We start from the raw sequence: 72,089 nt of genomic DNA on the forward strand, positions 1-72,089 counted from the left end.
TTCGAATTTTTTGAGAGCAGTTTCAATATCATCCGAGGGTCGTAGGACAGGAGGATTAAAATTTTCTCTAAAAGTAGAATGAGTGACTTTATGCCACTGTCTACGGATACAAGGTAGGATGCTGGGGTGTGAGAGGTTGAGTGCCTGAAAGGGGGTAATAAATTCCACAATGAAATGGTCAGTCCAGCTCACCTGAGTGGCAGGCGGGCATAATACAGGCTGGACATTAGAGAAGATTAGATCTAAAGTATGACCTGCCTGATGGGTGGGTCCACTGTTTCTCAATATCAAACCTAAAGATGATAGGTCTGTTATTAAAGATTGTGCCTCGTTACAGTCTGGTTTCTCAATGTGGACATTAAAGTCTCCAACTAATGTAAACTCACTGTCATTGTTGATATAAGGAGCGAGTAATTCAAGTAAGTTGTTAGTAAAATTCCTGTAAGGACCAGGTGGCCTATAAACTAAAGCGCCTCTATAGTGTTCTTTAGGAGATGTCTGTATTTTAAAGACCATAATTTCAATGTCTGGGGAGCTAAGTTCCTCTAAAATCGTGACTCTCAGTTCTTCTTTATAGACAACCGCAATTCCACCACCAGTTTTCAAAGGGCGGTCTAATCTCAGTATTTTATAATTGCAAGGAATAGCAAGAGTTATAGCCGGAGTGCAGTGCGGTTTGAGCCACGTTTCTGTGATATAACACACCTCAGGTTGTTTGGAAGAGATAATCTCCCAGACCTCTGCGGTGTGTTTCGAGAGGGATCTAACATTACATAAAATGTTTTTCCTCCCCAGTGGGGGGGGTATCAATGACTTGAATATGCGTGAATATCATAGAATGGGGGCTGTATGTATGATGAGTCGTTGTCAGCTTAGTGGAGAATTGAGTGTGACAAAGGCGAATTAGTATTGAATTTGCAATTGCTTGCTTGAAGAATTGGTGACACAATGTCCTGCAGACAGCGGCTCTGTCAAACGAGACCTAAAAAATCACAGTCTCGAATGAGCGAGTGACTGTAAGACAAAATATGTAGATTTATACAGTGGACTCAGGAATGGGAGGGGCAAAGAACAGCATCTCAAAGAACTGCGTGAGTGAGAGAAAGATATTGTGAAGGAGTGAAGGACTGAGTGAAGAGTTTACTAATCAATATATTGTGGAAAAGGACTACACAGGGCTCTAAAGAGCACTATATCAAAAAATTTATGAATGAGGGGAACAGGTTACATAGAAAGCTTCTGGGAGTGGCCCATCATCATTCAACGGGTTAACAGCTACAATTAAGAGAAAGCCCAAAAGACTCATGCCAGAAGTTAATTTGAACTTTCGTAGTCTGCAATTAGTCAGTCTTAAGAGGAATGTTTATCATGATAGCATTCCACAACTTAGTACACCCCTAGATAGGAGATAAAACATGGGTTCCACCAGCAAAGCATAAGGAGCATCAGTAAGAGCACTGGGAATCCCTTCTTTTCCTCCCCTCTCCAACATCAGCATTAATTCAGGATAACTATAGGTGGCTTGCATTCCTGAGATACAGAGAACTACAGAAGCAAGGTATTAACATATCAGGCATGACACAGGGAGTTCCACAAGATTGACATTTGGAAACTAAGGAAGAACCTCAGAGCAGCAGGGACTGATTTGTGTCATTTCAAGCACAATACAAACAATACAGTGGAATCCCATTATAAATGCTAATGTAACATCAGATTTACTGGCAAGGTCATGTACCAGATATTGCACTAGCTTTTTTTGTGATCTTTCCTAATGTAGGAACCCAGTCTCATGGAGTGATTTAGCTTCAACAGCCATTGAACCGGTGATAGACTGAAAGGTAAACTTTCCAGACTAGGAAGAAGTATTCTCTTTGGGTCCCATTGTCAAAGCATCAAAGTCTGCAATAAAAAGTAGAAAATCACCAACACACTCGCAAATGTTGCAGTATGCGCACATCTCTTACAAGTAGGAGACCACTACGGAAGCACACACACCTGTAAGTATGAATGCCAAAGGAGTAAACCAATTTCAAGGAACAGGACTGGAAGAGGTCATCCCTCCCACGTGACTTGTGTTAGTAGGGAAAAGGGTTTCTCCTTGGGCTTTTTTTATCCTACCTGGTGAAAATTCTCATTGCATATACTTTAGGTACTCAAATAAATGTACCACTGGCACAGATTTAGTTGAGAAATTTGACCCAAACATAGGAGTAATCTTTTGGTAGCAAATTTTAGACTGTTAAAGATTCATCTCTCTCCACTATCTCGCCTAATTGACACAATGCCAGCTTAACTTTTATCAGAAGAGTGGGCCATTGGTCACTTGGCTGCATAACATCTTGGCTTTCAACAGTAAATACATTAGAAGAAAATGCTGAGCAATGCTTCATTGATTGACCTACACATTTTTGTTATGTGTTTATAACTAGTGTGTATTCTACATAACAATTGAATATTTTGACTACTGAGTAGAACTGAGATTTTCATGTAAAGGTGTGATTTTATGTATGTTCCCTGATCTTTCTTCACTCATAGAAACATTTTAGGTAAGTCAGGCCCATAGACCCTCTGTTCTACTGCATGATGCAGAAGTGTTCGAAGTTACACAAGCTTCGTGTTTTTATAAAGAGTTGCTCAAACTAACCTTGAGTATCACGTCTACGTGACAGAAGATGCTTATTTACACCACTTGATGTAATGTCCAGTCTCTTACATTGTCAAATGAGGAGAAGTTGAGACACATCCTTGGAGCTCCCTTATTCTGAAGATCAGCAGGTGTGCTGTGATGAACCGTCTAGGAGGCCAGTGCTGCTACAGCGAGTACCAAACTATTTCTGTCATCTTATGTTTTAATCACAGGCTCTGCACATCCCTGACACCGTGGGCTCAATTCACAAAGCCTATTCTATGTGATGATGTGTTCTACTCCTGTATTGGGCATCAATTACACCTGATGTTCCAGATCTTATTCACAAAGCACTTTCTCAGAATCGTTGTGTCTTACTCCAGTCTTAGATGTGACTTGCTCATGTATTTCCAAGAGCAAAACATGTTAAAGAGTATTGTGATTTTTTCTGTGCTTAACCCGTTGGCTGCTCTGAACGTTCCGCACCAGTGCGGAACGTTCTATTGAGCGGGCGGGGCCACGTCGGCCAACGAACGTGGCATCACTACCGAGGTAGTGCTCGCGACGGCCGTTGGCCGACAGCAGCGGCCAACGGGTTAAAACAGATAAAAGCTTTGCGAATCACAACATTTTGTTCCATTAGTATCCCTGACTTACTACCCTGGAATTGGAATCTTGGACTCTTGATTCACTAGCTATAATAGTTGCTTTAGCACATGTGAAAGATGCTTCGATTGGCTAGTAGTGAATCATAATACTGATTCATTCAGTGGGGAAGTCATGGCTACATCTATAATAACAAACAGCTTTAACAGAAGGGTACACATTAATGAAAGTCATTCTACATGAGGGTTTCAATGCAGCTATGTATAGTGGTATTGAACGGCGTACCAGAGCCAGTGGTATGAACGGTGTTTGATGTCACATTAAGGCAAGAAAAAGGCAGCTGCCTTTGAGTGCCAGCACTAGTGAAAACATGAAGGCAATAGACTCCAAGGAAGTAGCAAAATAAAAGGACTGATGATAGTGGGGAGAGAGCAGCCAAACAGCAAAATATATTTTGTCAGGGCGTTCATAAAACTTGACATCCACCCCAATTCCCACCTAGCTTCAGAGGCAAATATCTAAGACCCTGGATATTGTGGCTCCATGTACACCATGTATTATTAAATACTGTAGCATATCTAGCTGACATTATCAGTAACACTGAATAGAAATGAATGAATGATGAAATCTAAGAAAGCACACAATCGACTAATCTTCCATCTAATTTCAAGGAAATTCCAATAAAAACTTACTTTTTAAAACAAGATATAATCTTTGCTCCTTTGCAACAATGTTGTGAACTTTTTCAGCTTTTTTATAAGAATTTTTTAAAAAGTCCAGTATTCCCTCCCCGCTACGCCCATGTAGCCACCCCACGATGTCTTACTGCCTGATGTCCAGAAGACCTCTGACCTGAGTTCGTGGGCGAATCCTCAGTGCTCTGTCATACACACATCAGGACCACGAGAGAAGTCAGGGGCAGAATCAAAGCTTGTCTAAAGATAATGAAACTATTTCCAGATGTCACACAACTATGTAAAGGGATCGCCAAGCATTGCACAGTATTGGATTCCAGACCCCAAATTACATGTATGGACTTCTCTTGAGCTGCAGCTCAGGGAGGAAACAAGATTTCCTCAACACCACATACATTTCCAGGATGAAACAGAAATTCAAACTTTTGAGAGGTGATTGCATGTGGAGAGTTCAAACACAAAGTCAAAACCAATCAAATTACCTGTCTAGTAGTAGGTCAGTACAACGAGTTGCTCTGATACAGAACTGGAATTGAATTTCCCTGATTGAACCTAAAGTTTGTAGTTCTAATTTCCTAAGAAATAAAAAATATATAAAAGCCCAAAGTCTCTTTTGTCATGGATGTGCTGACTGCACTAAAACTTGCTGGTCTTTGTTCAACCTTCTACAGCTGGAAGGAAACAGGGGCAATGGCCCTTCTTAGAAACATATGGCACAGTTGTAAACAGTAGGTCTGATCAAGTGACAGCACCGTGGGAGTGGTCACCGCCCGGGACTCTGGAGGATAGTCACGCATCCGTGGTAGCTGATACAGCGCTGCAGTGGCGGCTCGTCTTCAAGCTTCCCGACTGCAGGATCGAAGGTGAAAGCCATGTCAGTGCCTTCGCCATTCTCATCTCTTCCACCAAGGATGTAGATTTTACCACCACACACTGTCACACCAGAACTTTCCTGCAAGCAAGAAGAGGTCATAATTATTGGCTGCCCAAACATCACTGTATTTATTACACAAATCACAGGTATTTCATTCTGAAACAAATTTATAGAGCTGTGGATTTTTCTAAAGGTAGCCTACTCTTTTCAATGTTTGTGAAAACTAGTCTACCTGGTATCATCGAACTGACATGATCGAAACATATAACGATCGAAGATGCTTGATCGTAGCATATAAGTCCACGTTGCCTGGCTGCACGTGCATTCGATTCCATGTCAGTATCTTGATTCTGGATCATTAGAAAGTGACTGGGAGAGAACAAGCACATGCCCAGACTTGAAGAATAGGGCAGATTTTGAAAATATTTATGCCCCCAAATGTGATTTACATTGTCCTAGACAAATCTTGTAGGATGGGGGTGCCTATAACACTGCTTGGCACTTGTCCAGGGAGATGGAAACCTGTAAATGTTTCCACTTCTGGACTTGTGTGGGACTCTAACCCGTTGATACACATCTCAATGACAAGAAGGGGCTCTGGCATTGTGTTCTCCACAGGCAGGTTTTCACCCGGGAAACAGGGAAAACTCAGCCATGAAACACAACCACTATGTAGCCCGAGTGTGAACAAACCATGTTGATGCACTGTGTGGTGTGTACATTATAGTGCATGATGAAGATGCAAAATGGAGACTGGGGCAAGGTGATAGGTAGTAATCTGGAATGTGTATCTGAGACAGGCATAGTACCAGCTGGTAACTTTCAGATGAGATGTGTGAAGAGTTATACAGAATAATAACTTGGATGCAACCCCATTGTTAGGAAAGGAATACACATAAGATGACTAAAGCTTGGTAACGTCACCAAGTATATCAGAGATCATATAAATTCCTCGACTATACACATTTATGAACCAAAATCAAACTAAATGTAAATGTGCTCACCTAAACACTTTGGCTAGTTTGGCTGCAATAAATTGAGGACAAGTGGACTCCTTTAAGAAATTCAATGAGGAAGCCATCCATTGGTCTCAATTTTCAGATAACTCAAACAGCCAAGGGCACAAAGAGGCATGCACATCAAAGGACTCAGGGGTCAACACCAACAGGAAGTAGAAGAGTTCCAGAAACAGTCAGGATCTGGCACCAATAAAGACCACATTGGGGAAAAGGAACCACTCCAGGAACAACACACCATGAAATAGATTGACTAGCGGCATTCCCTAGTCCTCTTATCAGGTATGAAGCAGTCACTTCTGTTTCCACCATAACAACTAGAAGTGACACAACATGCCAATCACATGTCAGGGACTGTGGTGATCATAGGCCACAGGAATTTAGAGATCAGTGATTACTCCTTTGTGCCTGCCCTCTCACACCGGGAACACCATAAACAGGCCACCACTGTATGAAAGAATGTAATAAGGCACAGGTAGTGTGCCACACTTCTTTAGCCCAAGTGCATGCACACCTGATGATGAGCGTCTGGCACCACTTGATGCTAATCAACAGTGCATATTTGTGTCCCCTCAAAAGTAGTGAAATGAAAAATAGTTCTTAGAAATACTGAAAGTCCGCACTTAGGGACCATCTTCGGTATTCAGGCATTCACCCTGTAGCAATGGGGCCTGCTGCAAAATATAAAATGAATGCTGCATGTGAAATCTTTTCCAGGGTCCAATACTATCAAGTTTAACAAACAACTCCTACTCCAAAGACCCTTGGAATGTGAATTTCAATGCTCAGAACACTTCAATCATCAAGCAAAGCTAATATTGAGAAACAGGGATTAGGGTTATGAGATTTTCAAATTTGGGCTTGGGTTAAGTTTAAAGCTGTTTAAACATAGAGGGCCCCATCATGTAGGTCTGACGAGCATCTGACCGGCATGGTCTCAAAAATAGGACAGGAGGACCCGCATTCCGAATTATGATGCATCCCCCTTCATGGTGGTCGTAAAGTGTATGTCTACTATTACGGCTTGTATTGCAGGCTGCACCACAAGCAGCAATAGTAAACATGCACTTTTTAAACATTCCTGCACACGTGGTAGGCACCGCATGGTACCTGCCACACGGTGCAAGGATGTTCAGGGGGGCACCACAGGAGCTCCCCAGGCGGTCGGACCGCAATAGAAAGGCAGACCAAAAGGGACATCGTAATCCCTACGGTGGTGCCTGAACAGGGACCACCCTTATTGCAGGGAATACATTTCAACCACTGGGCTGACGGGTTCCTTGAGCCCTTCGGAACAGCTGCTGTTAATTTCTCCACCTGCTGCTTCCGACTGCCGCATTGTAATGCGGTGGTCGGACCACAGGGGCAGATATTGGTCGGACCAAAACTGACGACCGGTCGGTTGCGGTCCGACTGACAATGTAATGGGGCCCTTAAAGTTAAATGTTGCGGTTATGTTTGTGCTGTTTTTAGCGCTTAGCCTGTATTTCAGTTTACACTTACATTTAGGGTTCAGATTAGGGTTGATGTTATAGGATTAGGGTTAAAGATAGGGTTATTAGAATGTAAGGCTAGATGTATGAGGAGGCTTAGGGCGGGGTTTAGGTTTGGTGTTAGGCTTAAATTTAATTTTAAATTTCAGGTTAAGGTCGGGATTAAAGTTGTGGTTTGAGCTCTTTGGTTTAGGGTTGCGGTAAGGTCTACGGATTGGCCTAAGGCAAGGATTAAGGTTAGTGGCACAATACGGATTTCCACAACAACAGTGTGGTGGGAGGATTGCTTCAATTAATCTCTGCCACTGGTAGTTTCTCTGGGCCACCATCACTCTTTTTGCACCAACCATATGCAAATCAGCTTTGGTCCTGCTCCAATAGGAGCAGTCCAGCCCGAACGGCCAGGCCGGATCCCCTCTGAACGAGAATGCAGATCGGTTTCAGCCCATTAGGCCTTGTCAGCAGTGTGCACCTTGAGTCCGAAGGTACAGTGAGGAAAGGACTCATATGTGGACATGCCAATTATACTTAGGACATTGCATTGAGGACAATAAAAAGGTGATGTGTTTATTGTTTGAATTAAATTTAGCCATTGGTAATTACCCTGGGACAGCAATCTAGGCTATCACCTTTGTGACTACCATGACAAACACAGATATAAGCTAGCCATATCAAAATTAGCCTTGGTCCTGCTGCACAGGCGATGCCTTGTTTGAACCACTGCCCCAGGAACAGATGCCTCCTGGCTTGGAAAATGGATCCACTTGGGGTTAAGAACCGCTGCTTTGGACTATGTCCCACAAGATCACCCACTTACAGGAAGGATTGAGCTGGAATCAAAGGCATTTGCAGTGGGTAGCCGGTTCAGTAGAAGTAGTCAAGAACACTGATGCCAATGGGTAGGTGTTGCTGCAGCCTTCCAAAACCTTGGTCTCTAACTTATATTTGGTATTATTATTTTTTTTACAAATAAAGCAGTGGTTTGTTCATCTATAAACCATGGACAGACATCGTTTGTCTATAAACCTAAAAACAAACAGGCAGCTTCCTGTGGTTATTGAAGACATCTCAGATCCCAAATCAAATCATTAAAACTCGCCTGCTCACAAGGGAAAATACTAAATTCCTCAGTGACTCACATCTTGCACAGGCTGGTGCACATTTATCATTCAATACTCTTTACATAGTAATAGTTTGTGCGTTCACTTGCTATTCAGCACATTTACGTAACTTTAGTCACATCGACACATGAACTCAATGAGACAATGCAGTCATCTTACAGAACATAGAACATCAACCAATAAATCTAACATACACCTCCTCCCAAGCAAAATGCTCCCACTTTCTTCACGCTTCTAACAGAGACCATGCATGGAAAGCCAACTTGTAAGTCTGTAAGTTGTAAGTCGGGCATGCAGTGACAGGCTTTAGCAAAGCAGCAATCAGCATGGCTTTAGAGCTTGTAAGATTAGTGCCTTTGGGTGGTCTACTGTGGCGGTCCACTCCCTTCAGAAGGATCATTGCACTGACATGCATGTGCAGCAACTTCGGTGCAGGGACAGCCATGAGGACATATGTAATGCTAAGGGTTGTGTTACACCTTAATGCATTCTCCATAAACATGGTGGTATTCATTAGATTCCACTGGGCCTACCAACAATGAGCAGCACAACCAAGAAAATCTGAAGAATTCTACCATGTCCAGAGGGAGGTTGTGGGCACTCCTGAGGAAGATGGTTCAAGGTGATCCCTAAGGGCACACCTAGGTCTGTCACATAGATCTTCCAAATTCCCAAAATATTCTGAGGCCCAGGAGGGAAGGCTTCTAGCAGTTCACAGTTGGCTATGTTCACCACTTCTTCTCAACCTTCCAGGGCCATAATTGCTATGGTTAGAATCAGGTAGAAATACAATTGCACAACATAATATTGTGGCATGATAACTGTGGGGACGGCTGTGATTTGAGGAGCAGGAGCTGGCCCAGTCTCTCCCCATCTTCATCTAATTTATACTTCGTGAAGGTGAGGGCAGAAGTTTGGCATGGGGAAGTCAAGTTCATGGTCTGAAGATTGCAATCTGAAAGTTGTAGCAACTGGATTGTTGTTTATTCATCTTGTGATGCTGAATATCTGTTGACAGGCTGCTTTCAATTATTTTATAAACATCAGATATTTTCCATTGGCCTTTATGCTGGAGTAATACACATTCCCAAGTTAGTTGTGCTTCGTGTACAAGTTGTGCTTCTTGTACACACAAAATCTAACAAAGTTGTCGTTCTGTTTTCATGACATAGTTGTTAATCTCGGGATGATCTGAGATTGTGGAGGTGTAGTGAGCAGTTTGTGTTCTAAAACAATGCCACACAGCTTTGGGTGCACATTTAAGTTCTTCTGAAGGCTGCTTCTGACTTTACTTGAATCTGTTAATTTTAGCAACTGTATTCCATGAGACGTGAAGATGGCGATTAGCTTTGGGCATGCATCGGGTTTTTTAAAGTACTCCTGGAAAGGTTGTTGGCCCAATATTATACTCACACGAATATACTACAAAACGCCAGGTCAATTCAACATCTTACCAGAGGTCCAGGGAGAGCTGCAACTTCCATCCAAATGTTCTGGCTGGGGTTGTAGCTGAAGATGTTCATCAAGAGTCCACCGATGACATAAATGGTGTTGTCCAAAGTCACAGCATTAACGCATCGCTGGCAGAATGGTGTTGAGGAGACTAATGTCCACGTGCCTTCTTCTGGGTCATAGCACTGGACCTGGAGGGATGAAGCACATGCCACATGTTCATGTATTCAAGAAATGCATTGTTGAAGCTTAGTTTACCTTTCTTCTTCTAGAACCTTGACAATTCGTTCAGTGTTTATCCTCAAAACCAGCAAAACACAACTTCTCAGGAATTTTAAGGTGACTTTTAAATTTCTTTTAAACAGAATATATATGGAGATTTCTGGCTATATGCAGGTAATCATCGAAGACAGGTAGAAAGTGAAAACACTTACTTTTCTTTAAACAAGAAAATATCACGTTTATGTCAAATCAAGGTAGCAAATCCTATACCTGTGACTATCTGCCAACAGCAGACAAAAAACAAGCACTGATAGAATACAGACTGCTTGATAGCATACCCACTAGGTCTAGAAACAAACCACCGTTAAGATAATCACACCATTTCATTACCATACCAGTGTCAGACCCCTACAGACCTTGGGGTTCACTTTTTGTCATCCAGTTCTTTAGAGATACACGTTTGTGCTCCAATTCAGAGTCTGCAGTGTTATGGTATTAATAAAATCTGTTGTGGCAGATGAATGGAAGAAAAAGGGAGGGCAATGTCAATAGGTCTTGCTTTTCAGGCTTGTTAGAATTGCCAATGCATTTTGACGATCCGATACAGCACCGACAAAACTATGAAAGAAATTAATAAAATACAGCTGCGAATACTGCTGGTGGCCTCCTCGTTTCCTAGGCAAGTGCATGTGAGATATGCACGTGCATGCGTCACCTTGCATGCGTCACCATGCATGCATGTGGCTCAGAAATGATGCAGATGCTTTCTTTTTCATTAACTGATTCAAACGGCAAAATCCATTTGGATTGGCAAATTAAAAATATATATTATTTTAGGTGCACAAAGGCGCTTTTTACACCTTTGGGCGATCAGCTAGCAAATAGCTGCTTCCAAGCCCTCCGAACAAATACATTTTATGAAAAATGTTAGGAACCATGAGATATTTGGGGCCTAAAGGATGAATGGGTGATGGGAGAGGGAAGAGGGGAATTACCTTGGAGTGGGTTGGTGCAATGAAGCGTTTCACTTTAGTCAAATAGATTGTATCACTGCATTGGGTGGTATTTATTAGAAGTGATCGTTTCTAAACATGATTTTAGGTACACTAATGCCACCCACGAACCTGTCAATAATGCCATTAGTAAACCAAGGGCCAAGTCAGCTGCCATGTGTACCTTATGTGTGGACTAAATTGAAATTATAAACCGGAGCACCATTTTAGCATATTAAAACATATACAGGAGACTTTTGAACAGTGCACATCTGGAACAGATGTATTCTCAAATGTGATTTTAAAGGAAAAGGAGGCACAAATAAATGGGGTAAATGCCTAGGATCACACAACGTAGACAAGGGGGGACACCAGGATTGAGCTCAGGTTTCTTGATGAATATCTCTTCTCTTTCTCATTTTGTATCAAAGTTTAACCCGGTGTATTTCTTGTTTTAGGAGCTACACATACACTGTGTTAAATAAATTCAGATATTACATGTTAAATAGATTTAAAACAATAAGTAGTTCTAGAATAATTGCAAAGTTAAGGGAAGGCTAGGCACTCTGTTTCAATGCTGATATTAGCTGCTTCCCTTGGCTTAACAAAGAGACCGATTTAAGGAGAGGAGCAACACCTGGAAGAGTCTGGGGAGTTTACGTGATCCTAGTGAAACGCAGAGCTGAACTGCCTGCAGACTTTCACACAGCGAGCAAATTGTGTGGACTTTGCATTTTTATTCCCCCTTTGCTGGGTGTGGCCGTTTAGATGGGATGACCATGAAGATAGTGCTGAGTGCTGTGAAACAGCTTGTGACAAAATCATTAGCATCTCAGCCACTCCAAGCACTTCCACAGCACTTTGCAAGGTCTTCACTATCAGCCCTTCTGCAATATAAACAAAGCCCTTCCTGTGCTGCTGGAGCGGCGGGGGTGCTTCCTGACTGAGATAAGATGATGGACAGTGGAAACCACTCATATGCTTTGCTTGTTTTTGGCTCGAGGGTCCCACAGGGTCTAGATCTGAAACAGAGGGATCCAAGCATCTTGTTCAAGGTTGGCCTGAACTTTCAGTGGCTCATCCACCTACTTTAATTCTCTGCAATGATGTTGAAGTGGTCAGTCCATATTTTTCCTGAGCCACAACGTTTGGAGTTAACTGATTCACATGTATATGGGCGTTCTAAGATCCAAAGAATACCCGAGCCTCTGTTTTGGGTTTAGACAAGGCAATACAAGAGATACACAGATATATACTGCTTTCTTCGGATCATGAGTCTGTGCAGTGCACTCTGCATCCATCAGATTTTGGGGTTCTTAGTTAGTGTTTGTGAAGTGGTATAGGGGTGATATATATTGGTATTTTCAGAGAGACCAGGCTTACATACTGGGAAGTGTTGTGTTAAAATATTTTTGTGTTGACTTGCGATAAGATAGAAGGGAAAACCAGAGGCCAGTCCATCTAACTTTTGAGGTAGTGTGGATTAAAAATAGATTGTCTACTATTTAGTGAAGCAATCTGTAAATATATGTATTTATTTTTTATTCAAAGTTCATGTCATTTTTCTTTCCTTGTTTGATTCCTTCCTGCAATTTTACAAAAATCTTATCTTTTTTCATACTTCAGTGTAAATGTTTTTCTCCCATCTTAAGGTCTAAGCGGTCTTTTAATTTCTATTCCTAAGGGATTGCTAGTTTTAAAAGAAATATATATCCACACTATTAACATTTTCTCTTGTTTCACTTGCAGGCTCATGGGGTTTGTCTATTCTCCTTTTTTGTGTTCCGATTTTATCTTTACCTCCTTCCATTTCGGTTATTTTACCCTCTGAGTCCCACAAACTGACAAATGAGTTTCCAACACTTGGACAACTCTTTACTTAGTGGCCATTCTCAAGAAACAACTCCAGGACTACTTTCACTGCATATCAACTGTTGTGTTTAATATTTTGGGACTGATTTTGTTTAGGGCGGAATTTTGGATTAAATATTTAGCAAATTAAAGTTAAAAAAATTATTGTTTGTGAGGGGTGTAGAAAATACATATGTGTCAACTCAGGGCCACTGGAATTATGCCGTGTGAGAGAGTCAAATCCTGTGGCAGGGTTGAGCTATTTATGCAGCAAGAAAAAGCAAATAATGCAGCATAATATAACCTATTTTCTAACCGTATTACTTCATTATTTTGTCATTTTTGAACTTGTTAACAATGTATGGACATTGGTTGCACGTCAGTAGTACCAGTTTAACACCCAAAAATAGGAATAAGCTACCGTAAAGTGACCAGTCCAGCTTTGCAAAGGATCTTTCACTGTGTGACAACACGTATCCCTGCCTTTTTAGTAACTTTTGAACCGTTTGAGCTCGAAATACATTTATTTTTAATTTGAAGATTATGCACCAAATGATGCAGCATGCGGCAAATCTATAATTGTGCGAAAATTGGCGCTGTCGCACAATCACATAATTCCAGGGGCCCTGATTATACTTTCGTAGTAGCATGTGCTTGCGTACATGAACACATGCATGCTGTATGTGTGCAAGTTATGGAAACATTCACCAATACGACACAGAATATCAACCAACAATGCAAGATCACATGACAAAAACATAACCACACATATCTAAATCTGAGAAGCAAACTGTCAAGGATAATGCTAGCTGTTCCTGGAAGTAAATGCAAGAAAAGTACTTCACATTCTATAATCATACCGTACACTTTTGCTCTGCCTGTCCATACCTTGTCTGTATTGGCGTAATCATCCATTGCTCCTCCAATCACATAGAGCTTGTTCATGCAGGGCGTGATGGCTGCTGAACTCACAGCTTCCAACATGGCGTCGATAAACGTCCAGCTGTTGGAGAACGAGTCGTAGCACTCCACCGTGGACAACCTGTGGAAGCCATCAAAGCCTCCGACAGCATAGAGCTGTAAGAGAGGGAGCAAATCAGTTGTGAATATATGAAATTTGTGGATAATTATTTTCTTGGCCCTTTGCAATGAATTCATGAGGCACTTGTGATTTTTAGAAGGAATAATTCAACATAGTGTTTTGTGCAATAAATTGTCAGGAAAAGGAAGGAAGGCCAGGCATGGAAAATGTGGAAGACAGAGAGAAGGAAATTAGTTTGTAAAACTACATGATTCTCGTTTCCAGGTTACACATTGGAATGCCAGGGTGATAGGGGTGGAGCTGCTACATAAAACTCACATAGGCACTGAGAAGGTGCCTGACAGCATATCCCAGTTGTTTCAGTTCGTACCCAATCTTGCGCCATTGCAATTTATTGTTTTCTCTCTTTCCGGTTCCTTGTTTCCCCTGACACACATCTGTTCTTTCCTGGTTCCCTTGCCTCTCTCTTCCTTACCCGCCTTGTGTTCACCCTTACCTGCATTCACCTTTGTGTTCAAGAAATTGCTATCAATGTGCTGAATATTCCTACTCAGCTCCTATCCTCGACATCTTCAGCTCTGAGCCTGTATCCTGGTACCTCCCTATCCCTTTTCCTGTCCCGAAGAACTTACTGGTTACATTTTAAGGTACCCAATCCAGATAGAGGTTAGAGTTTCTGTAGTGGTTGACCAGGCCCCCGGGATTTTAGGCCGGTGAGTTGCTGGTTGACACAGTGGGTAGTGAGCCTGTGACTCCAATGGAAAGTGTCCCATTCATAAAGTATTTAATTCCCTGGACTTCTGTCTCTGCGTTCCATCCTTCCAGGGTCTTTGCTTGATTAGCGTGTATTGGTTACTTGGGTTGTCCAGTCTTAATGGTCTTATCTGGCTTCACAGCTGGACAAGGGACTTGTGGTTGTGGGTTGTAAACAAAACGCCAATAGTTTTCTTACACAACCATTGCATCTGTTGCAAGGTTGCTGTAGTTAGTAGTTTCCGCTGGGTTGCAGGTTCTTTTATTTGGCATGCCCTGTCTCTTACTTTTGTTCTGGACTTTTGTGTGCTGGATTGTCCACTTCTGTCCCTTCTTTATTGTCTGTTCCAGACTTGCGGGTCCACAGGGTGGACCTCTCTTGAGCAGGGTGGTGTGTCCTGGTGCCTGTATCTGAATTCAACTCACCTTCCTTTGTGACAGGGGTGCCACTGACCTATTTGTGGGCTACTTTTGTGGCCTCTGCTTCCCTTTGAGAGGCCTTGATGAGATCTTGAGTTTCTAGCCCATGCACGTTTGTCTCACCATGGGTAGGCTGGCCTTGGTATTGCAGAATTGAATGCTTCCGGGTTGTGCATGGACCAGCTCCGGGCCTCTGTGTTCTGCTGTGTCCCTGTCCCTCTCTGGGCCGGACCTCCCTGCATGAGGCCCTGGGCTCTGGTGGCTCTTCTGCGCGGGCTTGCATGGTGGGGATCTGATTCTGCTTCAACACTCCTTCTCTTATGGGGTGGTTGCTTTCTTCCACTGGGCATTTCCCTTGGATGTTGGCCTTTCTGTCCTGTGGCAGCTTCAACCTCTTGCTGCACTTTCACATTGTTCAGACAGGCCTTTAGGTGGTCTTCTCTCTGGTGTCTGGCTTGGTCCAGCAGGCAGGGGTTACAGCCTGAAAGGCCACCAACCTCTCCTTTTTATTTCCATCTGACTATGAATTTGTATGGGCTTTGTTGACTGTGCCACTTTTGGAGACCTGTGTTCTTCTGGAGGCTGGATTCTGTAGGCTGCCCTCCTCTCCCCTTTGTAGGTCATTCCTCTAGAACTCCAGCAACACTCCCTGTTTTATGAGTTAGCTCAGTCATTGCAAATAGTTGTTTGTGCGTCTTCTAGTTTTGAGTTCATGTGATGAATCCCATGGTTCTTCTGAGCTTCCGTTGTCCTCTGACTGGCTCACTCCATCCATGCCTCTGTCGTTGGATATCTCTTTCTTGTGCTGACCCATGCTCTTTTGGCTTGGGCTTCTTCTGGTCTTTTTTTTCATTGACAGCTTCTTGTGGAATGATGCTGTGGTCTCTGTTCTTCATGGTCTAGCAAACTGCTTTGCAGTTGCTGTTAGTTTCTGGTGTGTTTGAAACCTGCAGAGCTCTGGTTTGCGGTTGTCTTTGAGGTGCAATGTTATTTGTTCCTAGTATGTTGCCACCTGGCCAAGAAATGAGGTTGTGATATGCATTTTGGCAGTCGTTTTTCACTTGTTTCTGTTTACTGGGTGCACTGGACGTTGGTTATGCATCCTTTCGATGGGTCCACCCACCAGTTATGGTACCCTGGGTAATGCTGACTTTCTAAGTGCCTGTAGTTTTCCTAGGTAGCTGAAACCTTGCTGCAGGTGCCCCTTCTGCTAATTCCTGGGTTCGAGGTTGGGTTCCCTCCTCCATACAGTGGTGCAGGGCCGGACTGGCAGTTCCGAGCATCAGGTGTTTCCCTGAGAGGCTGGAAGGGTGGGGGCCAGTTTTACAGCAGTGGGGGACAGTTTTATTACTGAGGGTCAGTGTTGCACTGGTGCTTTAATATCAGCCCCCAGTAACAAAAGCAACAAGCAGGCATTTCCAGCCTCCCATGCTTCCCCAGGGGCTGGTCTGAGAAAATTGCCTGGGCTGCTTTGGGTTCCCAGTCCAGCCCTCCTGTGGTGTTCAGCCTACATTGTTCTTGTAGCTCTGTGTCAATTGCCATGTTTTCCTCTGGTTTTCAGTAGCTTGACTGTCTGCAGGCTTGGATTTTGCTTGGTATATCCTCACATGACTAGACCTGTGTCCCGGAAGAGGAATCAAGGCGGTAATGCACTTGTTCCTTACCAGTAATCTTCATCGCTCTGAGTCCATGTCCTCTTCATTATGTTTCAAGAACCCTCACAGCTTATACCCCAGCATGCTGCTAGCCTCGGCTTTGCGGGCTCCAGTCTGCGCATGGACAGTGCAAAGAGTTATGGGTAGTAAGGAATAATAGCCATGGCCTCAAACAGACAAAAAGGAGTATGGCCAAGAATTTGGAAGTAGAAATTCTAAAAAAACAAGAAGCATGCATTAGACTGGGGGCAATTGTACTGCTGGTCTTGTGGTTAAGGTCACTAATGAGGACGGCCTGCACCTCGAATAATGAATATTACTGGCAAGTACCACTGATTTTGTTTGTCTCCAATGCTGGATTTAAGTATTCTCCCTAAGAGGGAAAATGGGTTGCTGACCAAGGCATTCAAAATGTTACACTGTCTTTTGATCTGTGTCATAAAAACCCAATCAATAGTTTGAATTAAAGAATATTTTATTTAATTACCTTTTGAAGTTACCTGATAGGAGGTAGAATCTTTTAACTTAGGTATTCTTTTTAGCATCGTTTTCAGCTGGACCGCATTACTAACCTCTGAACTCAGCACTTTAACAGAAACATTGAGCCCATTTTCAGATTTGTACATAGGCTAAAGAATAAACCGATCACAGAAATGCTGAGTTTATATAACTGTACACTGTCCACTCATATGCCATGAGGAATCTGCAATGCATTATCTGGAGGACTTGATCGGGCTTGCACCACTGCTATTGTGGATCAAATGTTGGGGAACCCCGAAGGCTGATATTGTAAGAACTTGCATTACTGATTGTCTATCACTTGATAGGGCAGACCTTATTCCCTGGCTCTCCTATCTGAGGGAAACTTAAGAGACTATGGGCCTCTCAGATTTATACAAAAACTCCCTTAAAATCAAACCTAAACCATAACGAATTGGTTAAACAATACAATTTGGACCTTTGTATAAACTCAAGTCTAGGAAGGGCCCATTCCAAGAAGTCGATAGTTAAATATTCAACAGTGTCAACAACAAGGAGCATGGATCCCTACTTAGAATGGATTATAAATCCCACTCAAAGTTATTATGTTACATTTTTTAGGTTATGCACACTGGATTTTAATTTTTCTTTCCCTTTATTAGGGATTTGGCACCATGACATCTCAACGTGTTTCTGTGACAATTTTTCTACACATTTAATAGTCACCTTATACTGTTTTGCACCTTGTACTCAGCTCTGAGGCTTCCCTTTTTGGCCCCCAATTTGCAAAATACAAACCTGAGACACTGTAAAGTTGGGCTTTTGTTTTTGTAGAGTCTAGGATCGCCAAATATTTGTTATGCATTATCAAATTTTATAAGAATGGCTTTTACTATTAGAAAACAATATGAATCTTAACAACCTGCGATATATATGCATTACGAACTGACATGAGCACTTTATCTCCTATTGATGAAGCCTATGCCTTTGCCGAAATGCTACTTCTATGTCTTTTCTCGCTTATCACGGAAATAATATGAATTTTATCAACCTCTGACATACATGCACAAAGAACTGCATATGAGCTCTTTATCTCCTATTGATGGAACCTATATCTTTGCTGAAATGTTAATTCTTTGTACTTTCTTGTGATGTCATGCTTTTATGGCTTCAGTCTAATAAAGATACTTTGATGATGAGGATGACCCGATAGTTGCTTATTGTCAATTTGTGCTATTTTGATAAAATATGGTCTTCTTAAAGTTGAAAATTATGAGATATATCTCGTGTGTTGGTAGACTTTGAAAGTTCTGGTCATTGACTTTAATCTTACAAACAACAACGTCAATCCAAAGTCAGTTGAATAGTATTTACGAACCATATATATCTCTACGTCATAACCATTTTTATTAGAATCTAAAAATAAACTACCAACCTTGCCATGGAGGTTCACCATTTTGTGTCTCCACCTTCCTTTGTGCAAAGAGGCGACCTTTATCCACACTTTGAGCTGAGAGCTGAACATCCACACGTCGCGGCTGTTTATGTGGCCTCCTGTAAATCAACAGGTTGGAGGACATAACAGGTAAAGATTAAAAAGTCAGTTGTCCGACTTTTCCTTCTGTCCTCAGTTAACAACATACAAGCAATATTCAAAACTTGACGGACATTTCAATGGAACAGAATTAATACTAAATTGAAAAAAGAAAAGGAAGAGTGTTATGTACATTTCTGATATAAAGGCACCAGAGAGATGTTATTTTGCAAAAAATCCTGTATTAAAAAAAACTATTTAGCCTCAACAATAAGTTTGTGACATTTTAAAAACAAAAAGAAAGATATCTGTCAGAGAGGCATGCAAGGTGGGAAAAAACTTTATTGTGACATATCTGTTTGCCACCATCGACGTTATTTAGCGGTCACCAGGGGTCGCACCTGTGACCCCTGCCTTGCCTCTTGCGACTCCTGGAACTGCATTTGCGACCCTTAGACTCAGACGTGGCAACATCAGTGCCGGAAACACTGGGGCAGCTCGTCCTAAAGGACATTGGTTGGGTCGCCAATATCCTTGTTTTTTGTCAATGTTTTAGTGTGCTAACAAACGGAGAACAATTAGGTGGAATGTAACTTCCCTGGCAGCTGAGGTAAGTAACATATGCTTTTAAATGTACGTTGTGTGCAGGCATGCATGTGAGAGTGTGTGTTTGTGAGAGAGTGCATATGTATTTGTGATCATGTATGAAATGAAATGAAATGAAAATGAAATGAAATGAAATTAATTTATAACGCGCAACTAAAACCCTGAGGTGTCAAGGCGCCTAACCAAACAGATCAAAAAAGTGGCAAATCAAGTTACAAGTATGCGCGCACAAAAAGACGGGTCTTCAAAGCCTTTCTAAATAACTGCAGGGTAGGGAGCGACCTCAGTTCCCCCGGAAGGGCATTCCACCACTTAGGTGCCAAGGCGGAAAAAGCTTTACCACCCCATCTCGCTTTTCGAATGCGCGGAACTGATAAAAAGGCCTTACTTGAGGAGCGTAAAGTCCTGCAAGGACTATAGCGCGACAGGATAGATCCAATTCCTATAAAGCTGTTTTTAGCTAGGGCCTTATAAATAAAGCACAACACCTTGAACACGATACGATCTTCCAAAGGGAGCCAGTGAAGTTGTTTTCTGGCCAGGGTGGCTGAGGCACCTCGAGGTAAATCCAGAGCAAACCTTGCCGCTGCGTTCTGGACCACCTGCAAGCGCTGCAGCAGATTTTTATTCAATCCCGCATACAGCGCATTGCAGTAGTCCAGACGAGAGCCTACTAGAGCAACTGCCAGTTGTTTCCTAGCCTGCTGCGAGAGATAGTGCCTGATCTTCCTCAGTATGCGGAGAATACCCCAACAGGTAGAGATGGTCCTATTAACCTGCTGGCACATACTGAGGGTGGGATCAATCACTACCCCAAGGTTTTTAGCAGATGCAGCAGGGACCGGGCATGCTCCCAGTGAGTCTGGCCACCAATCGGCTGACCATACCTCCTCCTTATCCCCGAACACCATCACCTCCGTCTTCTCCCCATTCAGCTTTAGCGAATTGTGAATCATCCACTGTCTGACAGCCTCCATACAAGATCTAAAATTGGAGGCTGTCTGAGAAGCTGGCTGGGAGAGAGAGACGAGGATCTGGGTGTCATCCGCATAGGAGACTACCTCCATCCCAAAAGATCTAATTAGTCTGGCAAGGGGGGTCACATAGATGTTGAAAAGGGTCGGACTTAGCGCCGACCCTTGAGGGACCCCACATTGCACAGACAGGGATGGAGATAGAAAGGAACCCAGCTTCACTCTTTGCTCTCGTTGATCGAGGAAAGAGGTAAGAAGAGCTAGTGCCTCCCCCTGAATCCCAATCTCCCTCAGACGAGATGTTAAGACTGAGGGAGAAAGGGTATCGAAGGCGGCTGTAAGATCTAATAGGATCAGGAGGGAGGTCTGTCCCCTATCCACACACATACGGATATTATCCAGTACTATGGTGAGGGCAGACTCGGTGCTATGTTCCCTCCTGAAACCATGCTGGGAAGGATCTAAACAGCCAGAATTTTCCATGAAGGCAACAAGTATGGATGATTAAGCATTTGTGCTTCAGTGAATAAAAAGATCAAATGGCGTGTGATGTCACAGCCGCTACTCCTGCCCTTTTGGTGAATTGATGTTCATATTTATTTGCCAATCCATTAGATTTATTTTTTTTTAAAGAGACATTTGTCGGTGAAGCAAGCCAGGATTGTGGGACGGAATATAACTTGAAGACTAAAACAAGTATTAAGCCCTTTAAATATGCTATTTGTGGTAGGGGAGAGCAGCATCTGCTAAACACACACAACAGTAGTACCACCAGCACCAACAACATCTAGGCCACTATGCACTTCCCTTGCATTCACACACTAGCAATTGATGGCTACTCATCCTTCTTGTCACTTTAGAGTGACACATAAGTAGACAAAAACAAACATACTGAGCACAACTTTGGTCGCCACACACAACATCGTGCACTGGCTATGTAGCTCACAAACCAAATACATACTCTTCCACCAATGCACTCCAATAGGGAAGCATACTGCTCCAACAAATGCGATTCTGCACCTCACCAAAGGTAGGAATCATTGTAGAAATGGAATGACAACACAACAAAACAACAATGATGTAATTTACAACATTTTAAATACAAAAGAACAGAGGAAAAGGGACATGTAGAGCAGAACATTTATATTAGGTTGTAGTACTTCCTGTTGGATTTTACTTAATCAACCGGAACCCTAAAAATTGGTTATATATTTTTTAATTTTCTTTTATCCTCATTTTGAGTTTTGTTTCCTGTTCTCAGACCACTCTCTCACGTTCAGATTCACAAAGCACATTGATAGAGGATTGAGAAGACTTTGGGCTATATTTCCAGCACCCCCAAAACAATGTGCTGCTCCCTACTGAAGAAGGACAACTATCCAGAAACATGTTTAGAGATAGTACACAGTACTGGCTGCACCAAATAGAGTGAAAAACTAAAGACTGTCACTGAAGTAAATGTTATCATGCACTGCAAGTACCATGATGCATTGGGATCATCTGAGTGCTAAGATAGGAGGCAGTGTCATCCCACCCTCCTTCTGTTTGAAAAGGCTCCCTTGAGCTAATGAGTTGACGAGCTCTGGCTGATGCACCTGCACCCAGTGACTGGAACAGACACCTGAGAAGACTTGCGCAGCATTTCCAGCCCCGCAAAACAATGTGATGCTCTCTACTGAAGAAGGACAAGTATCCTGAAACACATGTCTAGAGATCCACAGCACTGGTTGCACCAACAAGGGTGAAAAGCTAAAGATTGTCACTAAAATAAGTGTTATCATGCACTGCATTTACCATGATGCATTGAGGCGAACTGAGTGCTGACATGTGAGGCAGTGTGCGCCCACCCTCTTTTTGTTAAAAATTCATAGCTCCAGCTCTACCGATCGGATTTTTGTCATTTTGGTGTCAAATAATTTATTAAAATGTATTCTATTGTTCTAAATCAGTGTGGATTATTTCTTCTGTTGTATTCGTTCTTTATCGCTGTTTGTGTCCTGCAGAAAACTTTACATATTGCCTTTAAGTTAAGTCTGACTGCTTTCCGCCACGTTATCAGAGTGTTGAGCACAGGTTAATTTAGTGACTTTAGTGGTTCATCCTGACAGGGATTATGGCTGTTGCTTGAGCAGAGTTAACACCCCTCTCAACCAATAATCCAGTTTCTCACATACATCATCATTATACACCCAGACAGTACACATAAACTTGCTCTGATTTATACTTCAAAATCTGGCAGCATTAGTTGTCATCATACATTTGATGCTGCTTCACTTTAGGGTGTCACCAGTGAGAAAAATGAGAACGACATGGAGGCCGCCACTCTTACCTGAGACATATATATCATTCTTCAGGGTACAGGCGGCAAACTCAGACTTGGTGTATCCGGGCACACTCGCAAGTGCCATCCACTCCTTGGTCTTTGGATGGTATCGATCTGTAAAGGGGAGTTTCAGAAGCCCCTTCTTATCGCAACCACCTATGACTACGATGACCTCCGCTAAATCCATGAACCTGAAAGGAAAAACTCTATTTAAATTTTACAAAAAAAGGAAGGGCAATCACAAACTCTTCTGTTCAAAACTTAAATTACAAATAGGAGGGATAGCGACCATACATTATTATGTTCCTAATATTATTACTCCATTTTTTTTCAATCATTTTCAACTGCTGCAATTCTTTTTGCATTTAAATCATATTTTTCTTTTACAGATGTGAAGGTATTACTTTCATTTGTGCCCCTGCTGAGTTAGAAGGCACCAACAATCCAGTCAGTATCATCCTGGGAGAACAAAATAAAAAGTAGTCCATGAAGACCCATTCTCTTGATTCCCTTGATCTTATCTACACCATTCTCAGGGTCAAAAATCCTCTCCCTCCTTAATGGTATTGCAGTTAACACCCCCACGCCCAGCAACCATCTTATCTTCCTATCCCCTACTCTGCCAGCCATAATTCCACAGCTTAATTTTTAACCCTTCTACTTAGCTGGAAACGTCTCCTGGAAAAGGTTGGGGCATGAGGGCCCTTGCGCCGTCGGAACATCACTTTTTGTGACGTTCTGTGGCACAGGAGCCTGCTCCATATTTACGAGGCAGCACTAAGACACTTTTTGTGGCTTAATGCTGCCTCATAAATATTGTCCCCTTTAACACAGATTTAAAGGGGCATGCAATGGGTGTTGCTGGGGGCGTTCCCAGCAACATCCATGGCATTTTGACACTGCTCCAGCTTTATGAAAAATCGTAAATCTGAGGTAGCGGCAAAAACGTACACCTCCCCAGGGGAGGCGTAAGGGAGGCACAACGAGCAGAAATATCTTTATTTCTCCTAGTTTTTCCTTTTTTTGTGTGTACTGCATTCTGAAGTACACACAGAAAGAGGAAAAAGCCTCCTGTGATTGTATTTGTGCAGGAAGGTTTCGCTTCCTGCACAAAAACAATCAGCCCCGCAACAAAGGCACCCTTGCACCATGGTGCAAAGGTGCCTGCGTTGGCTCACGGCATGGCACCGGCGCAGGGGAAAAGGATAGGAATGCGCCATATCTCATAAATATGGGGCATTCCTTCCCTTTTTTATGTAAGGCAGCGCAGAAGGAAGGCCTGCTGCGCTACCCTACAGCAAAACACATAAATGAGGCCCTAGTAGTATCTTTTCATGGTGGTTTTGAAGAGTATTTCAGAATATTGAACCTGCTTGTCTAGCACCAGTTATGTTATACAGTATCTATTGAATACACGTTTACTAAAGAATGTCCATTGTAAGAACAACTGTAGAAGAGATGAGCAAAGCAAGCTTGCCTATCTATTAGTTTCAGTACATAAATGATGAGGAGGGTGGATGTGGTCCAGCTGTAAACCTGTACATACTGCTAACCTTCATGGAACCCAGAGAAAACAATGGAATTTACAAGCTGTCTCTGCTGTGTACCTGCTACAAGATGGCTTCAATATTATTTTGTTGCTTTTACAGTGGGATAAAGGAAAGGTTATAGCAGAATTATTTTCAGAACTAGTGCCATAAGGAAGACACCCAACTCAACTACTCTCCACTGATAGTACACCTCACAATACTATTCTAAGAGAAGCACCAGACCAAGTAGCAAATCTAGATTATCTGTGTGTGCTTCAACCTCAACCTTAATGTCCCCATGCAAAGCTACTACTTCCTCAAAACTGTGATCTCAAAAAAGAGAGGGCAAACTGACCTGAATTATCACCCGCACCCCCTCTATAATGCACTTTTCACTAAAAAAAAGAAATACAGTGAATTGAAAATTGAGATCAACGCACAAGCCCCAGTAACAATAACATCCGATACATAAAAATGTAATTCATATTATAATAAAAACCTTCACTGAATTCCAGGTCTGGTGGCTTAGTGGACTAATGCATCCACTGTAGAGGCCTTTGTAGGCCTCATGGTCACAGGTTCAAATCCCAGCGGGTAATTCATGTGGGGTCGATAAAATGAGTACCACTGAGTTGGGTAACAATAAACATATGTTATTCAGTGCCTTGAGACCCTAGCTGGGTGATATGTGTGCTTTAGAAATACACATGTTATGAATAAGGTTTTCATAAAGAAAGTCCTGAGCATTGAGAATGACATCACCATCATCTTGAAAAGCTCCACAGAAATCAGGCTCTTAAATCAACACCCTTAAATCTCACCCACAGAACTTTAGGTGATGCCATACTACTCTAAGGCCATCGCAACCTAAGAAGTGAAATTATTACAGGCAAAGTTGTGACCACTATTCTTAAGCATCCACTTGAGTTGGGCATTGCTTCCATGGAGTTCAAAGGGTCAACATGTTCTTCTCTCTTGAAAACCCCAAGGTTAGGACCTTCAGATCCCTCTAAGTGTATGACTATTTAGCTACTTCCGGCAGGCACTCCGGTCACTTAATTGCTGTTGCCACCCAGCTCAGTTTAGTTTAGCTTAGTTTGAGGTTTCATAAAGGCCTTCGTTCAGTACCAAATGGGTACCATGGCCCAGGAGAATTACCTCTAGCCTACAAAGACAAATTAACCAAAACATTTAAAATGAAAGGAGAAATATAAGTATCTTGTAAACAGGCAAGTTTTTAAGTTTTCCCTGAATTTCCGATTATCGCTGATCTGTTTGCAAATCTCATTCCTGCATAGCTACACTGAGAAAGCACGACTACCAAAGGTTTGGCAGTGAACTTTGGAAATAGAAGGAAGACGTTTATTATCTGAGGTAAGCACCCATGACAGCAGATACACATACAAATGAGCACTCAAAGTTGAGCAAGTTGGTAAAACGATAATTTTATGTACTAAATACAGGCACCGAAAGAGAATGTGTACTTTCACTGGCAGCCACTTTTGGGATTCCAGAGATGGAGTTATGTGGTCTCTTATCTTCAGTCTCAGTACAAGCCTGGTTGCATAATTCTGTATAAGCTGGAATCTATGGCTCAAGCAATCAGTTAGCCCAATGACGGTGGAACTACAACAGTATCTACCAGTGCATAGTTTCATCTTTAATACTTAGATATAGTGCTTTTTCTGAAATAGACATATTTTGCTATAGGCATGTGAGTAACTTCATTTTGACTTGACCCATGGTTAAATTACGCTCGCCAATAGTATTGAACTTTTTGTTTAATGTATAAAAGATATTATCCTTTGAGAACCTAGGACCAAAAACGATCAGATAACAATATATAAAAGTTATTTCTTAAAAAGCTCAGTTTCACTGTGATTACAAATACCTCGTGTACTCAGATACATCAAACGCATACAGTGTAAAAAAACTTCTTGCAAATTGACATTTTATGTAACATAAAACACATTATTCCATTAATTCACAAATTTAAAACTCCCAACATAATAAAATGCATCACAACATTTCACAATGTATACACTTTTTCATTGCTGATGAGAGTCAGCAGCCATGCAGTGCTTCAGCTGATCCATAGATTTATCCCACTTTCTTCAGGACATAATATAACACTGATTTCATACCGAAAGTGCTCTTAAGTTTCTCCTTATTGAAAGCTGTTGTACCAACTCCAGACCAATACCAGGGGACTCTGACACAGAATCCTTTTTTCTACACTTAGCAGCGTGTTACTGTTCATTAAAATTAATTTGTCCTCAACACATTGGCATGAATGCTTAGGAATTAGGTTACATACAGTTTAAAACATGTTCTTGATTGCTCCTTGATTTATTGCCAAACCTCATCCCTCCCCAATTCGAAGTTCACTATTTTCATCACCACCATGGTGTCACCAATTAAATTTGCCAAAGCAGGTCCATGTTAACAATCATTGCTAATCTTTGGCCCCAAACCTCCTTGTAGCTGCAATGCTTTCCTTAAAGACGTGTGGGCAGTTGTTTTTTATTGAACACAATAAATTGCATATTTTTTATATATATGAATATATGAGTTATGTGTAATACATAGCTAAACAAAATATTTATAAGAAACAACTTTTAGGTATTGATATCTAGTCATTTTTGGTCCATCCTTCTAAAAAGGAGGATATTATTTACTAGTTGGTCAGTATACTCTGTCCCATTGGATTTAGAGGGTTTGGTATAACTTTTTGTTTCCATTCCACTCAGTTCTATTCAAGACAAGTATTTTTATATTGTGCATGTATCTTGGACTGAGTGATTTATTGTCTTCTGTTTTCTTGGAATTTGATTTGAAAACCAGATAACATCTTTAAACATAACAAAGTAATACATTTGTGAGGAAGCCATATTCCAGGCAGAATTAGTACAAAAGCTAAAGGCTTCATTTAAATATAGCTGTACATCCATATTGTCCAATTGTCCAAGTGTAGGGCCCAAATACTCTACGCCACCCTGTGATATCATTTTAGTCGAACACCAAGGCTCAAGTTGTAAACCTGCAAGAGGTGCTGGTAGATGTAACAAACTATATACATGGCTCAGGACAATTAAAACATAAAGGGAATAATGTTTAGGCAAAAGGAATCCTATAAAATAAACATAGAAATGTATTATGAAGTAATACCTAATCCAACATCAGTAGCAAACTTCATGAATGACCTTCAAACCATAAGGAGTCTCCTACCAATAGAACTCCCTCTGGAATACCTCTAATCTCAGGGCCATTCACAACCCATGGCTCCTGCTCACCCTTCACTTCTACCTATTGGCTATAACATACCTAGAGAAAATTAAAAGTCACATGCATAAGGCCGAAGCTCCCTTACAGAATATCATACCATAAGCTTTTCAAATCACAGCTGTAAGTCTGATAACTGTACAGCCATAGCGAATTCTCTTCAGACGACTTGTCTCTAATGGCCTACCTGTTCAAAGTCCAGACTGATCAAATCAGGTCACTTGAATAATGAATCACATCCTGTCCACAAAGTACCAGAAAGCACTGAGACAGGAATGCCAAAAGTAGTAAAAGAGCAGACTGCTTGAATGGAGGAAACCACCTTTTTCTTAACTAGAACAAAACTACCGAGGTTAACTGTGCCAACATCTCCCTGGACTTAAAGAATGTCATGGGATACGAGGACACTGTATGGAAACCTAAGGAGTCCTGCTGACCATAGCAGATGCCACTACTTTAATCTCCAAGCATTATTCAATGGAAATCACATACAGACGTCTCCTGGGAGGAAAAAAGTTCAAGTCCGAAAACAGAAAACATGTGACAGATTTCTCTGAAGTCCTTCAGCAAAAGAGATGGATACTGGGAGAAGAAATATCTTTTGCTCAGCTTGTCAGTCTGGAGACTCTGAAGAATGGCTATCTTTGCCAAGAATTATCGGTCAGTGCCTCCTCTACTGAACAGCATGAGTGTAGCAATTGGATTGTTTGGTTGCACACATGCTGTTTGTTGATACCCAGATGACTGAATGACTTCTAAAGTAAAAAAGTCCCTTCAACTTCAACTAGTTGAAGATTCCTCCATGATACTCACTGAAGAAACCTGCTCTGCACATCGTCGGACCCCAATCTCCAGCACCAGATTGCTGGCATCCGCAGTCCCACTCTCCTGATCAAGATTGCAAAAGTACCATTGACCGTGTCCAGGGCAGGAACCACATTCTTAAAGTCCTGAAATAATATGTCCCAGTACACATAAAGACAAGGGTATAGCTTCGTCAGTGAGATTCATGGGATGTGAATCTCAAATGTCCCATCTAAAACAGCAGTGGGCTGCAGGATGAAGGGGTGAAATGAGCAAATTTGGGGATGGACTGGTTCAGTAAGGAATAGGGTCAGTACTGATTAGCATTAGGTGGGCCTCTGTCTAGAGTGGCATAGTGACCCATTACAAAATAATGGGGTGACCCATACTAGTCCATGGGCCTGGGTAATGCTTGGTATAGAAAACAATGTTCCTAGACTAATTTCCTTAGAAAGGTGTTCATTAAGTCAAAATCTATGAACATGATCTACATAGAACTCACAGTTATTATAACAGATCACTGTAAAGAAAATGTCAAAACTGTTTTGAAACGTTCTCTGTTATAATAACTGTGAGTTCTATGTATATCATGTTCATAGATTTTGACTTAATGAACACCTTCCTAATGAAATTAGTCTAGGACCATTGTTTTGTATGTAGAGTGGCATAGTGGGCATAAAACTATGGGTTGGAATGCTAGCCTGAGCGATTGCCACTGGTTAGACCATTTGCAAGCATTCATCCCATCACCTTTTGGGTTTTGATTGCCAGAGGGATGCCTGGAGAGTTGAGATGGGAGCAGCATTCCTAGCCCACTACTGCTAAGTTTGTGAATTCCCAAAAGAAGAAAATTTGCATTCATTCAAGTAGTGCTTTTATATGTGCAGATGTGCTACTTTTTGGGAAAACCGTTCATTATGTATATATTTAAGATCCCGATCCAAAAAACAAACAAGTTAAAAACTCTTAGTGAAATAAGAACAACGAGAAAAACTGAAAGAGACCCAACTCAGGGCCCCCTGTCCCAACTACCAAACCAAGAATGCACTTGAAGGTGTCCCACTCCAAACATCCCAGCTGAAGCTATGCCCCTGCTCGTCCCACATGGGCCTGGTAGTTATCCGTGGGAACTCATGAAGCAGTCATGTACAACACATTGGCCTGGAGTTTCTGCCCTGGGATCACTTATTTAAAAATAAAAAAAATCACACTGCATGCGTTCGTTTCTGTCTTCGCTACAAGAAGCCTCGATGGTAGAGTTGTCAAATCTATGCTTGTAGGCAGGGCTCCATCTTTCTAGTCCTCACATTTTACAAATCATCTTAAGTGATTGCTTCCCCCATGTACTAAATCAGATTCATAAGTAGAAGATGTCGCCAGAGCTATGCGAGGGTTCTGGCTTGGCTTTAAGAGTCCGTGGACGAACCAAGCCATGAAAGCATTTAGCATGTATATCATGCAAAAAACATAATGTAAAGATAATATGCAATGTCTTCGAAATCTCCCCAAAATTATTTCGTTAATGTGTAGAAGTGTTTCACAATAGTACATCATATTGTACCACTGCATAGACAGACATTTATTAAAAGTGATTGTTTTTAGAAACATTCATGGCTCACCCCTCAATGACAATGCCGTTAGTGAACTAAGAGGCAAGTCAGTAGTCCAGTAAACCATACACAGGGTCTAGATTCATATTATAAACAAAATTACACACTATTAAATCAAATATAAGATTTGCTTGTACAGCGCACATCCTGAACTTAAGTATTTAAAAATGCTCTCAAACATGATAAGGAGAATCTGTGAAATACAATATTTGCCTGGGATCACACAATTTGGACAAGCTGAGAACCTGGCATTGATTCTAGCTTATTTGAATTCCAGCCAAAAAATGGGTATCTCTGTCTCTCTCTCCTGTTTACATAAAAGGTCACTGCTTTGTCTTTCATTCTTGGCTCCCGACGAAAGGGAAACCCCAAAAAGATAGCGGACCCAACTCAAGGCACACAGACCTAACTGCTAAGCCAAGAATCCATTTATTTGAGGGGTGTCGCACATCAAATAACCACCAAATACCTCCCCCTGAAGCTACGCCCTTGCATAAATTTGAATTCCAGTGGTGAGGGCTGAAGCTTGACACAAGGCACAGTAAACACACCAGCTCTCATATGTCCTTGAATTTGCTTCCACTGCCTGTCACATGGTAGCCCCTTTTCAATGTAGAAGAAATGACAAGGGACTTGTTAGTCTGAAGTAAACAAAGATTTTTCAGCGGGAGAACTGATGCTTACTTAGTACAAAACCTGGCCAAATAAACATCATGTCCCGGGATGGAGCCAGATGTGTGCTTGTTGAGTTGACCACAAAACGGTGAAGTTGCAGCACATGGAGGACTTTCTGTACTCCTAGATAACTCATTCCCGGGTTGATGGTGCATGCAGAAGTCAATCGTTGTCCATGTATGGATAGATGGAAAACCCATCAATTGAAGGAGCTTAAAAATGGTGCCAGGAATTTGGTAATGCCTCAATGAGCAGCCTTCAGATCAACAGCTGGACCATAAACTTGTAATGGCTTTTCCTCATAAAAAAAGAAAAAGGGATGTATAGCTTAAGGTAGGGCCTAATGGTGATATGGAGATATGCATCCAGAGATTCAACAAAGTCGCCATTAGAGATCAAGAGTATTCTTATTTGGTGTATCCACTTTAAAATACTGCATGATCACGAACCAAATTACTTGTTTCAACTCTGGATCAGGTATATCTCCTGTAAACTTGATCAAAAACATTTCAGAATATTCATTACACTTTTATACACTGCTGCATATCACTATATGGTTATTTCAGAGTGCTGTGTTTTCTATTTGAGAAGGTCAGTGTGACAGCAGGATTGCAATTGGTTACAGTCCAGTATGACAGGTGAAACTTCTGTCCAATGTTCTTCATTTGCACTCATCTCCAATAGGGGGAACAGATAATGCCTACAGTGAATAGAGTGCTTATAGGGGAATTTGCCGAAGTGCACATAGCTTAGTTATACCCTTTATCTTAGGCATATGTTATTCCACAGCCCGGGCACTGGATTCAAGCACCTATCTCCAGGTTTCATATTCTTGAAGGCTCATTGGCAGATCTACACTTTGTTATATGGGTTCATGATCAAAGAATCAGGTACCACTGATTGAAGCATCTCTTTTTTCAGTTGTGATAGTGATTGAGGGAGTTGCATCCTCGCCAGATTTCTCCATTTCCTATTCATAAGGTCCTTAATGAGTTGATAAATTGTGATTCTGCGATAGGAGAGTCTGTAAAAATGCTCAACAGCCCTCTACTGGAGCATTGAGTTGCTTCTGCCTCACCTCTACCTGTCAGTTAGTTTAAACCATTACCCAGGTCAATATTTCACTTTGGCATCCTCCAAAGGATTTTAAGATAAAAGAGAGGGAGAAAAGGTTGGGATATATTCCCTCAGCTTCTTATGTGATCATTTATTCCTCTGCCTTGTATAAGAATCAGAAAGAAATACCTGAGGGTTTTCTTCATCATGGAGTGGTATAACTTTCCTATCTAGTGATGGGAGGTGTCAGTCACTTGACCTTCTGATGCTCCCTGTACTGTGTTAGCCAGGGGTTCTGCTGAATCGGAAGCTGGCAGCTCTCCCGACAAAGAACCACATGTGTTATTTTTGTGGCGCGCTTCCCTATTTCTGCAAAAGTATCAGTTTTGGCACTGGCTAGCGACGTCACAAGAGCAATACTTCCAGGGGTGTTATTTTATTTTATTTCACTTACTCCACAAGGACCCCCATGCCACAGATGAATCCTTATGCTAATAAAATTGTGAATCATTTGTGAGTGCTACCCTCCCAGCCTGGCACCCATCATCACTCCAAGCCCCTACACTCCAGGCTACTGAACCCCGAGTCAGGCACAAGCCAGTGGTGGATAATGGGACTGTGACTATTTATGGGTTATCCAAGATGTAAACAGGGAGTATTTAGTAGACAAACGGGCGACCTTTACGATTTAGATGGTAAAGATGTGTCCTCTGGATAGGATTACGTCATTCGTCAAGGGTAGGGCGAGGAAGCAGCTCATGAAAGGAATCAGATTATTCTGCAACGTTTCAAGCTTTGAAAATTGAATGATTCTGCTTCTTTGGAGATCTGTTTTTAAAGGCAGTTCGTTAACAAAGAAATGCCAGGACATCTTGATGCAATACTGGTAATAACAGGAGATAAAGGATGAGAGAAACACCATTACCAATGAATGAATGCCTGTGAAGCTATGGAAAGTGCGCGGCTGTCCCCATTACTCATGTGATGAAAAACACAGGCACGGGAAAGAGATTAGAATAATGATTGATAGCGATGCACTTAGTAAAATTGCAGCAAAGTGCAGTGGTCAAAATACGTTTTAAAAAAAAAAACTAAAATCCAATAAACATTAGATGATGAGACGCTAATAAAATGTAAGAAGACTAGAGCTTACATATTAATAAAATACAGTAAAAATATAAATGCAACTGAACCTCTTCCATTGGGTTAGAGAACAAGAGCAGAATAGATAGGAAACAAATTAGGGTGGGCCAGCTGTGCACTAATGCTTCTGGCTTACCTCATTGGTAATTTAACAAAAATAGCCTGAAATGATTTATGAGCCCGGATCTCAGCAAGAACATAGCAGAAACAGTGCTCTTTGCAGAGCTACATTCCTAGGTTACGGAAGTGACTTACTAGGGTCACTCCAACCAGGCTCCCATTCTAAGCATGCATAATGTGGCAATCAGTGTAAAGTATTTTGTGTGCTAGAATTACACTTGAGCAGTTCACGTGCCCATTCTGCAATCACAGAGTTTTTCGTGCTTTTGTTTCCACCAATTGAAATCATAGTTCCGTCATCCCTTTTTAAACCATGGTTCTATCAAAATCTCTCCTAAATTTCTCTGTGATGTATAAGCAACATAAGCGAAAGTCCAATAAAATGCACGAGACAGTACACCTCTCTCACATTTATGAGACAGTACACCTCTCACATACTGCACATTTAAACCAATTAGATGAATATAAGCTTGCCCATTGAACCGTCCCATACAATGCATAAAACTTTGACATAACTCAAATCCACCCAAACAGTCCGGAAAACACTGCAGTGTGCAAACCAAAAAAAACAGGTTGATTTTAAGCATCTATGCTGAAGCACCGGCCACACCCAAGAAACTTACAATACATCCATCCCCAGCAAAGCATCGAATATCCTCACACTGCCTGCTATTTCCCACAACTCACCAACACCAACAAATTCAGACTGTGGAATCCTGGAACCCTGAGTGTTACGGTAGAGAACTCAAGCACTGAGAGGTCACACCAAGCCCATAACATGCACAGTCTATGTATATATGTAGAAAATAAGTTTAAGTACTCCGCTACATCTAAAACGTCCAGAATTCGATCTCTGCTTCTCCCACCTCACTTCATCTTGACACTGTGTACAGCATTTCAACCAGGAGGTTTGCCAGCAGCAATTGGTGCAAAAATAGGCATTTATTATTAGAAATTGCAGATTCAGATTTAAAGATGCAGAAATGGTTGAAGTACTTTACATGTCCATTCCTATCTCGGAAACTCCTGTAAAGTCACTACTAAACCGGTTAGTGGTACCTCGCACTTCCAAATTTTGGATGGAACAGGACAAGTTGTCTTTCAACATATCCTTGTGAAGAAAAAAATAGCACATCTCCCCATCTGACGTGCCCATTGCATTGTGTGTGGACATTATACATGTTGTGACAATGCAACAGACATGTTACAATGTTACAAGCCCTAGAAGGAGGACACATTAAGTTTCTAACCATGATGGACAATTTGTCCATTTGTCCCATTCTATTTCCAGTCAGTGACTGCACCCGCCTGCGAGGGGTTGTCTGTGGGGTCTATGTGACACATTTTCATCTCTTTGGAAGGCGCACTGAAAGTGAACCACCCTTTTGTGGCGTGCTAACAGTGTGTCTTCTAAAGGCATGTTTGCCTCTGCCCCCACGTCGGTTATACGGCACAGGGGCAGAAGCAAAGTAGTTCCCTCATTTGCATGGGGTCACACCCCAATGAAAATGAGGGATCACCTTCTAATGATAGCGCTAGTGCTATATGTGCGCCACTGCTATCTGTATTACAAGAGAGGGCGCACAAGATTTGTGGCCCCTTATATAATACCAAAGTGCCCCAGAGGTGCAAAAAACGGGCGTAAACGCCCTTTGAGCTCCCAGGGCACTTGTGTAATAGGGCCCCTGAACCACAGGGTGGTCTTAGGAAACACAAATCATTAAAGTACGTTAAAGGGGCATCTCTGCAGTGCACAACCATCGGCCATGTTTAGAGGGAGCTTGAAATCTGTGGGATTTGGGCAATGTGCCTATCAGTAGGCTAGGGCCTATGGCCAACTCACATTGTGCAGGGCCAAAAACCATGCTTGCATTGTACATCTTTGGAGGGTTGAGCACATGGCACGGCCATAGACCAAGCTGTGAGGCCAACCCTCACTGAGCTCAGCTGAAGATTGTGCGCAGCAGGAGCAGGCCATCTGTGGAGTCGCTACTATAGATGCTGGATGGAGTATAGCCTAACAAAAAAAGAAATTCACTGAAAAAAAAGTATTTAATGTATAAGTATGGTTGCAAAATGAAAGAAAAAAAATACCCACTTACAGTTAGCTCCACAAACTATAGAGCAAACCCTTGCCATGCAGATATGTTAGGACATCCTTGGGGGCCAACTACCCCTCCTGTTACCTCCAGTAGGTGCCACACAGCGGAATTGAGAAGAAGTGTTCAGAAACCATGCCCCCTTTCTCCACCGCTCTACAAACATGGCTCGTGGTGCATTAGTGACTGGGGAATGAAGACCGCTTTACTCCTGAGGGACCTTGGGGGCCAAGAAGCCCTCCTGGTACCTCCTGTAAGTCCTGCACTGTGGGATTCCGAAGAGCCCCTTTCTCTACCACTCTGCAAACATGAATGCTAGTTAAAAAAACATAGAAAATTCACTGAAAAAAAACAAAGGTTACAGGTATGTTATAGTTAGGAGTCAGCATTTAAAGAACCTTAGAAATTCACTGAAAAAAACAAAGGTTACAGGGACCTTATAGTTAGGGTCAGATTTCGCTCGTAAAAACCAGTGAAATTCGTCCGTAATAGTTACTTGAGCTAACTATAAGTAACGCCTCCGCAATGCACTGCTTATGACCTGACATATTACATCACTCACGACATGGTCAGTGACATCACTGATGACATCTCAAATGACATCACTGAAGACAGCATCTACAGAACCACCCACACAACTTCTCACACCCCTATACAACCTCTTGTATGCCCACTCACACACCTGTACAACTGACATACCCATTCACAGAGCTATACCCGTACTCACACACCCACTCATTCCTCCATAGAGCCACTCACACAACCAGTTACTCACCTATACAGCCAGTCACATAACCACACACTCACCCATACAGCTACTCACACACCCACACACCCACCTAATCAGCCTCTCAAAACAGCCACTCACTACCCAAAGAAGCTTTCATACACTCACTCACACAACCACTTACATACCCATTCACACATCCATACAAGTACTCACACATTCCTGTACCCACCCATACAGCCATTCACATAGACACTCACTGTCCCATACAGGCACTCATACACAAAGTCAATTAACAAAACATCTACTCAAACAGCACCTCACTCACCCATACAGCCACTTACACACCCAGTCACGTACTCCTACAGCCATTCAGACACCCACTCACTCACTCACCCATACAATCACTACACCCCCACTTACAAACTAATAGAGCCACTTATACCGTCACTCACCCATCCATACATCCACTGACACATCTACTCACTCACCAATACAGCCACTCACACAGCATCTCACTCACCCACACAGCTTCTTACATAACCACGTATACAGCCACTCAGAAGCCCATACGTACAAGGATACAAACAGTCATGCAGCCACTCATATGATATATATTAAAAGTAGTATCACTCATTAGTGGTATACCTAGTATACTACTTTAAGTTTTGTAGTACCTTAGTATATATGTTTAACCATCATAAACTCTTACAAAATACCTACACTCACTGTATGGTGTCATCAGTGATGTCATTTGAGATGTCATCAGAGATGTCACTGACCATGTCATGAGTGATGTAATATGTGAGGTCAGAAGCAGTACGTTGCAGGGCCATAAGTTATAGTTAGCTCAGGTAACTATAACTGGCAAATTTTCTTGATTTTGTATGAGTGAAATCTGACCATAACTATAACGTCCCTGCAACCTTTGGGTTTTTCAGTGAATTTCTAATTCTTTTAAATTCTATTTGCTAATTATAATGTCCCTGTAACCTTTGGTTTTTCTAGGGGCAGGAAATGTGAGCTAAAAACTGAGAATCATGAGTACATATTTTCATCGGTACCTCCTGCAGTAAAGGCAAACTAGGAATTTAAAAATTACCTTTTCCATGCAAATAATGTTTCTTTTAAGTAGGATGCATTTCAGAACATAAGTAATTATATTTGCAATTTTATTGATGCAGACTTACTTTCTAGGTCTTGCCCTTATCGAGTCCACCTCGTTTCCCAGAATATAGTACGTCCTTGCCTCATGCAGTAAAGGGAAGCACTCTGGGGAGTCTTGAATGATTGCATCCATTTCCACTTTTTCCAGGAAGTAAGTTGGATCAAGGAGAGGAAGGCGCACATGCTCCAAGATGTCTCTGAGAACCTTCTTCCTGGTCTTTGCATCATGTCTTACCCATCGCATCGCTGCCTCATAGACCACCTCTTCCTTCATAACCACCAGCTCCTCGTTGGACAGATATGCAATCAACTCGGCTTGGCTTAAATCCAAGAATTCCTCATGACATGACACTTCTGAAAATCCCTCTAGCATAAACTTCTTGCTTTTTTCCGACAGCGAGGTGATTGAAAAAGAGTCTGCAAACTTCAAGATGCCCACACAATTGCAAGGGTGGAGCTGGTCTTCGAGGAATCTGATGCAGGCGTCTCGAAGTCTGGGGATCTGAAGGAGATCGGAGGCTTCCATAACACTTTCAACATTGTCTTCTTGGATCACCAGGCTTCCTCCATACATGTAGTCTAGGAGGAGGCTCATCGCAGAGGCTGCAATCTTCTGGATGCTGACAACGTCTTGGTGACCTTCCTTCAAGTTACTGCTAAACATTGCCCGGAAATATGCGCTGTTGGCTGACAAGGCCGCTCGGTGACAGGGGAACTCTTGTCCACCGACTGAGAGCACAACGTCGGTCAAAATACCGCTTTGCCTGTATGCATTTAAAGTCTGCAAGATCTCCTCTGCATGGCACGATCCATTGCAAAGCTTCAAGCACATCTTCTCTTCTTTCTCCTCTTGGGATGTGTTTTCAAGGCCATTTGTTCTGTAGGTGGATCGCTCTTCACCCATTGAGCGGTCCATGCTGGAAAATAAGAACACAGAAGGATGTCAAACAACTAAAGAGATCCAATATATGTTTTTAATTTTCTTATGTCCTATTTTCACCAAAGGAAATTCACCACTATCCTAAAGTAGACAAGATAGATAGATAGATAGATTGATAGATAGATAGATAGATAGATAGATAGATAGATAGATAGATAGATAGATAGATAGATAGATAGATAGATAGATAGATAGATAGATAGATAGATAGATAGATAGATAGATAGATAGATAGATAGATACCGAGTAGACACTGGAGTTCATTCATATCCACATTTTTTCTATTTAACACAGTTTTACAATGTCTGACTGCATGCATAAATCTGAAACCCTTTTAACATAAGTGAAGAGAAATCCACTGTAGTAAATCACATTCCAGGGTGTAGCAAAGTGGGCCAAGAGTGGTATGCCTTGGGAGTTTGGTAACACTCAAAAACTTGTACATTTGTGTTCATTTCCAAACTCTGCTCTGAACCCCTTCCACCCTGTAAATGGGGCAGCGACTTACTCGCCTTTCGCGATAGGAAGGGAATGGGTCACCCCATATTTGATAGGGGGAGGAGCTTCATTGAGAGGAAAAATGTACATCTGTACAAGAGGCTCCATTCCCTCTGTGCGGAATTCTACACTACAGAGAACCGGTGGGTGAGGGGGGCTGGAAGCAAGGGTTTGGGGGTGCTACAACACCCACAAAATAACCTTGAGGAATTCAAAGCTATAAAAATGCTTTTTAAAGTTGGTATTTATCTCGTGGCCTTTTATGTGAGTTCATCGACACTGATCAAGTGTCAGCAATGTCTTCTGACAAATTGCTGCTTATTTAACGTAGAGATTGGTGTTTACTTTTTTCTTTCACTGATTTGAAAGTAAGTCAATTTTGTAATGTGAACGAATTGGTAATCTTTCTGGGGTGCAGGAAGTGTCAACTATTTTCTAACACAACAAAACTGAAATGCCTGAAAATGAGCTTGACAAAAATGTCAGCATAAAGGAAGGAGAAAGGAGACACATTGTTTCAGTAATTCCGATGTGATGGAAATAAAGGTTTTAATATGATCAAAAAAACAAGGCGCTTCCCCAAATGTTCCTACCTTTTTATACTTTAATGTTAACTATATTTCCTTTTTATCGCTTTGTTTTTCACTTTATCCGCTAATTAATCCAATTCATGTATTTCTGTTGAAGTAAATTTGTAATGTAATGACCTGTGATTAATCTTATATATTGTAAATTGACACCTTTATTCTTTTAATAAAACTTTTTCTGAACTTAAAAAAAAACAAGGCACTTTACTTGTGTGATGTGTTAATAATAGGTCTGGGCCCATATTAGTGATAGGGTGCACTGTCTGTGTTTGCTGCATGGCACAGCTTTAAACAGGTTCACCGGCAACAAGCAGGAACAGTGCATACTATTACTGTGAATGCACAGCACCGAGGGCAGCCGTAAACTTGCACTGACATGGGGTTAAACAATTCAGTGGAATACAGAGCGGCTGCTTCAAAGCTCCTCTATGTTTCACTGTGCAGGCACTTTAAAGAGGGATTAGAGACCCCTTGCAGATAGATGCAGTGAGTGACTGCACCCACTTGCAGGGCGGAGCCCGAAGGATCCATGGGACCCCCTTTACCCCTGCTGTCCTTGGAGGATGCATTGAAAGTGTGCCACCTTTTTGTGGCACACTGCCAATGCGCCTCCTAAAGGCATGTTTGCCTCTGCACCTGCGTCCATAATAAGGCGCGGGTGCAGAGTCAAATTGATTCCCTCATTTGCATGGGACCATACCCCTATGCAAATGAGGGAAGGTCCGCTGAAGATCATTGGCGCCACATGTGCGCCAGCGCCATCAGTACTGCAGAAGGGGCCAGGGGCATAGCTCCAGAGAGGTGTTTTTGGGTCTTACACCCCCCTACTAAATGTATTCTCCAGTAAATAATTAAATATAGAGGCTTTCAGCAGGGTATTGTGAGGTGTCTGTCGGATTTCACCAGGACTTTTACCATACACCAAGACAACAACCCACACACGCAATCTCTCCTTTCTCAGGTTTGAAAGACTTCAAAATGGTGGTTATTTTACAAAATATTGTGTTTTATCTTACTTAGTACCCCTACCGATCTGCATTCCTCTCCCTTTCAACTCTCATGTGCCCTGCTTGTCGTACAATATATTTTGTACAATATATATTGGCATTATATGCCAGCGTGATTGTTGGGAAATCTGCAGCTCACACCCCCAATCTTATTAACCAAGCTATGCCCCTGCATAGCTTGGTCAGTAAGTTTCTGTTATTTCTGCGGACCCTTATGTAATAACATTGAGCCCAGGGGGTGCAAAAAGCGGGTGCACACACCTGTAGTGCACCGCGGACACTATCTGTAACATGGCCCCAGGGCACAAATCCAGTTACCATACGTTATTATTTGTGTGCCATGTACATTTCATGACGATTTCTATGAAAAATGTGCTCTCTGTAAATAGCTGTACCAAGCACATCATGCTTTGGTTATTTATTTCTGACAATGTGCTGCGAAATGCACAATTGACACACACTACGCCCTCACTATTTTCCTGCTGAATGGATGAGTCGTTTGCAGCACCTTTTCTTTGTGTAATGTGTTTTTTTCCAGCCCCTGTTTCTTAAGACCATTATGAAACAATGGGGTGACCCAGTAAAGCCAAAGGACCTAGGTATTGGTCGGTATAGGATACAAGTGGTCCTAGACTGTTATTCCATTAATTCTGAGAAAAACAATTCTTCAAACAGATATATATATATATCTCAAAAACAAAAGGCACGGAACTGTTAATAACTACATTACTTCAAATGGCACAGCAAAAATCGGTACTGATTGAGAACTTTAATTTAATCAATCATGTATAATATTTTTCATTTAATTTCCGTGCCTTTTGTTTTTTTAGATATATATATATATATATATATATATATACAACAACGCTCCCAAAAGTGCCACAAACCGCAGCACCCTCTCGGAGAAGAACGGACACCAAGTCAGGTAGCGAATGCAGCAGTGTCTTCTTTATTTTATTTTATTTTTTCATGTGTAGCAGGAGTGCCACGATCCGGACGCGTTTCGGCGACCCTGTCGCCGTGCTCACCAGATTACAGAGTGTTTGCCATCACACACAAGATTTTTTTTAAACGGCAAACCACCAATCAAAACACTTGTTCCCATGCCATGTGACCGCAAATTGTGCCTCATAGAAATAGACAACAGACTTCATCTGGGTGAGTCGTCTACCATAATTGGAGTTTGCATCATAAATATTATCTGTACAAATACATAAATATGCTCCTAGGAATGTTCAAAAGAACAATTAACCTGACCACTTTTTATAAATAGATATACACAGCCTATAACTATATATATATATATCTGTTTGAAGACCTGTTTCTTAAGAGACATAACATTGATAACAGCACCCTCAGTCTGAAAACTGTTCCAGCACCACTCTGGAGAACTCTGCACAAGGGGAATAGAAGCCTTTAGGAAATGTCACATACCGTTTCAAGAAGAAAGCCTAGAAATCATTGCCTCAAAGAGTTTTCAGATGTTTGTTACTTGAAAAAACACAGTAAAAGTACCCTTAGTGGTAGATGCAACGCATGGTTCTACAAGGTTTTTGGTGACTGGGTCCATAATACATTTGTACAGGAGATGGAAGTTTATATTTTCTTGCGCCTGGTCTCTCATTCATATGCTCGGTGGCGAATACATGCTTGCTTCTAATTTAAACACGGGTACAAGTAGAAAGATTCTGCAATGCGGACTATATAGCATATATTGCATAGAGCATATACATTTATTTTGCATTCAGTGCCCTTTGTACTCTTCAGTCTCTCATCAGTGTAGCTCCAGAAGTTCAGACAATTTTTTGGTTTCTCAGAATCAGGTGGTTTCAGTTCCTCTGCGTAGTAATGCGTTTGCAATCCAACGCAACACTTGGCTGGTCTCAGCCGCGGTTAACATTGAGCAACTTGGTAGTATCTGGGTCTCTCTACAGTTTCAGCATTCTCACTTCCAGCTTCAGTTCTGCTTCCTTTTTCCCCAGGTCTAACTCGGTTTGCTTAGTTCATCTTCCGTCACACTGTTTGCCTTCTCCAGTTAGAGGTACATCTAAGCATGAACATGCTATGGACTGAGCACTGATGTGCTCACATTGGATTCACAAAAAGTGGTTGCAAATTACGCACTGACTTTTTGCCAATCCAATGAGGTCTTGCCACTTGACCGATGTACTATTAGGTCAGTTCTCAAAATCACCCTGAGGAGTGCGTCACAATCCAACATACAATCATGAATATTATTAAGGTAGCTCACAAATTGTGGCTTACTCCGATTGAATGCCATCAAAGAGAGTTGACCTGCTGCAATCAGCAGACCACCATGTCTGTGACCACATTTAAATAAAGTAAACTTTTTTAAATGCAGCCAGTTTCCCTTAATGGGGTTGCGTTTAAAGAAAAAACTTTGGGGCATATTATCAAGGGGGTTTATCTCCGCTTTTTTGGCTTTAAAAGCCAAGAAAGCGGAGATAAAATTATCTCCCTATTACCTAGCTGTCGCTAACACCAGTTAGCGACAGCTAGTAGGAGATAGCGACCATCTTGGGCCCCACTTTGCATGTCAGTGATATTTATCACTAATGACATGCAAAGTGGGCGTGCCAAGATGTTAGAGACTGGAAACAGTCGCTAACATCGCTATCTCCTATTACCAACTTTTAGCGCGAATATCTCCAAAAACTAACACCTGCCCTGAGCAGTTCTTAGCCATGTTATCCAATGGGAGGTGGATAACATGGCTAAGAGCATTAGCTCAGTAATGCATGAATATCGCTGACTTTTCAGCGATATTCATGCATTGCGCCCGTTTTTTATCGCATTTGCAATAAACCTTGATAATAGCAAGGTTTATCTGCGATAATTTCTGACGATGCTTAGCGTTAAAAACTTCGTTGCTAAGCATCGTTAGCGATAAATATCGCTTAATGTTGGTAATATGCCCCTTTATGTTTTTTGACAAGTTTGTTTGAGAGTTGGTTGTGATCCCCTGGAACACTGCCTACTCATCAACAAACATTTTTTTTAACATTGACAACTGAGAAGGGGTCCCAACTGGAATGGCTTCTGCTTGTGAACGGGTTACCACCTCCTCAGAGGAGTCTGTAACTTTTCGAATGGATTGTAACCGAAATTACGGTCTAATGTGTGACCAAGGATTAACAATACTAGTGGTATCAGTAGCAGCAGTGATACCAGGGCTCAGAACCACAGGGGGGTTACGAGTTATCCCAAGAAGGACCATATGGAATTGAAAGAACCATGCACATATTAGTGTTACTAGCTCGGTTTTTACATGCTTCCCCTTATTCTGGGCCAATTTCTGACCACATGTCAACTTGCTTTTACCAGACAAATGTATGGCCAGACATACCTCAAACTTGTAATTCCCATTTTGGCCAAAACCAGGAGTTTTCCGCCGTAATAGGGGTTTCAGCCAATTTGTAAGGATGTGTTCCAATACTGCATTACTGTGTGTAGGTATTAATATCGGAATAGCTAGAAATACTATAAATTAGTATTGGGGTGCACTAGCAGTGTACAGGCCTATGCATTAAAACAGTTAGAGTGCTGCAGGTCAGAATGGGCTAAATATTTTGAGTTGTGTGTGGGGGAAACGTCCAGAAATGGCCACTAGTAATGAAGGTCGGAACTGAGGTGTATTGTCAAAGTTGTCTGTGGGTCCCAAGTGTGGTACAGCACGGTGCGAGCTGTAAAGATTAGGGTTGGCTGCTGTCTCTCACTGGGGCACAGTGATCACCTTTAAAACACAAACCCTTCTGCTGACTGTGACCACTGTCCTATTCCAGTCTGGATAGGTGAGAGTCATTAGAGGGTACCAAATATGTTTACCTCAGGCCTCACTAACACATTCAACAGCCCTTGGTAACTGTCTATCAAGCAAAAGGCTTCCAAACACCACCAGCAAGCAACAACAAATATATTTTCCTTTTAAAGCCAGCAAAATAAGGCAACCTCCTCATACCTGGTCCCAGAGTTTCTCCACAAACCAGAAACTTCCCCACAGACAAAACAAAAGAAATTCAGAATCACACTCCCGAAATGTTTTTAGCAAAGGAGGGTGAACAAAAAAACATAAACCCATTGTGAAATACAGAAACAGTCACAAAGCAAAATGCATAGGATCTACAGTTAAGTGGAATATCAAACCACAGCTAAGAACCCCAAAAACAAGAAAATAATGAATATCTAGTTACAGAAACAGATTAGACTCAAAGAAGGTCACACAAGCCGACCTATAAAGACAGAGCTATCCTGGATTTGTCAACAATATGACCCTTCCACATACGCAACCCACATATTAGGTAATATAGGAGTTCTTCTTCTATGGGAATTTCCCTGTCTGATCACTGACTTCAAAGGTTCTAAAATATCCTAGAGCTGGCAGTAAAGACTTATGTGTCAGCTTACAACACAATCAAAGACCCATAAACCGGTATATAAAACGGCTGCAACACCGTGACTCGATAAATCATTGACAACACTGGTAGCACCGTATGGCATGCCAATAAAGCATTATTTGTATCTTGCTGTATGGTGTGGTGTTGTGGGCCCTAGGACCACATGCTGTGTAAATGACTACATGGAACGACTGGTGGTGCAAGAACTCAAAATATGCTGAGCGGGACTGTGCCAGTCCCTGCTCAGCATGATACGTTGTGGCACTCCTGTGCCACCGCCAGGGAATGACTGTTCCCTGGCACAGCAGGCGGTCTACCGCTTAAATGACATTGTAAGTTGTAATCGGCAAAACGGTGGACCGCCACTCCTGCACCACCACAGGTCTGGCGGTCACAGACTGCAAGACTCGTAAACAGGCCCTTAGAGTCTTCCTCAGACTCATTTAGGCCCTGATTGGGAAGTGGGGGTTATTTTCAGTCCCTGTGTAAACTGAGGTTTGTACAAGAATTGGAATTTGAAGTCATGCAGTAATTAACCTCTTACCCCTATAATTTACCTACGAACAAAGTACGCTAAATTCCAATGCATGCACACTATGGGCCTGATTACAAGTTGGCGGTTAAATTTGAGCCATGTCTAAACCCCTATTTATGCATGGGTTTGAATTACGAGTTGTTAGTTATTTAACGCATCCGATAATTATCGGATGAGTTAAATAACTCAACCTTTGTTCAATTTCAGCAGGTCAATTTAACAGGGGAAAAGAAAACAGTACTTACCATATCCTGTGGATTTTGGTGCGTAATACACCAAAATCTGCATGTTATTCCCCAACAACTCGTACTTATCTCACTTGATAAATAATTAGGAGTGGGTGGAATGTGGCATTCTCCCAGCAGAATTGGTGGTATTTGGCGAGTTTCGGCCAAATTCTGTCAATCCCCACGTGGCAGAATTTTTTCCCAGTGAGTCTACTGAAATGCGAGTGAGATTTGGCAAACCCTAGTGTTAATTGTGTAACGTGGTCGGTCGCGTTCAGAGGGCTGCGTCTCGAGTAGATTTGATGTTGCTCGAGTAGATTTTCTACTCGAGTGGCAGAAGAATGAGCTTGAATGGCCGCTAGCTAATGTGCATTGCTGATTTTTCAGCACTGCTCGAGCTACCAGTGCTAAATTGCAGCGTGATGTGCATATTTGCAACCGTTGGCAGAACTCCCTCCGACAACCTCTGTAAACAATGTACCCTGTGGTATCCATGTTTATCATGTGCAACAAATACGACCTATACTACTAATCAGGGCCTTTGATTTAGAAAACACTGATACCATTAAATAATTTTCCATTTTACAGATGAAAACTCAGAAAATAGTGCATTTTACCGTAAACAATAAATACCGTTCCACCGGATACAGGTGCTTATAAACTTCAACAAATACTTTACTGGGGGGGCGTGGCTTGCAGCCAAGCATGGCGGCGGCTTAGAGGATTAGCTCCGTGATTAGAGCGGCCTCTCCGTACATCCGACCTTCAATCCGACTCACCATTTGTCTCTTTTGGGGAGTGCCTGAAGCCCGAGACCGGGCGGAATCGAAGGTGGTAACTCCGGTGAAGATCCGACACCGGGAGACCGGCTGGGCATTGACGACCTGCGCGGCCTGAGCGGCGATCTGAAGCCGGGGGCGGGAGCATCGAGCCACCCCGACCGGAAGTGCGAGGAGTGGGGACTGGCCGGACCGGAAGCACCCGGTCGGCGAGCAGCAAAGTAACGCCGGACGAGAGCAAGCCGAAAGTGACGGCCGGAACACCGCTGTGACTCTGCCGCCTGACGCGCCTGACCCCTTGGGCGGAGGAGTCCTACACAGTGGGCTGACAAGAGACGCGGGACACGGTGAGCGGCGCCGCCGGACCGACGTCGGCTCCGTGCTTGGAGACCGAGGCTCCCGGAGAGTACGAACCTTCCCGCACAGGGCGGCCCGACAGGGGGTGCGAGGGCTCCTTGCTTGTAGACGAGCCCCCCGTTAGAACACTCAGCGGAATTTCCCCGGCACATCCGTCGAGGGGAGTGGGGGTGGCGGCTGGGTCCCAGCGGATCGCGGGACGCGCATGGCGGAGCTGCTCACCCGCGCCGAGCTACAGTGCGAGGGAGTGCCAAAGGAGTGGGTGCTGAAGAACCAGGCGCGGTGAGCGCCCATCAGGCAACAACTAGTGACTCTAGCGGCACCAACGCACCGGACGGCGCATACCCCTGACTGAGAAGGCGCACGACATCGGGCACTGCGGGGAAGAGCATTGGCAAGAGTCCTCTAAACAGTGTACATGCACGTGACCTCTTAGACTGCTATTCCCACTGTTCCCCACTTGTGCACCGGAGCCAGAGAGGACCATAGATCACAAGGCTGAGTTAGGTGGCGAAAGACTGCAAGCTCGCCGAGACTGCGTCACCGGAGACGGACACAACAATCACACGCAGCAATCTCCAGCATAATGGCCGGGAAGGGTTCCAGAGGGAGTGCGACGCAGACCCGCCTCGAGAAGTATGCATATAACAAGGGAGCGTCCTCACCAACTGAGAGCAGGCAACCCGGCAAGCAATTTGGGGAAGTAGCTGGCGGGGGTCCGAAGGCGACGCTGGATGATGTGATGCGCACTTTGACACAGGTACAAACCACGGTAGGCTCCATCTCCACAGAGATTACATTACGGAGAGCGGATCTTCATAAAATTTTGGAAAAGGTGGGCTCGCTGGAGGTAGTCACTAAATCGCTGGTGGAGGATGTGTCGGAGCTGCAGACGGCGATGGAACGTGTCACGGCAGAGAACAGAGCGCTGAAAGACAAGCTGGACGACCAGGAAGGGCGGTCAAGGCGCAACAACATAAGGATTTTGGGAGTTCCGGAATCGGAAGGCACAGAAGCGACGGACTTATTTGTCGAAGAACTGATCAAAACCGAACTGAAGCCCAAGGGTCTATCGACGTTCTTTTCGGTGGAGAGAGCGCACAGAGTACCAGGGGGCAGACCACAATAGGGAGCGCCTCCGAGACCCATTCTGGCGCGCATGTTTAACTTCTGCGATAGAGACGCCATATTGCAGGCGGCCCGAAGATCCCCTCCGATCAAGATACAGAATGCGACGATTGCTTTCTTTCCGGATTACACCGCGGAGGTCGCACGTCGAAGAAAGACGTTCCTGGATGTTAAAAGGGAACTGAGATCACGAGAAATTCCTTATTCTATGATCTTCCCGGCCAAACTGCGAATAGTAGCGGAAAACAAGACTTGGTTCTTTGACAACCCTGAGGTGGCACGAGAGTGGCTTGATGGGTGGAGGCCGGCCGCCCAACACCGTAGAGGGAACAGGAAAAAGGTGACCAGGCCGCGAAGGGCCGCGCGGGCTCGTCGACCCCAAACCGCGCAGAAGGAGAACGTTCAGATGTGTCGGGCAGGATGGAAGACATCTCTACGCCAGAACAATGATCACCCGGTGACTACAAGTCGATGGACATGAGAGACTGCTGCCTGAGAGACTGCCATTGGATATCGGGTGAAGGGCCCCCCGAGGAGAGTATGAGGGGCCGCTGATCATGGGGCATTCCTCCCCTCAACGAGCAAGTATCAAGTTCTATTTAGGGGCTAAGCACTCTGCTAGGTTGGGGAGGCGGGCAGTTATGGGTCCGTTTGGCATGAGGGCAGGGAGGGGGGGTGTTCAAGAGGGGGCGAGTTTTAAAGTTTACACCTCATTGCAGGTGGTGTTGTTTATTGTCAAGTTATTTCAGACTGGAAGAACACGTTGTAAGGTAGTAATGCGCGTAGATACTGTACCGTTCCATTGCCCGTATGTGGATTCCCTAGTGATGAACGAGATTGCTCCACCCCAAATAGCGCCATGGCGCACGATGTACAGACTGACGCCCCAAGGGTAGGCCCCCACTTGGTGCCAGTGGTGCCGCTGCGGCTAATGTCCTGGAATGTGCGGGGACTGGGAGATAAAATCAAACGAGGCCTAGTGGTACAGGGCATTAGGAGAGTGAATCCGGCTTTGGTCCTCCTCCAAGAGACTCACCTGGTGGGTACGGCAAGCCAGGCATTAAATAGGAAAGGCTACCACATGATAGTGCATTCGGACTTTACCTCAGGGTCGAGGGGGACGGGAATCCTTTTGCGGAAGTCATCCCCATTCCTGCTTCTCTCCACAAAAACAGACGACCAGGGTCGATTTGCGGCGGCCTGCGGCCATTGGGAGGGTAAACCGCTGAATATAATATCGGTATACATCCCACCAGCACTACACAACATAGCTCTCCCTGAGCTAGGGAAGTTCTTACTGAAACTTCCGGAAGGAGACGTGGTCGTAGGGGGTGATTTCAATGCTGTCATCCACAACACACAGGACAGGTTCCCTGTACGAGTACATACTCCTGCTCCCTCCCGATTCAGTGAGTTTGTGGAGTCCCAGGGACTGGTGGATGTGTGGCGAAGCTTACACCCTAGAGAGCGACAATATACATATTACTCAGCAACGCACAACAGCCGATCACGCATTGATTACTTCTTCACATTAGGGGAGGGTCGCTTTAGCATAGATGACATGCAAATTAGACCGCGGGGTATTTCTGACCATTCACCCCTGACCCTTACACTGTCGTGTCCGGAAAGAGTGTATAAAAGAATGTACCAATTGCGCCCGGGTTATCTAGTGATACCGGCGATAAAAAGGGAACTGAAAAAAGCGACCCGGAATTACTTCAAGGAAAACATGACCTCAGTTGACTCCCCCACGACCTTATGGGAAGCGTATAAAACGGTACTGAGAGGGCAAGCCATATCGGCTATACAAGGGTACAAACGTACACAAGAGAGAGAAGTCTCACAACTTGAGCTAAACCTAACAGAGGCACACACCGCACACATGACAGACCCATCTGTGGCCACCCTACACTCCCTACAACTAAGTCAGCGACTCCACACGGACCACCTCAAGCAGAGGGCGGTGGAACACATAGCAGCAACGGCGCAAACGGTCTATGAGGTGGGAGACAAGGCCAGCAGGCTCTTGGCCTGGTTGGAAAGGAAGGGGGGAGGAGCCAGGAGTATACTGCACCTGAGGGACGGGGAAGGGGAAAAGCGCGCGCGTCCGGCGGCAATTGTAGGTCTGCTAGCGGACCACTTCCAAGAGGTCTATACCCCAGACACTTGTGTCACGGAAGAAATGGCAGTGGCAGCGCTGACTGGTGTGCCAACGCCGACATTATCACAGGACGCGGTGGAAGAACTTGACTCTGATTTCACGGTGGACGAAGTGCAAGACGCCATTACCAAGATACACTCTGGGAAGGCCATAGGCCCCAGCGGCGTCCCGATCGAATGGTGCAAGATGATGTCGGACACGCTGAGCCCGCACCTGTTGGCCATGTACCGAGACAGCCTGGCTAGGGGGAAGTTGCCCCATGACCAGAGACAAGCCATCATTGTGGCAATCCCGAAGCCAGGTAAACCACCTGAGGAATGCGGGTCTTACCGCCCGATCTCACTCCTCAATGTAGAGGCTAAGATATTGGCTAAGCTACTGGCCACCAGATTGATGCCCCATCTCGTCCAGCTGATTCACCCGGATCAGTCGGGCTTTATGCCACACAGAAGTACAGCACTAAACCTTCGGAGGGTCCACGGTGCAATAGCGCGGGCGTCGCTGTTGACTGAACCGACGGCCATTCTGTCGTTGGATGCCAGGATGGCGTTCAACCTGGTGGAGTGGAGCTACCTCTTTGCGGTACTGGCCCATATAGGCTTTGGCCCCAAATTCATAGCCTGGGTGCGGCTTTTATATACTGATCCGGTGGCACAAGTGACGGCCAATGGGCATGTCTCCCGAGAGATAACACTGAACAGAGGAACGAGGCAGGGATGCCCGCTCTCGCCTTTACTCTTCGCACTGGTCCTGGAACCACTGGCGGTGATACTTAGGAACACTACACTGCTCAGGGGGATTGCATGGAGTCGCGACTGGGAGGACAGGGTCTCCCTGTATGCTGACGATATGCTGATCTACCTCACAAATCCAGAAGAAGGGGTCCCAGTACTCTTGGCACTGTGTGAGGAGCATGGAAGGGCTTCTGGCTACAAGATAAACTGGACCAAATCTGTCATATACGAACTGAAGGGACCCCCCCGCTCTACCGCCTGACTGCCCACTGGAAACGGCGGGCACGTCATTTAAATATCTAGGTATACACGTCACAAGGGACGCTACGACCTTCTATGAGAAGAACTTACTGCCACCGTTGAATAAATTGAAGGGGGACGTCAGGCACTGGAAGACTCTTCCATTAACACTGCTGGGGAGGGCAGCGCTATTTAAAATGCTGGCGCTGCCACGATTTTTATACGTACTGGAAAACGCTCCGAGCGTAGTCCCCGCGAGCTATCTACGGGCAGTGACTGCGGTGGTGAATAACTTGTTATGGAACGAACGCCCACCACGAATAGCGCACATGAAACTTACTAGAAGTTGGTATGACGGCGGGATAGCCCTGCCCAATATACAACTGTACTACTGGGCGGCGCAGCTTAAAGTCATCAATTCCTGGCTACACGTCCCGCAGGATGATCCGGCCTACTTGGCGGATAGATGTCAACTGGGCGTGCAGAGCTTGCTGGCACCACTGTATCATAAGGGTAAGGCGAGCAAGCTCATAGGACCGACCAAACATACAGTGTCACTCTGGCACAGCGCGCAGACTAAGCTTAAATGGAAGGGAATTATACCGAAATTGATGCCTTTGTGGGACACTAGGGCACTTGGGAGCCTGCGACATACTAAGGGCTTCACTGCATGGGACACCATAGGTATTTCGACCGTAGGAGACTTGTGGGCGACTGAAGGTGTAGTCCCATTTTCCCAACTCCAACAGACCTACCACTTGGGCCCAAATGAAACATATCGCTACATCCAAATTAGGCACGCACTGATGACTGCAATACCAGTGGGGACAATAGTCCCGGAGTCTTCTCCGCTGGAGGACAGATTGTTAACAGAATATATGCAAACTGGCGCCACCTCCCTCACCTACCGTAAATTGTTAAATAACATGCCAGACCCCTTACTTAAGTTGCGGGAGAAATGGGCGGAGGAACTGGGTGACATGGATGACACTGATTGGAATGCGGCGCTAGCTTCCCCCAGGGAGGCGGGTATTTCGGCACGGTTCCGACTGGTCCAACTGAAGGTCCTTTACCGCATATACTTCACAAGGACGACACTATTCAAGCTACACAGAACAGATAGCACGCGATGCCTGAGAGGATGTGGTGGGGAGGGTTAATTCTTGCATACACTGTGGGAGTGCCCTAAGATTTCGGAATACTGGAGACGCGTAACCCGTACCATTTCACAGACACTGGACACTGCACTGCTGCCGGACCCCCGTGTGGCCATACTTAATGTTTGGGGACCGACGGACTTGACGCGCCAGCGCCAGGCATGGATGACTGTGGGATGCATGGTGGCTAAACGGGACATAGCACAAAAGTGGGGGGCGGTTGAGACGCCCACTTTAGGCCAGTGGTGCAAGAATATGGATTTGATTATGGTGACGGAGAGAGCGGTGTACAAGAAAAGGGCCAACCCTCGCAAATGGAATGCGGTATGGTCACCCTGGAATAAATACCGGGGAGACATTTGTGAACCGCTGGAGGAAGAAGAGGATGACAGTTCAGAGGGGGAGGATTCCGATGAATGACGGTACTGAATGCAAACCTAGGGGGCTAATGAACAGTTTACCACATTGGAGGGGTTGTGGGGGAGGTCGCTGTGCATGGTTGTATGAGGTGGGGGCAGGTATAATCGCAGGATGGAAGGCCACATACGAGGACAGGATGGGTAGATGTTCTTCGAAATTCTTGATAACAGTTACAGTTATGTTTATGAAAACACAAAAGTAAGAGATACCTAAAATGTGCACTGCCAAGAGATTTGATGTTCATGTGAATCCGATACAATCGCTGCCGGACCGCTGGTTGTCGGCTAAACAGCTGTGTAAAGTATACCCTTCACATATGGTGAGGAATGTAGCCGGCCTGAGGGGTGTAGGCGAATTGAATGTTATGAAGGTAAATGTCAATAAAACTCTTACGAACCAAAAAAATAAAAAATAAAAAAAATAAAAAATACTTTACTGTTTACAGCGCCCACCTTGTAATCATGGTCTTAAAAGCTGTTCAGTGTTCAGCGCCTAGAACTGGATCTTGAATCTACAATGGGGGTTGTGTAAGTGTAATAACTCTTCCAAACACACATTAAAGCCAGGGGCCTTATTGATGAGAAATGACGCATCGCTGCATGAAAGCAGCGATGCGTCACTTCTTAGTGCGCACTCCTTGTGACATACCTGATGCGTCATATTTACTGTATGACGCATCATGTCGCAAGGAGTTACAGATACATCAGTATTTCTGACGTATCTGAATGGCGCAAAAGTGACACATTGCTGGAGTGTGTCACAAAAGTGACGCAACCCCAGCAATGTATCCTTTCACATGGGGAGGGCTTGCGTCAGTCTTACACCTGCTGTGAGGCAGGCGTAAGATTTTGAAGCATTTGAGTCTTAGAAGTGGCGCAGTGAAATCTGGTAGATTTCACTGAGTCACTTCTACGACCCTTTCTTGCGTGGGAACACCCCCCTGCATACATTATACTTGGCGCAGGTATAATGTAGCGCAGGAGTTTACAAAGTGACGCATCTACCTAGATGCGTCACCTTGTAAATGTGGCGCAACAAGGCACATTTTTTACACTGCTGGTGCGTCACAAAAAGTGACACACCAGTGGTGCAAAAGTGACGCAAGGGCTCATAAATGAGCCCCCAGGAGTCTTCCTGAGACGAGCAGCATAAGCTCTGAAACAGATATCAACAAAAAAAGGCTCTCCTGAAGATACAGTGATCACAACCACAAAGCAGAACAGCACCGTCTCCTTGCTGAGTGCCAGACATAATAGCATTAGCATTTCCAAGCCATTAGTCTTTCTTCCATTCCTGCTCCAGGGCTTGCACTCTTTTGATCAGCTGCCTCCCCTCCCCTCCTCTCGTGATGTTTTTCTCTCAGACAAATCAGTGCAGAAACCGCAGCCCTGAATATTAATGAGACCTGAGTCTGTGTGTTTATTGTTAAAACCTTGGCTGTGCATAAGAGCCGTGTCCCCATTGAGTGTCAGTACAATGACCCGCCCCATCACCGAAACACGTCTTCAGCACTGCAGGCGCTTGGAGAAGGCATTGTATCTAAAGGTGCAATGACCTACTTCATATGATGCCTTCAATTTAGATGCCAATTTTAAGTTACTAATTTTGAATGATGCTGCTGCTATTTAAAAAAAGCACGACAGACCTTGAGCCAATCCCTCTCCGGCTGCACGCAGGGAATTTTGAACTGTACTGCTCCTAGAGCCTAACTATCCTCCCCCATTCTTGAAACCAGAACCAGTTACATGTTAGTTTTGATTCACAATCAATTTGCTGAATGTGTGAGTGACTCTTGTAGTAATCCTGGCTTTCCTCTTGAATTCAGGCGTGCTAGAAGAGTGTGTGGGGAGGAGGATGGGGGGGGGGGGTGTTACTGAGTGTTTGTCAGATGCCATACATCCTACAAAAAATGGCAGATCTGCCAGTTTTAGAGTGAAAATACATTTTTATACTCTAAAAATGACAACCAGGATACACCTGCCACGTTCTGACAGGCATCCTGCACCCACCAAAGTCTATAACCCCCAAAGTCATAGCAGGATCTTTGTTACTCAGGCCCCTTCTGTTCAATCAGTACTTCATATTGTCTCCCAACTATCGCCTGTAAATCTCTTTAACGTTCCTATTAAACATGATATAAAAGACACAAAGGCGTAGATTTACACCTGTTTGGGCTGTAGGACTACTGGAGAAGATGTGGATGTAACTTTGGTGAATTAAGGAATCCATACTGCCATTTCATAAAGGCACGTCTGAGTATGTGAAAAGGGCTACATAAGTTGTTCTACTTCAAGTACTCTTGTTTTACTTCTGCTTTACTCCTAGAATTCATGAGTCCTACAAAAGACAGTCTATGTGAATTGGACTCAATGCACATGACAAGTGTAGGTGAAAATCTTGGCTTGCAGTTTGGTGAATGGCTTGAAATAGTGCATAAAATAGGGCTAATGGAGTGCTACTTCACATGATCAAAAATACATTTGTGAATTGCCCCCCAAAAAATTAAACATTTTCCTACAGTTATTGGTAGGTGTTGGACCTGCGATGGGCAAGCCCAGCACAAAGGGGGTAGCTTGGCTCAAGTGACAAGGCAAGTGAAGGCTGTAGTGTTAAGCTGGCTCTGACCCAATAATAACTCCTTGTACATCCACACCAAAAAGAAGGACACCACACCACTGCTGTAGAAAAATATGATTCCTTTATATAAAAGTTCTTTGTTGTAAATAGGGTTGACTGGGAAAGCACATACACATTTCTTTTGGTCATACAGTTCTGGGATTTAGTTCGGTAATAAATAGTACTAATAAATAGAATAACTTCAGGAATGAATATCACAATAAATATCAGAATAAATATCAGAATAAATATCAGAATAAATACTGGTTCATTTAAATAAGCAACCACATGTATCTTCTGGTATCGCTGCCACCAATTAAATACTTTAGGATCATCACATTTGCAATACGTTTCAAATGGGAAAGATAACTCTTACAGTTTGTGTTGATTTCAATGACCATGTGTACAGTTTCTCTGAGCACAAAATAAGGTTTGGGACTCTTTAACGATCATTCAGGGCGTATGCGCGTATATCTAAAAGGCAAGGAAACACAGTAAATACATCATTTGCACTCGGCTGTCACCAGGATAGGATCTCTGCTTTTGCCGGTGAAGTCTATGCGCGCCTATGGGCTTTAGCACCACTTGAGCACAGGCGGCACCAGTTCAAAGTCTTTAGACTGACGAACGGGCTGCCGGAGAGGTCACACAACCTTCGCGCACAGTCAAATGAATGCCGGTTCACAGTTCCTTCACAACGCTGCATTCACTATGAAGAAACTGGCCCACCTCACATCGGTTGCAGTCAAGATACGATTCAGTCGGGTACAGCACTCCTCTCGTTAGCGACGGGGCTCTCAGGGGCTCCACGGACCTCCCTCCGACTTCTGCATACAGGGGGGTTCCCGCCCACAGCTACAGCTCCCGGGTCACTGGGGAGTGGCAGAGACGCTAGTCCCGCCCAACGAAGGCCGGCCTTTCCCCGCCCCGGCGCACCACCTCACCTTCAATCTGCGCAGGAAGCGCTCTACGCTGGTGGGGCTCGGAGACGTCCGAGCTCCCCTCTAGAGGCACCTGTCGCGAAGGGGGCACAGCTGACGATCGCGGTCGCGGCGAACTTGCTCTCGCCTCGCGACTCGATAAATCGATCACAGTTCACCACCGGGGGGGGGGCGGGGAGGCACACGAATCTGGCCACAGTCTTTTGGGGGCAATGAGGTACTCGCTGGGCAGGCGCTGTAGGCGCTAGATCACTTCTCACGTAGCTGACTGGAACGCCAGTCAGACACAACGCCAGCAACCCTTTGCTGCTCTACTGCCTGCGCTACCAGCCACCTCAGGGGTCAACAGGGCAGGTGTCAATCTGGTGTCAAGTCTGGAATCTCTTAATCTCCTTCTCTAGTCTGAACTAATCTCCATCCTAAAATGGCCGCCAGGGACTGGGCCTTATATAGCCAGTGCCCTGGGGTACTGGCACGAGCCAGAAGGTTCTAGAACCTTCTGTGGCTGTGACAATGACAAGGCATTCTTGAGGGGTATTTAGGACACTCACAGCCACCGTACTGGGGTTCTAGAGCAGCCATTTTGTGTACCTGAGGGAAATAAAGGAATTCCTGTCAGGAATGCGCGCCAAACAAAGGGCGCCAAAACCTCAAAAGGCCAGGGTTCATGAGGGCTCCAATGGGAGTCACTTCACATGAGGAAAAAGGGTGTCCACCATTTTAGGGCCATTTATACAGGTTGACAACCCCAGTTTGTAATGCCACAGGTTTGGGCCAGGCGCCTTGTAAATAGGTGCCACAAACCTTGTGAGCAACTGGGCATCAAGGAACATCTAACCCCATGAGACAACACATAAAAAGTCCTGGTAGACAAATAAAAAGCGACAAATTTTGGGAGGTACAGGGGAACAAAAGAAATCATAGTGGTGAGGGGACTCTCAGAAGCAGACGGGTCTAACACGCGTCCCCCCCAGCTGAAAGTGGGGAGAGCTACCCAACCCCTTGGGAGTCCTCAACACTAAGGCGGAAATAACTGGAGAGACCGTCTGCATTGGCGTGGTCAACTCCGGGCCGGTGTTCCACCCGAAAGTCCATTCCCTGTAGGGAGATAGACCACCTCAACAGTTTGGGATTTTCCCCCTTCATTTGCATGAGCCAACGAAGGGGTCGGTGGTCTGTCTGAACAAGGAAGTGTGAACCAAACAAATATGGTCGCAGCTTCTTCAGTGCCCAGACCACCGCAAAGGCTTCCCGCTCGATGGTACTCCACCTCTGTTCCCGGGGAAGCAGTCTCCGTGACAGAAAGACCACGGGTTGATCCAGACCCTCTTCATTGAGTTGCGATAGCACCGCCCCATTGCCAATGTCGGATGCATCTGTCTGGACAATGAACTCTTTTGAAAAATCTGGAGCCTTCAGGACTGGAGCTTTACACAATGCTTGTTTCAGAGTGTCGAAGGCTCGCTGGCAAGCCTCCGTCCAAATGACTCTCCTGGGTTGCTTTTTGGCCGTGAGTTCTGTAAGGGGTGCCACGATAGTGCCATACCCCTTCACGAATCGTCTGTAGTAACCTGTGAGGCCCAGGAAGGCTCGGACCTCAGTCTGGGTCTTGGGGGGTTTCCAGGCCATGATTGCCTCAATCTTCGCCTGAATGGGGCTGCACCGTTCCCCGGCCCACCAAGTGTCCTAAGTACACTACCGACCCCTGTCCAATCTGACATTTGCTGGCCTTGATCGTCAAGCCAGCCCGTTCCAGGGCCTGGAGAACGGCTTGCAAGTGCTGCAAGTGATCCTCCCAGCTGCTACTGAAGACAGCTATGTCATCCAAGTAAGCAGCAGAGAATGGCTCCTTCCCGGTGAGGATCGTGTTCACCAGCCGCTGAAAAGTGGCAGGAGCGTTCTTGAGCACAAAGGGCATGACGCAAAACTGGTAGTGTCCATCAGGTGTGGAGAAGGCTGACCTTTCCTTGGCTCCATTAGACATGGGAATCTGCCAGTACCCTGCAGTGAGGTCAATGGTACTGAGATATTGGGCAGCTCCCAACCGGTCAATCAATTCATCCGCCCGAGGGATAGGATGAGCATCCGTTTTGGTTACCGAATTTAGTCCTCAGTAGTCCACACAGAATCTCAATTCTGGTGTGGTGCCAGGTGGGGCAGCTTTGGGAACCAAAACCACCGGGCTAGACCAAGGGCTACTTGAAGGTTCGATGACTCCTAGCTCCAGCATCTTAGCTACTTCGCTTTGGATACTGGCCTTCACCTTGTCAGACAGCCGGTAAGACTTTGACTTCACAGGTGGGCTGTCCCCTGTGTCCACGTCATGGGTACACAGGTGGGTCTTACTCGGGACAAGGGAGAACAGAGGAGCGAATGACCCCAAGACCTGGCGACATTCCTCCTGCTGCTCAGGAGTCAGGGTTGGCGAGAGTTTCACTCCCTCCACTGACCCATCCTTTTCTTGAGACGCAAAAAGGTCGGGGAGAGGCTCCGTGTCCTCTTCCTCCGATCCGTCAGTCACCATAACCAACATGACTTCGGGCCTCTCGTAGTGGGGCTTGAGGCGATTGGCATGTAACACCCGATGCGGATGCCGAGGGGTCTTTACGTCCACCAGATAGGTAGACTTGCCCTTCTTCTCCAATACCTCATAGGGGCCTGTCCAACGGTCCTGGAGGGCACTCAGATCTCCAGGCTCCATCACCCACACCTTCTGGCCAGGCTCCAACTCCACTGGGTGAGCGTTGTGGTCATACCACGCTTTCATAACTGCCTGACTGGCTTCCAAGTTGTCAGAAGCTTGCTTCCACAACTTAGCCATTTGGCTTTGGAAGGCCAGCATGTAGCTCACCACATCCTGGGGAACTTTCCGGGGAGATTTTTCCCAGGAGTCCCTCACCAGGCTGAGAGGTCCACGTACAGGGTGCCCGTACAAAAGCTCGAAGGGGCTGAAACCCACTCCCTTTTGCGGCACTTCCCTGTAGGAAAAGAGCAAACAGGGTAGGAGGACGTCCCATTTCCTCCGCAGGCTTTCGGGTAGACTTCTGATCATACCCTTCAAGGTTTGGTTGAACCTTTCCACAAGACCATTGGTCTGTGGGTGATAAGGAGTGGTGAACCTGTAAGTCACTCCACACTCCTTCCACATGGCCCGCATATATGCTGACAGGAAGTTGGTCCCCCTGTCGGACACAACTTCCTTGGGGAATCCCACTCGGGTAAAGATCCCCATCAGGGCCTTGGCCACTACTGGTGCAGTAATGGTTCTCAGAGGAATTGCCTCTGGATACCTTGTGGCGTGATCCAGCAGGACCAGGATAAACCTGTGACCGGATGATGTAGGTGGATCTAGGGGCCCAGCAATGTCGATGCCCACCCTTTCAAAGGGGGTGCCAACGACGGGAAGTGGTTCCAGGGGAGCCTTCAGCTTCGTCCCTGTTTTCCCACTGGCTTGGCATGACACGCACGACCGACAGTATGTGTCGGACGCCACCCTCATTCGAGGCCAATAAAAGTGGGGGACAAGCCGGGCAAAGGTCTTGTCCTGACCCAAGTGTCCTGCCAAGGGAATCTCAAGAGCCAACTCTAATAGGAAGGCTCGGTAACACTGTGGGACTACCAGGGCCCGTGACAATCCGTGCACTGGCGCCCTGGGTTCACTGTAGAGGAGACCATGCTCCCAGTAAACACGATAGTTCCCAGACTCGTTACCTGCTGCCTGGGCTTGAGCCTGTTGCCTCAGACCCTTGAGGGTGGGACATTCCCTTTGTCCCTTGCTCAGTTCCTCCCTGGATGGTCCTCCTTCCACTCGCCACTCAGCGGGGATAGGCAAGTCCTCCAACGGAACCATGTCCTCCTCCGCGGACTCCGGGTCCACCTCCACAGGTGGCCTATCCGTCTCACGGGGCATGGACATCGAGGCAGGCTCCTCCTGTCCTCGAAATGTTCCCTCATCAGCAGCTGGGTGGGCCATTGTTCCAGGCTCCAACCCACGCGACTTCTCCTCCCGAGCAGCCGCAGACCTGGTACTCACACAGGCCCAATCAGGTGTACCCAGCATCTCAGTATGAGTCCGGTATTCCACCTCCTTCCAAGCATTGTGCTCCATATCATTGCCCAGCAGACAATCGACTGGCACGGCGGGGCTTACGGCAACTCAAAGTGAACCTGCAACCCCCCCACTCAAAGGGAACCTCGGCCACAGGATAGTGGCCCATTCTGCCGTCAGCCATCGCGGCTGGATGAAGTACGCCTGGAATCACCTGCTCTGAGGACACCAGATGACTCCTTACCATAGTCATACTGGCTCCTGTATCTCTCAGAGCTTCCCCTCTATGGCCATTGATGGTGACCCATTGCCCATACTTGGTAGTATTTGAGGGCACCTGGATCTTTGGATCCATCTCCCGATCACCCAGGGACACTAAGGTGACACCCGCCCACTCCCCCCCCTTAACTAAGGGCATCTCCTCCCCGAGCGCTACACTAGCGACTCCCGGGGCCTTTCCTCCAGTGGGAGGGGGTGGTCTCTTTGGGCATTTCACGTCTCCCTTATAATGTCCAATACCACCGCACTCATAGCAATGGATAACCCTTGGCTGCTGACTCTGGCCAGGATTAGGGTTCTTCTGCGGGTTAGCCTTAGAAGTGGAGAAGAAACTTTTCCCCTTAAAGGTATTTTGGGGGCCTTTGGAGAACTCCTGTTTCTTGTTATCTCCCCCCCTCTTTCTTCTGGGGAGCGCCCTGTCCGGACTTCTGAGAATCTCCTCCCGTCCCCTTCGTGGACACTCGGGTACTTGCCCAAATGTCCGCCTCCTCAGCAAGCTTACGGGGGCAAGTAAGTTTGCTGTCTACCAGGTGTTGCCTCAGCTCGGGAAGACATTTCTCGAGTAGATGTTCCTTGAGTATCAGGTCATACAACCCTCGATAGTCCTCCACATCATTACCTTGGACCCACCCATCCAGGGCTTTCTTAGCAAAATCCAGGAAGTCAACCCAATTCTGTGAGCTCAGCTTGTGGCTGCCCCTAAACCTTTGCCGGTATTTCTCGGGGGTCAACCCAAACTTCCTGATGAGCGCCACCTTCATGGCGGGGTAATTAACCTGTTCCTCCCGGTCTAGGGCCAATAGGGCATCCCTACCTGTCGGAGGCATGTACCGGTATAATCCACCACCCCAATGCTTCTCATGGATCCCATGGGCTCTTAAGGAGACCTCATAGGCTGCCAGCCACTTGGCTATGTCATCTCCAGCGGTATAACTGGCGACTACGTCCTTGGGTAAATGGGGCCTGGGCTCCCTGGCAAATTCCTTTGACTCATAACCCTTCGGAGTGATGTTAGGGGCCTGGAATTCGAGTTCTCGTAGCTTGAACTCGTGTTCCATCCTTTTCCTTTCCATCTCCAGCTTAGACTCATGTTCCAACCTCCTCCCCTCCCTCCTTTCTTCCAACTCCATTTTTGCTATTTCCCACCTTAACAGTCTTTCCTCTCTCCTGTCAGCTAACTCGGTTTCTGACAACCCTCTCGATGACACACTGCTGCCCTCCCGTGAGGTTGCCTTGGGGCTGATTGACATCTCACCTACCCCCGGGGGACATTCCGCAGTCCTATCAATGACAGTACCTCTGTCCGATTCCTCCTCCTCCACCGTTCCCTCCGTGTGTGCTTCCACCCATGCTCGCAGACTAGTACGGAGCTCCTCTCTTTTGGCCCCTCGCCTGACAAACACTCCCCTCTCCTGACAGAAATCCTTGAGCTGTGCCACAGTATAGGTCTCCAGCTATGACATTTCGAATTCCATCTTGTCAGTGAAAAGTGTGGACAACCACCCCGAAGTAGGTGACCAGGATAAGAATTTTGAGGGTCACTTCCACCCACCTCCAGGAAAGAATTTGGAAAAAAACAAAACGTTGAATTGGAGGGCCGCTAGGAGAAAACTCCGGGTGTGTACCTGTGGTGCACACTGAATTATTATGGGGTTCAAAACAAGCACGGCTTGCAATCCCACCCGCTGAGCACCAATTTTATGTTGGACCTGCGATGGGCAAGCCCAGCACAAAGGGGGTAGCTTGGCTCAAGTGACAAGGCAAGTGAAGGCTGTAGTGTTAAGCCGGCTCTGACCCAATAATAACTCCTTGTACATCCACACCAAAAAGAAGGACACCACACCACTGCTGTAGAAAAATACGATTCCTTTATATAAAAGTTCTTTGTTGTAAATAGGGTTGACTGGGAAAGCACATACACATTTCTTTTAGTCATACAGTTCTGGGTTTTAGTTCGGTAATAAATAGTACTAATAAATAGAATAACTTCAGGAATGAATATCAGAATAAATATCAGAATAAATATCAGAATAAATATCAGAATAAATACTGGTTCATTTAAATAAGCAACCACATGTATCTTCTGGTATCGCTGCCACCAATTAAATACTTTAGGATCATCACATTTGCAATACGTTTCAAATGGGAAAGATAACTCTTACAGTTTGTGTTGATTTCAATGACCATGTGTACAGTTTCTCTGAGCACAAAATAAGGTTTGGGACTCTTTAACGATCATTCAGGGCGTATGCGCGTATATCTAAAAGGCAAGGAAACACAGTGAATACATCATTTGCACTCGGCTGTCACCAGGATAGGATCTCTGCTTTTGCCGGTGAAGTCTATGCGCGCCTATGGGCTTTAGCACCACTTGAGCACAGGCGGCACCAGTTCAAAGTCTTTAGACTGACGAACGGGCTGCCGGAGAGGTCACACAACCTTCGCGCACAGTCAAATGAATGCCGGTTCACAGTTCCTTCACAACGCTGCATTCACTATGAAGAAACGGGCCCACCTCACATCGGTTGCAGTCAAGATACGATTCAGTCGGCCACAGCACTCCTCTCGTTAGCGACGGGGCTCTCAGGGGCTCCACGGACCTCCCTCCGACTTCTGCATACAGGGGGGTTCCCGCCCACAGCTACAGCTCCCGGGTCACTGGGGAGTGGCAGAGACGCTAGTCCCGCCCAACGAAGGCCGGCCTTTCCCCGCCCCGGCGCACCACCTCACCTTCAATCTGCGCAGGAAGCGCTCTACGCTGGTGGGGCTCGGAGACGTCCGAGCTCCCCTCTAGAGGCACCTGTCGCGAAGGGGGCACAGCTGACGATCGCGGTCGCGGCGAACTTGCTCTCGCCTCGCGACTCGATAAATCGATCACAGTTCACCACCGGGGGGGGGGCGGGGAGGCACACGAATCTGGCCACAGTCTTTTGGGGGCAATGAGGTACTCGCTGGGCAGGCGCTGTAGGCGCTAGATCACTTCTCACGTAGCTGACTGGAACGCCAGTCAGACACAACGCCAGCAACCCTTTGCTGCTCTACTGCCTGCGCTACCAGCCACCTCAGGGGTCAACAGGGCAGGTGTCAATCTGGTGTCAAGTCTGGAATCTCTTAATCTCCTTCTCTAGTCTGAACTAATCTCCATTCTAAAATGGCCACCAGGGACTGGGCCTTATATAGCTAGTGCCCTGGGGTACTGGCACGAGCCAGAAGGTTCTAGAACCTTCTCTGGCTGTGACAATGACAAGGCACTCTTGAGGGGTATTTAGGACACTCACAGCCACCGTACTGGGGTTCTAGAGCAGCCATTTTGTGTACCTGAGGGAAATAAAGGAATTCCTGTCAGGAATGCGCGCCAAACAAAGGGCGCCAAAACCTCAAAAGGCCAGGGTTCATGAGGGCTCCAATGGGAGTCACTTCACATGAGGAAAAAGGGTGTCCACCATTTTAGTGCCATTTATACAGGTTGACAACCCCAGTTTGTAATGCCACAGGTTTGGGCCAGGCGCCTTGTAAATAGGTGCCACAAACCTTGTGAGCAACTGGGCATCAAGGAACATCTAACCCCATGAGACAACACATAAAAAGTCCTGGTAGACAAATAAAAAGCGACAAATTTTGGGAGGTACAGGGGAACAAAAGAAATCATAGTGGTGAGGGGACTCTCAGAAGCAGACGGGTCTAACAGTAGGTATAGAAGAATTTACTTTCATGGCAATCACAATCTTTTTCAAAAAGATCATATGCGACTATATTCATTCCAGGAGGATGCCACTCAGAAATAACTTGGGTGAAGCTGTCAACCAATTGGAAAGAGTCCAGTCCATAGCTTCCGGCACACTGAGTCGGGTGTAATGTTGAATGGGCCTTCGACATAACGTCACACTACCATCTGACATGTCTAGACTATTCCCACTATCTCCTGTTACAAGAAGCTGTTTGAGTAACCACATTAGAAAAATTGAGTGGATTTTGAGCAGTACGGTACAAACCCTGGATTTAGGGTTCGGGGAACATGAATGGGGAATAACCCAAGGGAATAACCTTGTTACATATTTTTTTATGCTCATTGCATGGCATGCTATTTCCACCAACCAGCCTTCTTTAGAGGAGAACCTGTCACAGTATTTGAATATTACTGGACTATCACATTACTCAAAATCCGGGGAAGGGGGGGTAGTAATGACAATCCTGCACAGTTTTACTGTTACTGCTGCACTATGAATGAAGATACATGTGTTTTCAATGCTGTTGCAGTGGATGTTGGCGATCCACAGAGCACGCTACATGTGTCAGGTTCATGCACTTGAATAGGGCATCCCTGTTGTGTCACAGGTCAGAGAGCAGAGGGCGCTGGGGGTTTCTGAGAATGGAAAAATCTGCTGAGCTCACAATGGACTGCACGTGACCTGCAAACATCACAGTTCCTCTAAAGCAGAGACTGCTGGGTGGGATTCTGGCAGGTGCCTGTCAACACGTGTTAGCCTCCCTGTGTGTGCATTCCCATGAACTCTATCAGCACAGAGAGACTTTCCGTTCTAGCTTTGGATTTACCGGTTTCAACAATGCATCATGAAATAAATGCATATTGTGAAATATGTCATGTTTTTACTGAAATTCACTCTCTTTGTAGTGTACTGAAAGAGCAGGAACAGTTAGGTAATCAATCAAACAATCAGCTTTGAAAATATGTCTCATCCGCTTAAAATTCACACATCTTTTACATAGTGCTTAGCACCACAGTTTTACTGTTCCAAAGCACTGTACATGAAATATGATTCAAATAATCAACTTAATAGAACCCAGTTTATCAACCTAGAAAGGAATTTGGCCCTGCTGCAATTCAAATCCATAACCTGGAATTGAAACATATATCACTACGTGCACAGTGTGCTCTGAGACATCCTGCAGCAGCTCACTTAGCTTGCCATGGACCCTTCCAGCTCTGCCATAGACAGCGCCAACCCCTTCAAATTCTATCAATCTTTACCACAGGTAACAGCATGAGATGATCCATCATGTCCTCCATGAAACTGGCATGCCATGAGGGCAACTGAGGACTATTGAGTTGAATGTTCCAGCATGGATTCGCAAAGGCATGTAGGAGTATGCAAACAAACGTCTACTTTAGTACTACTTCCTATACTCAGAAATGCTTTGGAGAATCTACGTACACTTGGATCAAAGGCTAAAGCGGCATCCCATTTATATAAAGGATTGAAGAAGAACAAAGACCCATTCAAGATCAATACATGCTGAGATGGCATGAGGAAATTAAATCGAAATCTCTAGAGAATTATTGGAAAATATATGGATGAGTACAAAAAAACCTCCTCAACATGCACCCAGGTGTAGGGAAGGTGGCTATAATTTAATGTTTTACCACCCATCGGATGAAAGGTAACGTTTGGTGGACCAGATAGATACTGGAGGAAATGTGACACTTATGGTACCTGGTGTCATATGTTGTGGAAGTGCCGCCTGATTGAGGTGAGGGGGACGTGCTCTCAACTCCTGCGTGTAAGTTGGTTTATCCTCTACTTTGGGTTGCACATCTCACAATCCCGCAAGAATGGGAAGCAACAGCCAACCCCCATCTCCCCCTGGTGGGCTAAAGTATGATAAATTTATGCAAAGGAGAAATTGTAATCAGAAATGGTTGGGCTACATCATCCACCATCACAAAGGATGACCAAAGCTGAAATAAATCTAGCTGCTATACTTTAATGTTGAGACTGATACTATGGGTAATTATATTACATTTATGCTGTGAGTGGTAAACAGGCATGAGGAGAGGACTCCTAGCACCCAATATATAGGTGTATGCAGAACAGGTTATACTTCTGATGACACTTGACACAAGTCAGAATTAGATGGTGAACACATTGATCCACCGTGAGTACATATTGTGACTCCTGGTAAACATTAAACTTCATCTTCTGTGTTCATCCAAAACATAATGGCCTACTGTGAAGGGTTTAAGCATCCATAGGACCACCGTGAAACAATCTGGACCTATTTCAGGCTATTGATATATATATATATATATATATATATATATATATATATATATATATATATATATATATATATATATATATATATTTGACAGGCAAGCAATTCTCCTGCTCCTCAAGAACGTTTACTTTGACTTTTACTAAAATGTGAGACACTATGTAAAACTGCAAAAAAAGTAAATAAGTAAAACCGACCGTCGCCTCTTTGAGACCAGCAGAAGGAAATCGCCATAAGCTTGATGGGTACAAATTGGCAAACTTGCTTCGGATGACAAGGCAGGTGCTCTTCGTGCTAAATTCGAATGATGGACCATGAATTATATTATGGTGGGATGTCAGGGGAAACAGCGTTTACAACGCAATTTTTAACACGCACTACCTTTACCACGCAACTTTTACAACGCAAGTCGTTACAACGAATTACGCTGGGGGGCGCTGTAGGATAGGGAATAGTTTAATTTACTATCCAAAACCTTCCCTACTATCCACGGGGACTGGAGTTGGAATAGCAAATTAAACTATTCACTATCCAGCTCCCCCCAATGCAAGTCGTTGTAACGACTTGCGTTGTAAAAGTTGCGTGGTAAAGGCATGCGTTGTAAAAGCATGCGTAGTAACGACATACATCCGATGTCAGGGCAAACTGTTGTTGTGTATTTCTGCAACAAAACCCCACAACATTTACAATCCTGGGCAAGGAAACTGAACATCAATTCCTGTCTTAAGAAGGGTGAACCTTTCAACATTCACTCACCAGCAGCATTGTGGCAGATGGACCGAAGGTCAAAGGTTTCCATCTGTGGAGTCATCGGAGACTCTGTCATTGTAAACCAGCAGTTCTCCCTTCTCTAGCTGAATTGAAGAAAGGCCCATGGAGGACTGCCACGTTACAGTGGGGCTCCCTCTCCACAAAAGACTGAGGCTCCGAGAGTCCAGAAAGGAATCAATTGCTTCCCCAGTCTGAGAGCATCACACCTCTATTGAATATTTGTAGAACCTGATCCATCACGGAATAATTCTATTGGCTGCAAAAGACTAATTTAAATAGATTGTCACATCTCTTGGACTGAATTTGCTTTGGGTGAAGTTCTTAACGTTAGCATTTTAGTTATTTCCAAAGTCTTTGTGATCTTGAGTTGTTTTGTGGCTGCTGGAATATCCAGTTGTCTCATATCTACTGTGGGTGAGGTCATGCATGCAGTGTTGCTGTTTTTTTTTTGCATTTTCCTGCTTGTAGTCTTGCCTTTATAGTATGGTACGCAAAACTACAATTACTAGAATTAAAAATTAAAAAAACAGTTGTGAATAAATTGGTTTAAACTGATTCTCAATCATTTGAGATCTCAGTCCAACTGAGATGTCAATAAATTGTCATGGTACCCTGAAGGTGGAATTCCTATACCCAGGGTAATGTCCGTAGTTTTACCGTTCTGCAGCACAGGTCCTGGGTGCTTGGACCAGCTAAAAAAAGATGATGGCGCTTTCTATGCCACCTACTTCAAGGTCTCCTTGGACGACTGTTATAATTAAATGATAGGGGTCTAGTTTAATTACTCCCATCACTTTTAGAAAAAGGAACATTTAGCTTATATCCTTAAGATAGGGCGATCCGGCATTACCTGGGATGGCTGAGGTCAGGGATCTTGCTCTGCGGTGGGTTCTGCTCTCAACTAGAATATTTTCTACTGTCTAGGTGGGATTACTGACCAGAGGTCACAACTCTGCCCCAGGCATCACCAAGGAATACATAATGATATTTCTGAAAGCAAACTCCCACTTACCCAAATATATATTTATCTTTTGTAAAGTAGCTGAGAAATGACTCCATAATAGGAGTCTCATGAGCCTTCATGAAGGGTCTACCGGGTTGTTCCCCAGGTCCCATGGGGGCAGCCGGCAGAGATTACCTTGGGCCCGTTACTAGATGATGTAATGTACATTGTAAAGGTGGTTCGGGAGTCCTCCTCTTTGAGAGAAGCTGTCCCTCCAAACTAACATTTTTTATTGTGTCTTATTAGAAAATAACAAGGAAGAAGATCATAGGTAAAGTTTAGAAAAGTCTGATTATGTCTGGCTTCAGACATCTTTAGCTGAATGCCAGAGATTATGTCAACATTACACACAGCATTCAATATACCATTTACAGAGATGGGCTTTGGGTTAGTCCCGCTCAACCATTGGCCTGTTTTGGTGGGTCCACCTTCAGTCAGTTGCTCGCCCCCTTCAGCCATTGGCTTGTTTTGGTGGGTCCACCTTCAGTCAGTGGCTCGCCCCCTTCAGCCATTGGCTTGTTTTGGTGGGTCCCCCTTCAGTCAATGGCTAGCCCCTTCAGCCTTTGGCTTGTTTTGGTGGGGCCCCCTTCAGTCAATGGCTAGCCCCCTCCAACAGTTGGATTGTTTTGGTGGGTCCCCATAGAGTCAATGGCTAGAACCCTTCAAACATTGCTTGTTTTTGTGGGTCCCCCTTCAGTCAATGGCTAGCCCCTTCAGCCTTTGGCTTGTTTTGGTGGGGCCCCCTTCAGTCAATGGCTAGCCCCCTCCAGCAGTTGGATTGTTTAGGTGGGGCCCCCTTCAGTCAATGGCTAGCCCCCTCCAGAAGTTGGATTGTTTTGGTGGGTCCCCATACAGTCAATGGCTAGACCCCTTCAACCATTGCTTGTTTTTGTGGGTCCCCATTCAGTCAATGGCTAGCCCCCTCCAGCTGTTGGCTAGTTTTGGTGGGTCCCCCTACAGTCAGTGGCTTGATCGTGTGTTGAAATCAACCCATGGGATTTCGAAAATGTCTTTATTTTTTCATACACATTTACCTTAGGTAAATGGGCTCAAAGTAGTCCATTGATACATGCACATGAACCTACTATACAGTGTCCTAGCTCCCTAGCAAAGTAGGACATTACAGGGGAGTATGTAGAGGGCTGCTGCATCGCTGATGACAGGTTGTCTATCTCCGCTACTCTGAGGCTCTCACTACAAGAATATACAGCAGGTATCTTCAAGTGGAATTTTGCAATGAGAGTAATGAAGTTTTGCAGTGATGGTAATGAAAATACATAAGATAAATATAAGATGGCCATAATTTTCCATGTAGTTGGGGAGGTCCCGTGACCAATTCGGAGCACCACGCAGACCCCGGTATGCTGCTGCTTGCTGTCCTCCTTCCGGTCTCAACCAGACACTCCATATCAATTTCCATGGCCCGCCGGCCTCCCTGAATTCCTGCAGAGAGGGGTTGTAAATGATTGGCTCTGAGGACTCAGCTCCTGCATGGTCAAGGATGGCTAATGCATGTGGGCATCAAAGTAGTGCCACGCCACCCGAGTGTCACTGAAGAATTATGTGTATATCACTCCACTAAACCCATCTACCCATCATTCACTTCATATATTTAAAGTAGGCCAGTTTGACTCACTATACACTTTTCCTCCCTGGCCAGACCTCAAGGTTCAATTCACAATAGGAAGGAGGTATGGCTAGACCGGGAGTTTGAATTTAAAGTGTGCTTGTGAGTCTGGCTGGTGTGCTGGCTGCACATGCACACTTCATCGCTGTCTTCTCTGCAAGCCAATCTATTCTCCACTAGAGAGTTGGGGAACACCTACCATAGTTCATAGGTCTCTAATGGAGCACAGTGTTACTATGGACAAACACCGACCAGATTAATGAATCCAGAGGACGTGTAAGCCCCATTAGTCAGGACCATGGCCCTGTCATTGGGATTGGCTCTCTGAACTACCAATATTTTAGCTGGTGTCAACAGAGAACTACTGGTCAGATATTACTTCTTCGTGGAGAGTGTTTGTAATTGGACACTGTCCCCTTCCCACAGTTATGTGTATTAATTTGGGGGAAAGTGCTGAAATGTGACACTTTTCTGTGGCCGGAGGGCTCCTCTAGCTCCAGGCACTAGTTTAATCAGTCCTATGGGGTAGAATTCAGCTCTACTGATGGGATTAGGGTCTCGAAGTGTTTCAGTGAAATATTCAAGAACTATGATGCTCTTTTAGGATTCATTGTGGCGCCCTCATGGGTGGCATCCGACCAGATTACAAAAAAAGTGCAATGCTGTGTGTAGGTGAAGATTAAAGTCAGTGAACATAACACACTGTTTTCTACCTCTTACATTTGTTCATTATCGATACCTGCACAGGTGCCACCATGGCCTACGTAATGTTTGTTCTTATGCTTGAGTGCCCTTCATATATTGCAGTATTACACCTCTTTGTTTACTTTGTACGCTTTTGTAACCTGCACACGTCACTTTTTCCTCCTGTAATGCACCGTTTGCTACCTCTTTTATTTTGTTGGTTCGCGATTGTCACTTTTGTAATGCACCGTTTGCTACCTCTTGTTTTCTGTTGGCTCACGATTGTCATTATTGCTTCATTTAAGGCCTTTGTATTTTGTTCACTTGTAATGTTCTCATGTATCAGTTCTGTTCCTATTGTGAAGCGCTCTGACAACTTCGGGTAAAGTCTGCGCAATATAAAAACGCACAAATAAATAAATAAATAAAAATAAATAAAAACATTGTGGGCTTTGTCACTATTTATGAAGATACATCAATTTCATTCGAATCAGTGAAGTGAACATCAACATTGCTCTCTGTCACTAGTCATGTGAATAAATAGCCTTCAATTGGCGACGAGGATTCAGTGCACCTTTTCTTTTGAGAAACTGGGCGAGGTAGGCACTTTGACAGAAGTAGGCTTGCACAACTTCTGCACGCTCTAAAACAAGCACAAATGAATGACTATCGATGCTCTGCTAATTTTCATGCATACAGAGAGCTCCCTAAACTTGTACTTCCCTACCTCAATGTTGCACAGCATGCTGGGATTAGCGAACCAATATGTATACCCTCTGCCTTATTGTGTGACTCCTGCATTAAAACTGCTGTAAAGTGCTCTGATACCCTCGGGTCTGGTCAGCGCTATATAAAACTCCTTAATAAATAAATAAATAAATACTCTTTGTAGTGGGGGCCGTTGAAAAAGCCTAGGTAGTCGGAGCTTGGAACTAAAAGAATTAGTAACTGAAATACCAGAAAATGCATAGAGCACGATCTCCGAATGTTGGTCAAACTAACTTCTATTTAATGTTGGAAGGGGAATGGAGGTGTATGCAAACGTAGGCACTGCACTTGTACCACATTCAGGTAGTGGGGAAGGCCAGAGGCAAAGCCATCAATGTTTAACACATCTCACAAATGTGAAAGCTGAGGGCGCAATGTACTAAGTGATTTTACGGTCTTAAAGGTCAAATTTGAGCATTTGCATCCTACAAAATGGCATTATTGAACGCACAAAACCCAAATTGTAAGTCGGGAACACATTACGAAATCGCAATTTGGTATTCAGACGAAATACAGAATTGGTATTTGGAAGGGGCATGTAAAAGGTGTCCCTTCCGAATATTGATTCCTTAACTTATAAATTAATGGCTTGCAACCAAGAACGCGGTTGTAAAACATTGAGGGGCTTATTTACAAGTCCTGTGAGCTGCGAGAACGTCACTTTTTATGACATTCTGGCGGTGCCCTTGGCTTGGCTATATCTACTATGCCATGTAAAGCCACCCTGCGTGGCTTTTCATGGACTCGCAGATATGGTGCGAGGCAACACAGCGCAAGTCGTTGCGTTGCCTCACACTGTGATAAAGAAGCATGCCATAGTGGGTGTTCCCACATAACACCCATGGCATTTGACACATTCCCTGAATTACAATATGCTGTAAACCTGGGGATGCAGCAAATGCCTACACTGCCCCAGGTGACACCCTTGCACCATGGCGTTGGTGTATGGCAGCCATTTGTGCACCAATGCTGTGCGGGAGGACAGGAATGCACCATATTGCATAGATACGGTGCATTCATGCCCTTTTTTTTATGCAGGGCAGCGCAGCAGGAAGGCTTGCGGCACTGCTCTATTTGAAAGTGTTGCAAATAAACCGCTAAGATTTTACTATAAATCCAAATAGAGGGTAACTATTCTCTTTTGTGAATGTCGCCAAAAACCTCTTTTGGAACAGGCAGTAGTACGTGGGACCATTACCTCCTCC

At 44.6% G+C, this 72,089-nt stretch overlaps 1 protein-coding gene across 1 annotated transcript; it reads right to left on the bottom strand.

The window, feature by feature from the left end:
• Positions 1-3,388: 3,388 nt before the first annotated feature.
• Positions 3,389-37,863, bottom strand: KLHL35 (kelch like family member 35). Its single transcript, XM_078656244.1, has 6 exons — positions 36,971-37,863; positions 22,742-22,926; positions 18,734-18,852; positions 13,837-14,025; positions 9,886-10,074; positions 3,389-4,879 (listed from the first exon to the last, which is right to left on the bottom strand). The coding sequence occupies exons 1-6, from the start codon at positions 37,861-37,863 to the stop codon at positions 4,691-4,693; spliced, it is 1,764 nt and encodes a 587-aa protein (XP_078512370.1). The 3' UTR covers positions 3,389-4,690.
• Positions 37,864-72,089: the final 34,226 nt, after the last annotated feature.

The sequence above is a fragment of the Lissotriton helveticus genome, chromosome 8 (genome assembly GCF_964261635.1).
Source record: "Lissotriton helveticus chromosome 8, aLisHel1.1, whole genome shotgun sequence".
In the NCBI taxonomy this organism is placed as follows: domain Eukaryota; kingdom Metazoa; phylum Chordata; class Amphibia; order Caudata; family Salamandridae; genus Lissotriton; species Lissotriton helveticus.

Coding starts and splice junctions, on each gene's coding strand:
- KLHL35 (XM_078656244.1), bottom strand. CDS start 37,863: ATGGACCGCTCAATGGGTGAAGAGCGATCCACCTACAGAACAAATGGC. Junction 18,853..22,741: donor GAATGATATATATGTCTCAG/GTAAGAGTGGCG, acceptor GTTGATTTACAG/GAGGCCACATAAACAGCCGC. Junction 14,026..18,733: donor TGGTGAACCTCCATGGCAAG/GTTGGTAGTTTA, acceptor CCTCTCTTACAG/CTCTATGCTGTCGGAGGCTT.